This window comes from Cannabis sativa, chromosome X (assembly GCF_029168945.1).
Source record: "Cannabis sativa cultivar Pink pepper isolate KNU-18-1 chromosome X, ASM2916894v1, whole genome shotgun sequence".
NCBI classification, from domain to species: Eukaryota; Viridiplantae; Streptophyta; class Magnoliopsida; order Rosales; family Cannabaceae; genus Cannabis; species Cannabis sativa.
The window spans coordinates 58357858-58429946 of NC_083610.1; the positions used below are offsets into that span (position 1 = coordinate 58357858).

At 37.2% G+C, this 72089-nt stretch overlaps 2 protein-coding genes across 9 annotated transcripts; both read left to right on the forward strand.

Annotated features, from left to right (window-relative positions):
* The first annotated feature begins 13814 nt into the window (after nucleotides 1–13814).
* LOC115705899 (putative disease resistance protein RGA1) lies at nucleotides 13815–27606 on the forward strand. 8 transcript variants are annotated; one of them, XM_030633377.2, is made up of 5 exons: nucleotides 13815–17511; nucleotides 17816–18019; nucleotides 18116–18235; nucleotides 19596–19687; nucleotides 21158–21576. In XM_030633377.2, exon 1 carries the CDS (start codon nucleotides 13998–14000, stop codon nucleotides 17508–17510), a length of 3513 nt encoding a protein of 1170 aa, XP_030489237.2. In that variant the 5' UTR covers nucleotides 13815–13997; the 3' UTR covers nucleotide 17511; nucleotides 17816–18019; nucleotides 18116–18235; nucleotides 19596–19687; nucleotides 21158–21576. The 8 variants fall into 8 exon arrangements, with proteins under 8 accessions (XP_030489237.2, XP_030489220.2, XP_030489229.2 ...); XM_030633360.2 differs by having other exon boundaries at nucleotides 17816–17994; XM_030633369.2 differs by having other exon boundaries at nucleotides 17816–17994; nucleotides 21189–21576.
* Nucleotides 27607–65101: 37495 nt separating this feature from the next.
* Nucleotides 65102–68917, forward strand: LOC115705877 (uncharacterized). Its single transcript, XM_030633327.1, has 10 exons — nucleotides 65102–65398; nucleotides 65479–65523; nucleotides 66164–66220; nucleotides 66798–66867; nucleotides 67227–67268; nucleotides 67414–67487; nucleotides 67963–68033; nucleotides 68148–68230; nucleotides 68347–68456; nucleotides 68534–68917. Exons 1-10 carry the CDS (start codon nucleotides 65240–65242, stop codon nucleotides 68594–68596), a joined length of 774 nt encoding a protein of 257 aa, XP_030489187.1. The 5' UTR covers nucleotides 65102–65239; the 3' UTR covers nucleotides 68597–68917.
* The last annotated feature ends 3172 nt before the right edge of the window (nucleotides 68918–72089 follow it).

Consider the following 72089-nt stretch of genomic DNA (forward strand, 5'->3'; position numbering starts at 1 on the left):
CGCTGCTGTTTGGGGGTTGTGCCGTCAGACTTTATTGCGTGTTACAGTCCCAACACGCTTCCTCCCATGCAGCATTAAATGCGACTTGATTTCTCGGGAGAGACCTGACACATCCCGGAGTGCCTTTAAGCTATGCTCGCTTCCGGGAGTACCTTGTACTCCGGGTACATCTTCCGGGACCCATGCGAATAATGCTTCCTGGTGTCATACAAAGACTTAGCAGTTCTTCTCAGGTAATTTGATCCACGTGTCCCCTCTTGACTGGTCCACGTATATTGGGCGAATTTAGGAGCAACATTTACCCCCCAAGCCTTGTTTACTTAGTAAAAATAAACCAAGGCTTGTTCAAGTGTCTCCAGTTGACTCCTCATTTCCCCAGCTCGAGCCTCGAGCGCATGGGGGCACATTAAATGATGTTATTTAATGCGATAATACGCTTGTTCGCAGGAATGTTTCCAGCCGCCTCCTCGGTCTTATGATACGACTTGGGGGCGCGTGAAGGTGTGTCTAATAATGGCATTAAATGCAGTGATTCACTTTTGCAGAGGTCGATTCGTTTCACGCCCCATGATTGATGCGGCGCATTGATGGTGTCAGGCGGATACTCAAACGTTTGCACCGCCTTAATGGTAGATTGATCTAGCCCGTTGATCTTTTGGGAATTCGAATCGTGCGTTTCCCCTGCCGTACGATTGGTAGGTGAAGACGCCTGTTCCTCATGCATTTTTGCCTATAAAAGCCAACACCTTTCCTTCATTTCGGTTACTTTCCATTCCTTACCATTTTTGCTTGAATTTCTCAGAGAGAAAATTCCTCGAAGTAGCACAAACTGCCCTAACACTTAAACACTTCCTGTGATTTCCCAGTGTTTGGTTCTGCCAGTGCTTCTCAACTCTCGCTCAATCATACCCAGTACCCCCAGTTCAACAATCAACTGTAAGTTTTTTGCATCTTTAGATAATAACATGCTTACATTTATTTTGTTTGTTTTCTGGGTTCGCACTTAGAGATTTCTGGAGTGTGAGTGTTTGAGTTCTTCGAGTTCTGCTTTACGTTTTACTGTATTAGCTGCAGAGTCGCCATTGTCATGCTTCTGTCGTAGGCGTACAGTTTTGTTTGAAGAAGGCCATGTATCCTTCGTTTAGCAATCGCTTAGGGCATAGGAAGACTTTTCTCTTTTCTTTTCCTTTTTGCAAAACCACTTTTACTGCGATTTTACCGCACCCGACACTTGTTCAGGGATCCTCTTTTGAGTTTCCCAGGTGACACGTGTCCGGAGGGGGCCTCTTTCCAGCGGTTAGGGGACCCCCACTCCTTTTTTTTCTCTGATTTAGGGTTTGATATGGGGCCTAACTGCTGGGTTTTTTCTCTTTGTTTTTCTCAGAGCATAACATGTCTGCCTCTGGCCCGAAGTCTTCAAAGAAGAAGGGGAAGAATATTGCCACCCTGGAGGAGGTTTCTCTGGGACCTGTTGCCCAGGAAGGGTACAAGTCCCGCGCTACCGGTTGGGAAGCGGCCGAGCTTCGATCGACCCTGACCTGCCCTCACCAGCTGGAGAACATTATCAATGTAGCTGGAATTAAACCCTCTACCTCAGGGACCTTCCACCGGCCTCCCCGTGACTCGGAGACGCCCAACCTCAACTATGATGGCTTTGGGGCTTGGAGTCAGACCCATCTGATGGCCGGTGCAATGCTCCCGCTCCAGGATTATTTTGTTAATTTTCTTGTATTTGTCGGCCTTGCGCCATACCAACTTATTCCTCAAGCTTACCGCCTGCTCTCAGGCTTATTTATTTTTTACTCCGCGCGCGGCTGGGGGTCTCCCAGCCCGGCGGAGATTTTGTATTTTTATGAACTTGTATCCGTCCCCAAGAAAGGGGACAAACTTAAGGACGGTTTTTATGGGTTCCGGATCCACCCTGCTAACGAAGGGGTGGTTCCGTATAATAGGCAGACTCATGTTAAGGAGTACCGCCACCGATTTTTTTTCTCCTCCGGTTTTAGGGCCGTGGACCATCCGGAGCTTCTCACGGAGTGGGTGCGGATCCCACCTTACCAGCGGACGCTCACCACTCAGGCTTTCCTTCGAAGGGCCCAAGCCTTCGCCTCCTACGACCATGCCGATCTTGACGTCGGGGGCCTGGTCACCACGGAGAATTGCAGAAAGGCTAAACTTATCCTTTCTCACCAATCCGTGGATGACTCCAACCTCTCCAAGGTTATCTGCCCTAACGTGAGGGCGCCGGTTGCGGAGAAGGCCTTCCGGGATGAGCTCATTGCTACGGCAGAGAAGAAGTACCAAGATTATCTCTACCGGAAGGCCCAGGAGAAGGCGTATTCTAGTGCCCAGGCTGCCTCTGGGAGAGGGCTTCGCGTGGGGAGCCCGGTGGTGCGAAGGAGTCAAGCCATTGGCGGGAAGTCCGAAGCTAAATTTTTTGACAAGATACTTCAAGAAGAGATTGGAGGTCCTTCCGCCGGGGGACCCCTTCTCCTTGAAGGTTCTTCCGAGAACCAGACTTCCCGGCCTCAGCCTTCAGTCCCCGAACCAAACTCGGGTGCTCCCGGTGCTAGCACTTCTGGTGCTGGTGGTAAGTCTCCTTTGATAATTCAGTATGTCCCTTCCGTTGATGAATATACCAGTCGTAGGCCCATAGGGTTCGACGAGCGTCTCCGTAGGTTTAAGATGCCGTCGACCCGGTGGGGGGATCATTTGAAGGAATTTTATTTTACAAACTTAGGAGATTACCTAGGTCGGTCCCGGATGGGCCCCGGCCCTCCGGAACCTATTCCCTTAGGTCCGTCGGCTTACATAGCGTCCAGCTGGTTTCGGCCCTCGGACAGTTATCTTGGAGATGATGCTGCCAGCATTAAAGTTCGGGACTTTGCTAGGGCCGAATTAGGGAGTCCGGGTAGGAGTAGTTTATTTGCTGCACCTTTTTGTAAGCAGTTTCTCATGAACCTCTAACACTTGCTTATTTTATTGGAACAGGTACCTCCATGGATGCCATCCTGGAACAGCTTGCCGGGGTCCATACTCCGGTGGCTCCTCCGGCTTTCACCCCTTCTCCCCCGGCCCCTTCCTTGAAGGTTTCTTCCGGCGCCCCTCCTGAAACCATCGACTTAGTGGATGACGAGGAGGTGCTCCCGGGAGAAGGCCAGGGGAAAGGGTGGGACTTCTCGGAGGAAGCCGCCGAGGGTGCTGGAGAGCCTCAAGCCCTTCCAGTGGTAGCAGAGGAGGACGAGGAGGAGCCTGAAGTGGCTCTGATTCGCAAGCGCAAGGGCAAGATGGTTGCCCAGGATGAGCCGAAGAGGCCTCGGAGGGCCGACACTCCCGCTCATGGCCTAGACGGCGGGGTTTCTCCGATGGAGGAAAATCCTGCTCCTCCTCACATTGAGCTTACCCCGATTCCGGGGGATGAGGCAAGGCAGGAGCTTCGCATAGCCAAACACAACTACGCTATGGACGAGTACTCCCGGGGATATGCCGATGTGGAGGCCCTTAGGAGGATTCTGCGAGCGGAGGTTGAGGCGAGCATTAGCCATCCGGACTATCATGATCCGTGGAACCTCAACCTGGATCCTTTGGCGGACTGGTTCCGTCCCCTCCTAGGGCCCACTTTGGCTCCCTTTGCCGCGGAAATGACCGGTGAGTTCGCTTCTCAGCTTACACGCTGTGCGCCCAAGCGGTTTGCTACTTGCGCTTCCTTGAACTCCATCTTCCAGGTCCAGGACCTCAGCCATTCCCTCACAGTGGTAAGTACTTTGCAATTTCTTGCGTTTCCTTTTTGGTGTTTGTATTTTGTTTTCTTCCTTTGAGGAATTTTTCCTTACACTCCGTCATGGTTCAGCTTGCAGCTGAGGCTGGTCGCCTCTCCAAGAACATCATAAGCCATGGCTTCGCTCTGTCCGATTTTGGGGACATAAACGACGTCAAGAAGGTCCTCCAAGACCTTACAGCGGAGAGGCAGATCTACCAGGAGGCTGCCGAGCGCCAGGAAGCAGCGGCCAAGGCCAAGGAAGAGAAGGCCAAGGCCAGGGAAGAGGAGGCCATCCGGAGGGAGGCTCAGGCGGAGGACATGATCCAGGCCGAGGCCCAGCGGAGAGGCAGGATGGAGGCCCACCATCAGGAGGAGCTAAGGGCTCAAACCGAGGCTGCCGAGAAGGCTAGGCGAGACCTTCGGGAGGCCAGGGAGGCTTTGGATGAAATGGCCGCCAAGGTGAGGTCTCTAGAGGAGACTCACCAGTCGGATATCGAATCCAAGGCCGCTCTAGCTGCGGAGTTGAAGGAGCTTCGGGACTACAAAGATCAGTCCATCAGGAAGGCCAAGAGGGCCGAGCTCCTTTCTCCCGTCTCCTGCGCCCGGTGCCCAAAGCGCTTTGATGATGGTGTCTACATGGCTTGGGCCACCAATGATCAGAGTATCAAGCTTTCTTTTTATCCCAAACCCGAGGATATGATTGCCAAATTTCGGGAAAAGAAGAAGAGACTTGATGCTGAGCTTGAGGCACGGATCGGACCTCGTCTTCCTCCGCGGGCTGACTGAGCTGCCATATTATTGACCCAGATTGTACCCGTTCTCTTTACAACTCTTTTTTTTTTCTTTGTACATACTTGTTGCTGCCTTAGAACAATTTACATACAGGCGGCAGCTTTTATTTGAAGGGGAGACAATTTAAGGCCTGTCCCCGGGCCATTTATATGTGTATGACCTACCCTTCGGGCTAGGATATTTTATTTTTTTCTTTTTATTTATATATATGTGCGATCTTTTTTCACACTTTATATATTTCAACCTGTCCTTTGGCTCAGGGTTTCATACTTACGCTCTTTATTTTTGCGCATGTTTTTGACCTGCCCTTTGGGTCAGGATTTTTTACTTAGCTTGACCTGCCCTTTGGGTCAGGATATTTTACTTAGCTTGACCTGCCCTTTGGGTCAGGATATTTTACTTAGCTTGACCTGCCCTTTGGGTCAGGATATTTTACTTAGCTTGCTTTTGTTTGTCCGTGCGGTATACCCTAGTACCCCCCTGAGTGGCATAGAAACTTTGTTTTTAAGGCACTCAGTTTTATTTAATATAGAGGAGGCATACATTTGGACGGTACAAACCCTTTGAACAAAAGCTAAGTTTAATTCGCTACTGGTAGTATTTTCTGAGGTGATCGGCATTCCAGGCTCTTGGGACAGTAGTTCCGTCCATTCTTTTCAGTTTGTAAGTGCCAGAACCGATTTCGTCCTCGATTTCATATGGTCCTTCCCAATTTGGTCCAAGTACCCCTACTCCGGGTTCTTGGGTGGCTGGGAAGACCCTTCTTAGGACCATGTCACCAATAGCGAATTTTCTGTTTTTAACCTTGGAGTTAAAATACTTGGTCACCTTCTTTTGATAAGCGGCCATCCGTATTTGGGACTCATCCCGGAGTTCTTCGACTTGATCCAGAGCTTCTTGGAGCAGGGCCTGGTTAGTGGCCGGATCGTAGGTCGTTCTCCTATGGGATGGGAATAATGTTTCCACCGGGACCATTGCTTCACAACCGTATGCCATTGAGAACGGCGAGTGACCGGTTGTGGTTCTGGGGGTCGTCCGGTAGGCCCACAATACCCTTGGCAATTCTTCAGGCCAGTTATTTTTACAAGCCAGCAGCTTCTTTTTCAAGGTGACCTTTAGGATTTTATTGACTGCCTCCGCCTGGCCGTTTGTTTGAGGCCGGGCTACCGCGGAGAAGCTTTTCACTACTCCGTGTTGGTTGCAGAAGTCAGTAAATTCCTCGCAATCAAATTGCTTTCCATTGTCCGAGACTATCTTGTGAGGTAAGCCGTATCGACACACTATGTTTTTGATAACAAAGTCCAACGCCTTCTTAGCGGTTATTGTCTTCATAGGCTCAGCCTCTGTCCACTTGGTGAAGTAGTCTACTGCTACTATTGCATACTTTACTCCTCCTTTTCCCGTAGGTAGAGACCCGATGAGGTCTATGCCCCAGACCGCGAAGGGCCAGGGGCTTGTCATCAGCGTGATCTCATTTGGAGGAGCTCTCGGTATGTTCGCGTACCTTTGGCACGAGTCACACTTTTGGACATAGTCTATACAATCTTTTTTCATTGTTGGCCAGAAGTATCCCTGCCTCAATATTTTCTTTGAGAGGCTGGGTCCTCCCGTATGATCTCCACAGAACCCTTTATGGACCTCCAGCATGATTTGTCTGGCTTCAGGGTCCGATACACACCTTAAATAAGGCATGCTGAGTCCTCTTCGGTAGAGAATTTGATCCATCATTACATAACGATGAGCCTGATACTGAATCTTTCGAGACAGTGCCCTCTCTTGGGGCAACTCACCTGTGGTTATGTATTTTATGATGGGGACCATCCAGCTGGGTTCTTGCCCAACCGTTTGTGTGGTCTCTCTTATTTTGATGCTTGGCTCTGCCAAGCGTTCCACTGGTACTACCTCCAGCTCTTCGATCTCACTGTCCGAGGCTAACTTAGCCAGACAGTCCGCGTGAGCGTTCTTTTCTCGGGGGATTCTTTCTATTTTGTAGTCGGTGAACTCGTGGAGCAGTTCTCGGACTATTGTTACGTATGCGGCCATCCTTTCGCCGCGGGTTTGGTATTCTCCGGATACTTGGTTTACGACCAGCTGGGAATCGCTGTAGACTTCTACCCTCTTGGCTCCTACAGCTTTAGCCAATTTTAGCCCTGCTATTAGGGCCTCATATTCGGCTTCATTGTTCGAAGCTGTGAAGCTGAATCGGAGTGCTGCCTGGAGCCGCAACCCGGTAGGCGATATCATAGCCACTCCGGCTCCTGAACCGTTTTCATTTGAAGCTCCATCCACAAATACTCTCCAAGTGGGGATGGGTGGCTCCGGAGTATTGGCTGTTGCCTCGGCTTCATTACATTCGGTGATGAAGTCCGCCAAGGCTTGGCCTTTTACGGATATCCGGGGCACGTAATGCAAGTCAAACTGACTCAGTTCCATTGCCCATTTGAGGAGTCTTCCGGATGCTTCAGGTTTCTGGAGAACTTGCCGGAGTGGATGATTGGTCAAAATTCTGATCGGATGGGCTTGGAAGTATGGTCTCAACTTCCGTGATGCCATCAGGAGGCAGAATACTAGCTTTTCAATGACCGGGTACCTTGTCTCGGCCCCTATCATGCGTTTACTAACATAGTACACGGGGTGTGAATCTTTTCTTCCTCCGGACTAATGCGGCGCGACGCATGTTCGGAGACGGCCAAGTAAAGGAACAAGTCTTCTCCAAGGACGGGCTTTGATAGGATAGGAGGTTTGGCCATATGGTCTTTTAACCTTTTGAATGCCTCCTCGCATTCGTCCGTCCATTCGAACTTTTGGCATTTCTTCAGTATGTTGAAGAAGGGTATGCACTTGTCCGTGGACCGTGAGATAAAGCGGCTCAATGCGGCCACCTTTCCGGTCAAACTTTGCACGTCCTTATGTTTCTTGGGGGATGGCATGTCCAAGAGAGCTTGGATTTTCTCCGGGTTTGCCTCGATCCCCCTCTGGCTGACTATGAAGCCCAGGAATTTTCCCGACTTGACCCCGAAGGTACACTTCTTCGGATTGAGCTTCATGCCGTATCTCCGGACGACTTCGAAACATTCTTCTAAGTCGTTTGCATGGCTATTGCATGCTTTGGATTTGACGAGCATGTCGTCTACATATACTTCCATGTTTCGTCCCAGGAGGCTTTTAAACATCCGGTTAACCATTCTTTGATAGGTTGCTCCGGCGTTTTTCAGTCTGAAAGGCATGACTAGGTAACAGTATACCCCCTTATCGGTCCTGAAGCTAGTGCACTCTGATGCCGTATGCATCTTTATTTGATTGTACCCGGCATAGGCATCCATGAAAGATAGCGGTTTAAATCCGGAGGTGGCGTCCACCATGCGGTCAATCTGGGCGGCGGAAAGCGATCCTTTGGGCGAGGCTTTGTTTAGATCTGTGAAATCTATGCAAACCCGCCAAGTCCCGTTTGGCTTGGGCACCAGGACCGGATTGGCCAGCCATTCCGGATAGTATACGCCGCGGATCATGCTATTGGACAAAAGTTTATCCACCTCTTTCTCTAAGGCCTCGGCTTTCGCCGAGTCGAGCGGGCGTCTCTTTTGCTGTATAGGAGGCATGTCCGGGTTGACGTTGAGGACATGGGTGATGACATGAGGGCTGATGCCGGTCATGTCCTCTTGGCGCCATGCAAAAATGTCAATGGCGCCCTTCAGTGTTTTTATTATTTTATCCTTTTCCTCCGGATCTAGGCCTCGCCCTATCCGGAGTACTTTAGTGGAGTCGTCGTCGCACACTGGTACCTCTTCGACGTCCTCCATTGGTTCTACGACCCTTTCGGATCCTATACGAGGATCCAACTCGTCTTCTTCAGCCTTCTGCTCGCCGGGGGCCCCCGGACCATGAGCACCGGCAAGTGGGTGGCAACGTTGTAACATTGCACAGCCTCTCCTTGATTTCCCCTCACCGTTCCGACTCGGCTTCACAGGTAGGAAATTTTAGGCATAGGTGTCGGATAGAAGTTATTGCACCAAAGTCGACGAGGGCCGGTCGGCCTAAGATTGCGTTGTAGGCTGTTGGACAGTCTACTACCACGAAGGTGCAATACTTAAACGTGCTCTGGGGAGTGTCCGGGCACAGGGTAACTGGGAGCCTGACTTTTCCCATCGGGATTAGAGTTATCCCGTTAAACCCTGTGAGCTGCGATCCGCTAGGAGAGAGGTCCCGGTCGGTCAACCCTATCGCAGTGAAGGCCTCTTTGAAGAGCAAGTTCACGGAACTTCCATTATCAATCAGGACCACAGCCCCTTTACTTTGTTTGCAATGGGGGTCTCTATGACCAACGGGTCGTGATGAGGAAAGCGCACCGTCTTGGCGTCTTCTTCCGTGAACGTTATGGGCTGGTCCATTAGCCGAGGCCTTTGAGCTGGGAGTTGAGTGACCTCCCACACCTCACTGTGCCTTGCGGCCTCGGCATATCTCTTTCGCTCTTTTCGAGTGTTTCCTCCGATATGGGGACCTCCGGAGATCATGGCTACCCGTCCATTAGGCCGGGGCGGTAGTCCGGGTATATCTTTGGGCGTCACTGCGGGAGCGGTGGAGGCAATGCTCCTGCTGTACCCCCTGGTGTCCCCGAAGGCATGCCCCCTGCCACCTGCCCCGGGTTAAGGTGGGGTAACCTATTCTTGATCCACTCATAGAGGTGGCCCAACCGGATCAGATTCTCAATCTCATCTTTGAGATTTTTACACTCGTTGGTGCTGTGGCCAATGTCGTTGTGATATTCGCACCTTTTGCTCGGATCTCTCTTGGAGCTGTCCCTGTACAATGGCTGGGGTCTTCGGTAATGCGTATTCTGCCTTGTGGCAAAATAGACACGTTCCTGAGAGTCCGTGAGCTCTGTGTACTGGGTGTATTGGGGTGCGTACCCCTTCTTTTGGCGCTTCTCTCCCGCTCGGGTGCTGCCCTTGGAAGACCTCTTGCTTCTAGACCCTTGGGTAGGGCCTGTTAAGCTAGCGGTTGGGGCAGCCTGTGAAGGAGCCCGTCCATTCACCCCGGACGGATTGCCGTAATGGGAAGATGCCGGGGGCAGAGCTTGGCCTTGGTTGTATCCGGGAGTAGCAGAAAACTGTATGCCACTAACCGGAGGGGTCGCGGTCGGGACAGTACCCGAGGGCGATACTCCTGGCATGTATCCTGCTATCCCGGTGGGATAATAGCCTCCGTAAGCCACGATCTGGGCTTCTTCGAGGTTAATATATTTTTGGACTCGCTTCTGGAAGTCCTGAAGGCTAGCAGTGCCTTCTTGCTGTAATTCGTTCCAGAAGGGAGTCCCAGTGCGGATTCCTGCTTGGAGAAGCGCAAGCTGTTGTCCGTCGTCGACCTTCTTGGTCTTCGAGGCTTCCTCTCGGAACCTCTTGATGTAATTTTTCAAGGTCTCGGTGGGTAGTTGCTTGATGTTAGTCAAGGCACTAACCTCCAAATTGACCTTCCTGGCGGCGACAAATTGCCTCCGGAAGTTGGTTTGGAGTTTGTTCCAACATCCCACCGATCCTGGTTCTAGTTTTTTGAACCATTCCTCCGCCGAACCGCTCAGAGTGAGGGGGAAGCATAGGCATTTGGCGTCATTGCTGACCCGCATGACTGTCATGACTCGGTTGAATCGTGACAAATGATCACTGGGGTCGGAGTTCCCAGTATATGCCGCCATTTCGGGCATTTTGAAGTTTTTAGGGAGCTCCGCCTCCAGGATATGCTTGGCACAGGGCTCCCGGTCCTCACTGTCCGAGTCGGAGTCATCTCCCTTCTGCCTCCGGGAGACTCGGGCAATATCTTTTCGAAGGATGGCAAGCTCTGCCATAATCCCTTCGTTTACAGTACCCGAGGAGACTTCGGGTCTGTATCTTTTTTGATCAAGGTGATCCCGGAGGTCACCTTGATTCCCATTGATTTGATTTCTCAGATCAATGGGTGGACATCTCTGTCCTCCTCTTCCTCTACCCCCCGGTTCCTGGTGCACGGAAACGCTTTTCCGGTCCCCTCGATCCTGAGGGCCAAGACTCCCTCTTTGGGGCTTGCCCCTCTGCGGACCTTTCCCCTTAGGGAAATCTGAGCGGACCTTACGCGGATCCTGCGCCTTTTTCTTTCGACCAGGGGCAGAAGTAGGGTTTTTTGCTTGGTTTTCCTCAGCAGGGTGCCTTATAGGGCTAGGTTCCCTAGGCCTTTGCTGCTGGGAACTAGGCGAAGACGTAGCTGGCTCTCCGTCGAGTCCAGCGGCCATTGCCTTGGGATGCACGTGAATGCCAGCTGCCTCCATGGCTTTTTGCATGGCTAGCATCACCTCATGCATCTTTTGATTTTGCACTTTCTGAGCTTCGATCTCAGCTTCGTGATCGATAGCTTTTTGTCTGAGGAGCACCAGCTCTTGGTAGCTTCCATCATCGTAAGCGTACTCGTCGAGGTGTTCCTCGTGGTTTTCATCTGGAACTTCTTCCTCGGATTCCTCTGCTGCCCTTGAGGCTACATCCTCTTCATTGGGATCTTGAGCATCTTCTAGAGGGCGAGGGTGACGTGTAGCTCTTGTCTCCACCATTATTGTGAAGTTAAATGCTTGTTGTGAAGCAGCTTTCCTCAGCTCTCAATGAAAGCACCAAAATGTTGACCGAGGTTTTCGGCAACTAGTAAAATATGAATGTAATGATGAGCTGTAAGAAAGCGAGATGAAGACTTTTTACGTGGTTGGGGCGTTAATGAGCCTTAGTCCACGAGCCACTGATATTTATGGATATCTTTAATACAGATTCTACACTTGGGAGAATGTTTCTCTCTTTAATACAAAGAATGTTCTTGGTGAGTTTTTTCTCTTCTTGCTCTTGAGCAGCCAAGATTCTCCGACCCCATTAAATGAGCTTTGAGGGGGTATTTATAGTGTTTTGGTGGGGTAATCCCTAGAATTGTTCTTACACATGTGGCTGTAAGTATCCATAAAGTTGGGCATTTCCGATGAATATACCATGGGTGATGCATGATCAAATCCCTAGGTGCTGTAGGGTTTTTATGGAGGATGTCCTTTTTGTCTTATGATTGACGTGACTCTTCGCAGAGTAGCCGTCGCTAGACTTAAATGATCATTCTTGTGTATTTCTTTGTTTGGGGGTTGTCTTGGTCGGACTTTATTGCGTGTTACAGTCCCAACACGCTTCCTCCCATGCAGCATTAAATGCGACTTGATTTCTCGGGAGAGACCTGACACATCCCGGAGTGCCTTTAAGCTATGCTCGCTTCCGGGAGTACCTTGTACTCCGGGTACATCTTCCGGGACCCATGCGAATAATGCTTCCTGGTGTCATACAAAGACTTAGCAGTTCTTCTCAGGTAATTTGATCCACGTGTCCCCTCTTGACTGGTCCACGTATATTGGGCGAATTTAGGAGCAACAGTACATAATAAATGTAAATTTTTTAATAAAAATAAATAATAATAAACTATATTTTATAATATATGTTAATATTACTTTCTTTCGGATTAAAAACTATATACCTTTTAGTATATATACAATCACATAATGTATTTAAATATATATATATATTTTAGTATTTATACAAAACAATTTAAAAATATATACACATGCAATTTAAAATATATATATACTTATAAATATATATATATGTATATACAAATATATAATATTACATAATGTCTAAAATATATATACCTTTTAGTATATATAAAATCACATAATTTGTTAAAATTACAAAATATAATTATAACTACTTTCTAGTATATATACATATATCACACTAATTAGAATATAATAACATGTAGAAATTATTATTATATATAAATTAAAATAAATATATTAATATAAATATTTGTATAACTAGTATATTTTATATACTATATAGTATCAATGTTTAAATCAGTTGTTAGTATCTAAAGTTATATGTAACTTACACAAATAATATATTATACTATTAACAATGTACTTTTTATTATATTTTCTTAATTAGTGTAAAAAAAATTGAACACTCTCATAACTTTTTAATTAATATATTATTAGTTTTAAAATATATATAGAAATAAATAAAGAAATTTAAATATGGAAAGTTTTTTATGAGTTACTAATTAATTAATATTCGGTATATTTGATAAAATATCTAAATATCACGTTATAATATGTTTTATAAGTTGTTTTTGTAATAAAGTTTATAATAGTGTATAATTATGTAAAGTTCCCTTTTAAAAATTTTACTTGCCAAACAATATGGGATGATTCGTATCAAAGGAAACAAATCAAAAGGTGAAAATAAATTTTAAGAAAATTCTACAATGTAATCACTAAAAGTAATGTATTGATACACTTATATTTATTTCGAGAATTTTTTTTTACAGTCGTGCATATTATAATTATTTAAGATATTTTATAAAATTTTAAATTTTTTAAAAAAATTTAAGATGCTGAAAATAAGATTTGAATTGTTTGTTGCATGTTTAACTAGGAGTGTACTTCGGTCGGTTTGGTCGATTTATAGTAAATTTTATTCAACCCAATGTAAAGATCGGGTTACAAAAATTTAAGTGCAACTCGCCCAATTAAGAAAAAAAAAAGTAGTAACCTGCCCAATGGAATTGGTCAGTTTGGTCGGATTAACTCGTCCAAACCGACCACTAATATTTTTTTTATTTTCTTTTATTTTTACATTCAATTGTTACATTTTAGTTAATTATAATAATGAGATAAATATGTAGATTGAATTTAAAGTTCAAATCAACCACAATAAAAAAATATATATTAATTTCAACTTTATATTTTTTTAAATATTATATAAATGATGATATATAAATATATATATAATAAAAATATATAAATATATATAAAAAGGCTCTCTTAATCGAGTTGGTCGGATTAGTTCGGATTGATTGGACAGATTGGTATTATTTTCAACCCGCCCAATATAAAGATTGAACGAGTTATAATTTCGTCGGGTTTTTCAGTTTATAATTTTTGTCGAGTTATCTCGGTTTGATTTGGGCAGTTTACAAAAGTTTATGTACAACTCTATGCATAACTATTTTATTTTATACACAAGAAAAATAAACTAATGAATTTTTTAAAATTTTACAAAATATCTTAAACAATTATAGATGGTCATTGTATTGTAAAAACACCCTAAACTTTATACTTTATAACATCTCATATTTAAATATTTGGGTCTTAAAATACTTTTTTTTTTTTGAAATGAGTCTTAAAATACTTTAATTACAAAGAATTTAAAAAATATTATTGATGATTTGTATTTTTTTTAGTGTGGGTCTCATATAACTTTTAAATTAAAAATTAAAATAGGTCCTAAATGTTGTTGACCTCAGTAGTCAACTACTTATTAATTATGACAGTGCTTTCAATCAACTCAATCTTTTGGCAGCAGTTAGCACCACGCATTACTTGTTTCTCTAGTCGGCAACAATGGCGGACGTAGTTCTTTCCCCAGTTATACAAGTAGTCTTAGATAAGTTAGCCGATCCGTTCCTCTTAAAGGTTTCAGATTTGTATAATATCAAGAGCGAAGTCAATAAATTATGGCGAACGTTAGACATGATTCAGGCGGTACTCGCCGACGCTGAAGAGCAGCAAATGACTAACCGTGCTTTGAGGTTGTGGCTGGAAGAGCTCAAAGAAGTTGCTTCTGATATTGAAGATTTGATTGACGAGGTTTCTGCTGAAGCTGTTATGTCAAGGACCGTAAACGGGAGCTATTTTCAGCAGGTGAGTACCCTGATCCCTTCCGCTTTTGGGCAACTTTTGAACTATAACGATTGGTTAGCGAAATTGTGCCAAGTTAAGGAGACGTTAGAGAATTTGGTTAAAGAGAAATCTCTATTCAATCTTAGAGAGTGGGTAGTTAGTAATAGTGGTGGGTATAAGAATAAGCGAGGGAAGCAAACTGGGTCTTTCATAATTGAATCTGAGGTTTTTGGTAGAGAGGAGGACAAAGAGGGGGTAGTGAAGCTATTAGTCTCAAACGACAGGAGTTGTAGGAATCATGGGGATGTCTTGATTATTTCCATTGTTGGGTTAGGCGGTCTCGGTAAAACGACACTTGCTCAGTTAGCGTATAATGATGAGAGGGTATCAAGGCATTTTGATTTGAGGATCTGGGTCTGCGTGAATGATGAGTTTGATATGGTGAAAATCATGATTTCGATCATTGAAGGATCAAGGAGGTGTAAGTATGAGTTTCTAGGAATGGATGTTCTTCAATTTCATCTCCGGGAGTTGTTGAAGGGGAAGAGGTACTTGCTTGTGTTAGATGACGTGTGGAGTGAAGATCAAAATGAATATGATGATTTGCTGAAGATGTTGAGATGTGGTGGAGAAGGAAGCTCAGTTCTTGTCACTAGTCGCAGTGAAAAAGTTGCATCTATAATGGGTACTACTTGTATCTATCCTTTAAAAGGTTTGTCTGAGGAAAGTTGCTGGGATTTGTTTAAGCAACGAGCATTTGGCAGCAACGAAGAACATAGATCAAACTTATTCCCCATTGGTAAACAAATAGTGAAGAAGTGTGCAGGTGTTCCTTTAGCAGTGAAGACTTTGGGAGGTCTAATGCGTTTCAAAAGGGAAGAAAGAGAATGGCTGTTCGTAGCAGAGAGTGGTGTTTGGAATATGTACGAAAGCGAAAATGGAGCTCTACCTGCACTAAGATTGAGTTACAGTCATTTGCCGCCGCATCTGAAACGATGCTTTGCTTATTGCTCATTATTTCCTAAAAACTACGTAATCAAGAAGGAGAAGTTAATCCATCTGTGGGTAGCAGCAGGCTTTGTTCGGTCACAAGAAGGAAAAAGATCTTTAGAATTTATTGCCAATGAGTATTTCAACGATCTAGTTTGGATGTTCTTTTTTCAAGATATACAGAAAAGTGACAATGGAAACATAACTGAATGCAAAATGCATGATCTCATTCATGATCTTGCACAATCTGTTGCAGAAAATGATTTCATGACAATGGAACATGATAGTGCCTATAGAGATCACTCAAATATTCGCCACTCATCAGTGGTTTGCAATTTTGAATTGCATACAATTCCCGACGCTTTGTACGAAGCAAAAAAGTTGCGAACTCTCATCTTATTGATCCCGAAAGGCAACCTCGGGGGAATTCCTTCTGGTGTATTAGAAAGTTTTAGGTATCTTCGAGTCCTGGATTTAAGTGGAAGTGGCATCAAATTGGTACATGAATCAATTTCCTCTTTTTTATTTCTGAGGTTTATTGACCTCTCTAATACTCACATCCAAACATTACCTGAGGGCGTATGCAAGCTTATTAATTTACAGGTTATGAACCTTTCTGGTTGCTACAATCTCACTGACTTGCCAAGTCGCCTGTCGAATTTGTCTAAACTGAGACATCTCATAATAAATGGTTGTGACAGAATAACCAAAATGCCAGCTGATATTGGAAAACTGATATATCTTCAGACTCTCTCAATATTTATAGTAGTAAATGAAGCAGATAAAAACCTTAAACAACTCCAATGTTTAAACCTTGGCGGTGATCTAAAAATCAGACGATTGGAGAATGTGAAGGATGCATCAGAAGCAAGGGAAGCTGATTTAGTAAGTAAAAGAAACCTGCAATCTCTGTGTCTATCTTGGGGAAGTGATGACAATGGTTTAAACAGGAACACTGATTATGATGGCCCACTTGAAACAGAAGTGCTTAATTTCCTCCAACCGCACAAATATTTGAAAGTGTTGTCTATTAAAGGGTTTGAAGGCAGTGGCTTCCCAACGTGGATGGGAGCTCTTAAACTCCCAAATCTAACTGAAGTTACTCTAGTTAACTGCAAAAGATGCAAAAAACTCCCTTCATTAGGTCAACTTCCATTTCTTAAGGTTCTGTACATGCAAGGACTAGATGCAGTGAAGAATATTGGTAGTGAATTCTATGGTGAAGGCACTGGCATAGCATTTCCGTCACTTAAAGAATTAACCCTTACAGATCTTCCCAATTTAGAATATTGGTGGACTGCTAATGGAGGACAGGGATTCCCTTCCCTGGTCAGACTTTCAGTTAGTAAATGCTTGAGACTGAATAGCATGCCATCATTTCCGTCACTACAGCATCTAGAGCTTCGTTGTTGCAATGATATTGTACTGGAGTCAGCTTTGAATTTAACTTCTCTTACCAACCTTATCATTGAAGAATTTTCAGAGCAGCTGATCTCTTTAGATCTTTTGCTTCAAAATAATGCCCCTCTGGTGTTTCTAAAAATCAGTTCTTGTCCCAGGCTCAGCTGCATCTCTTCAAATTTAGGAAAACTTGTCAAGTTAAGAACACTAACAATTAGCTGGTGTGGTGACCTACTTTCATTGCCAGAAGAACTAGGAAACCTCACTGCACTCGAGTCATTGGAGATAATAGAGTGCCACAGCCTCATCTCTTTGCCTGAAAGTATGGAAGGGTTGATCTCCCTTCGATCATTATCAATTGAGAATTGCAACAACATTACAACATTGTCGTGGAGGATGAAATCCCTAGTAGCCCTTGAGCATTTAACTATCATGTACTGTCCAAATTTGAATTCTTTGCCTAATGATTGGCAGCATCTATCTGCACTCAAGAGTTTGTCAATCTTGCACTGTCCGGAGCTAATGTGTCTATCGGAGGGGTTAAAATATGCCACTGCTTTACAAAACATGGAAATACGTGGATGTCCTGGCCTGCAAGCTTTGCCAGAGTGGATAGCTAATCTTACCTCGCTCAGATCTCTGGCATTATCAGATTGTCACAATTTGCCGTCTCTTCCTGGAGGATTCCAGAGTTTGAATTTCCTTCAACATCTTTCAATCCGGGAATGTCCTCATTTGGAGGAGCGCTGCAAGAAAGATAGTGGAGAGGACTGGCCAAAGATAAAGCACATTTCACATGTCTACCTTGGGCCACAACACTTCAGGGCATACGATGATGTTTGAGGTAGCTCAGCCTCTCTCTCTTTCTAAAATTTGATATTTATTTGTTTGTTATTATTGAGTATGTCTGTCCTAAAACCCCATCAATTTATTAACACTCATGTTTGACTAAACTATACTTTCTGTAAGAATAGTATATATATAAATATATACAGGAGGAATCTATTGTGGGATTCCTCAAAGGAGTCACTGGGACTTAATTTTAGCAAATAGAGTTTCATTATTTTAATTTTTTTTTAAAATAATAACTTCCCTGATCATCTCTAACCATCATTGTTCTCTACCTTCAACCCCCCCACAAACTCCAGATCTGGTCTGGTCTTTGCTTCGCAACGGGGACAGCTTCGCCATGGGTGATGAGCTTTCAGCAGGAATTCTTGACAGGGAGGGCTTGCGATGGGGACGGCTTAAATCTCTCCTACAAATTTTATCTTCCTCAAGCCCAACCCCATATCCACCAACCTCAACCCAGAGTGGCCAGGATCAGGTGTGTGACATCTAATTTAACTAGTGTAAGAGTTTTTCTTCTTTTTTCTTTTCTGCTGTGCTATGGTGAGGGGGCGAGTTTCTCAATAATGGTGTGATGTGTTCTTGTGTTTTTTATTCAGAAATGGAACGATTATGAGTTTCTTATTTTGATGAGTCGGATGGTTCAAAATGGTGAGGAAAAAGCACAGGTAGAGTGCTATCAGGCATTGAGGAGAAGAGAATGTCAATCAATTCCAACGGTACTAACTCCTTGACATGAGTCTTTCTCTCATCATTCAATATAACCAAGTTTTATTTTTGTGCTCATCATTTCATTTTTTTGGTCTGGAACAAAAGATATTTATTCTTTCAAGAGTAATTTGCACCATAAATACTTAAGTTTAACTCTTAGTTGCAAAAAATACCTAAATTTAATTTTTGGCGGTAAGAATCACTAAGTTATATTTATAGAACTCCGTAACTACGTGGTAATTAAATGTCAAGTCATTATACACGTGTCATTTTCTTATTGGTATATTTAAACTAATTATTTTTTTAAAAATAAAAATTTAAGGACTTGAACCAATCAGGAATTGTCATGTGACAATTTACTTAACACTTCACAGTAAGGTACTTACAGAAGTTCCAAAATTATAACTTAGGTATTATTACTGCTCAAAATTAAATTCCCAAAATTAAACTTAAGTATTTATTTGTAAACGAGAGTTAAATTTATGTATTTATATCGCAAATAGTTCTTCTTTCAACCCTGAAACAAGTCAAGACAAGTGTCACAGTATTTGGAGCATCCAACATCAAGTCTTGTTCATGAAGTAAAATATCTAAAAATTTTCAGTGCTAAATCTTTCTAATTTCATGAAACATGAAACTATTGTTTTTTATTTTTTTGAACAGACATGAAACTATTGTTTGATATACTCATTTTCATCAAAATCAAATAAATAATTGCAGGCTGATCTTTGATACGAATTTCCTATCATTTAAGTGTAAACAGTAGCCAAAAGAAGGCAAAATAGCAAAAGAGGAATTTAATAGCTAATATATTGATATTGGGGTGATAAGAGAACAAGTTGCTAGATATTCGAGAGATCCAGCTTTCTCCCAAGAGCTAAAGCTCACTTAACTAAAGTGATTCACACCCTAAAACCCCTCTAAAACTCTAATATATATACTATCTCAATACCCCCATTACAATGACCAACGTACCTTTTCATCTTTTTGGAATTTTATTTTCGGATACCCCTCGACTTTCGTTACAAGACATTAATGAGATCAACGCTTTTTAGTCCTATTCGATCGATCAAAAATTGCTTCCAGTACCGATTACTGGAATTTTATTTTGAATATTTTAGCTTCTTTCAGTAAGAATATTCTTTGCTTTTCTTCGATTTATTTTATTCTTTTTGTTTTGATAATAATTTATGCATGATTTATTTAGTAAGTTTTTTTTTTTTTGAATGAGAACAATCAAGCAAGAATGATTTATTCTGTAAAATTTTCCAGAAATGAGACTATGATATTCTTGGTACAGAGCAAGTTCTCGGAAAAAATTATTGACCATTTCTCTTTAACCAATCTGTGATATATATGTGTTTGTAGTGGGGTTTAAGGAAGATGAAAGAAGAGCATTGGGTTTTAAGGTGAATTTCTAGTGGGTAAAAGAAGAAGAGGAAGGTGAAGGAATGAGTTGGGTAAGTGCCATTTCTGAGCTTATAGAAGATATTTTAGTGAGAGAGAGTGAAAATAGCTACAAACATATTATCTGTTTCATTCTCTATCTCCACTTACCTTTTCCTTCTTTCTAACAAAATCATGTATATGGTTTTTCTCTCTAAAAAATCTGGTGGCTTTAGATGTAGATAATATGGAGAATTAAGGATTTGGTGGTCTTGAATCTTGATTAATCCAAATGAGCATGTATATATCCTTGTAGGTGCTCTGTTATGGAACAATAAAATTGAAGTCATGTATATGTGTGAACTGTATATAGTAATGTATATATGTGTGAACTGTAAATAACTTAAATTTTCTGATCAGATTTTAATTTCTGCCATAACAGTTACGATCGTATTTGGTTGATTTTGATAAATTTGAGGCAATAGTTGAATCTTTGTTATGGTATTTGAGATATACAATGTATTGTTTGGTTCAATTTCTGTATGTGTCTATTTGATGAGATTGCTATTATACAAAAAAAAAAAAACTTGTATCCATTAGTAAATTCTAATCTCAGAAACACAGTATACTAAAGCCAAAATTCAATCTTGGTAATCTGTTCAAGATAATTTTTTTATCTTTTTATACAATTTTAATAGAGGGACTTACTTTTTCTTACATGATTAAGCTTTATAGGCTGATCTTTAACTCCAACATCAGAAGAATGATTACTAAATGTTGCTGGTATGTTGGATTCTTATATTAGAAAAAGAAGACCACCACATATTTGGTGCCAATTGTTTATTTATTTACATTATTATGTACAACAATTTATTTGATCTCCTTCTTGAATTGAAATAGACTATACTGTACTAAATTTGAGTTTCTTCCAAGTGTCCAAATGTCAATAGAAACTATAAAATAGTCTTTTATGTACAATAATATATTAGGACATTCAAGAACATATAGAAATATCATGGTCTATAGTCTTTTATAAGTGTGAGATATATATATGTAATACTATAAATATACAAGTTAGTTTCATAATAAGTTCAATATATTGTCAATTATTTTTGTTAGTTAAAGATTAGAGATTTTGTAGGCCGTGTTTATTTTTTTTTTTTGTTTTGAGTTTATTTCTAATCTTAGTATTGAAATTATTTTCACAGTGAAATTATCTCAATTGGATTGCCCAAGCTTATTTGGTGCAATGGTCTTTCACTTCTAATTTTACTTGTCTATATTTGACTTTGAGTTCAATGATAAGTTTATATGTATGTTATGTGTTTGTACTGTTATTTCTTTGAGTTCAATAATAGCGTGTTTATCTTCCAACTCCTTAATTAGATTTTATGTGATATGTTAGATAACGACTGTGGATTGCACACTGAGAAATCTATTTCAAATTAGAGAAAATTATGTAGAGTATGAATTTTTTTTTAATGTAATTATTTGATGGTTCTATATGTGCATATAAGTGAGTTATTATTTAAAACTTGATGCAGATATGACTCGTCTTCCACAAATTGTTTTCAGTTCGAGATAGAAGGTGCAAGTAGAAGACTGAAATTGTTCGTGAACTGAAAAAAATTGAAGGACTGTCATTTGAACAACGAATTGAAGCTAGAAAACTTTTTGTCCAAAATTTGTACGAATCTTTTATTTACTTCGGATGATGAATACAAGTTGGTATTTGTTTTTGGTTTGTTTAAGTAAGGTGAGATTTAATAGTTGATGGTATTTCAAAAAATACTATTAGGGTGAATTTATATGTGTTTTACTTTGGAAAAACTTTTAATTAGCTGGTTAATTTAATCTTTTGGATGAAACTTTTGGCAATATAATAGCCATCTTTTGGATTATAAACTAGATAATATGCAAACTTTTAGAATTGAAAATTTTAATCAATATTTATTTTTCTTGAGTGATTTTAACCAATATTTTTAAGATATGCTATTATGTGTTAAAGAACTTTAATTGTTGTTTGAATTATTAATTTTTGAAAAAATTATTAACAAATTAATTTTGCAATTGATTGTTTGTGACAAGTGTATATATATATTTTACTTTTTATAATCATTTATTATTGTTAATTTTTTTTATAAAATTATATAAAAATAATAAATAAAAAGTATTTTGAACACTTGGAAAGAAAAAAAAGTACTGAATTATTTTTATTTTACAAAAAAAAAATCAAGTTATTATTGTGAAAAAAAAATTGTCACATTCCATTCCTATGTCAACCAAACACTCTGGACAATCAAACACGGTAATGTTGCTTTTCTAGGTTTACAATTCCATTCATCACTCTCCAAGTAATGTTAAACCTATTCTCACGAAATAAAACCTGCATACCAAATGACCCCTAACATATACACTATCTTAATACTCTTATTACAATGACCAATGTACCCTTTTTATTTATCTTTAAGGCCTAACAATACTGGTCGCCCGAAATTCACCTTGTCCTCAAGAAGGTGAAGGAGATCAACTTGAATCTTTGTGGTTATAACCTTTGGTTCTCCTCTGTCAAAAAACCAAGCCAGCAAATGAATCACACTTAGAGCAAACTCAGTAGGATGACATTTAAGGGAGTCCTTCAGTAGGCGGAAAAAAATGTGCAGGTTGATCCCATTTTCTGTACAGTTTGGCACTGGTTTTCACTGCTTCAATGTTTCCAAGAGTGAGTTGATGGAAATGATCATATGGTTCAGCAACCCATGCATAGTTGTCAAGGCACCATGATGTGCACTGCACTCTTAATTGAATGTCTTGAGTTACAGCTTTAATTGCCCGAGAAAGAAAATAATTTTCTGGAGCAATATCTTCTCTGATTATGGACCAATCAACAAGCCTTTTCCAGAGAATTAAATTCTTGAGTATTAAATACGCAACAAGCAAATAGAACCCTAAGGCTCTCCTCTTATAACCCAATCCATCTCGTCTCATAACAACCTGATGCAAAGCCCCATGTGGCTTGTTTTCTTTAGTAATTCCTTTGCTTTTAATCTTGGGGAAATTATATAGTATACCACTTTATTTTATCTATTTTAATTTTTACCTTTATTTTTATATTCTTTCATATATATCTATTTTCATAAATGATGTTTCTATTATACCCTTAAATTAATATAAGTTATGTGCTAGAGTTAAGTAGAGGGTAGGAAAAGGAAAAATCATAACTTGTCCCACCATGCATCAATAACGACTCATGGCTCATCAATAACGACTCTCCCATGGCTTCCATCGCCTACATCCGCCTTCCCGGCGGCGACTCAGGCCGCTTTCAAACCTCACCTTTCGCCAGAGCTTCTTCCTCTTCTTCGACGTCTTCCGTGCTTTGCTATGCAAAGTCTCCTCGTCCCTGAGAGCATGGAGTAGTGGTGGTGGAGCTTGGAGAAGCGGTCTTCCACTGCTATCTCTCCCTGAGTTTAGTCTCTTACTATCTCTGTCGTGGTTCTTCCTGTTCTTTGGCTTTGTCCTTTGGCTTTGTCCTTCTGGCTTTGATCCCGTTTCTTGTTCCCTAGCTTTTCTTTTATTTTTCTTTCTAGCCTTGTCCCGTGTGCGTGTTTTGTTTCATTCCTTTGGTTCCTGGGTCTCTTGTTCTTTCTCTTGTTCTTGTTCTTTCTCCTCTGCTTCGTGTGCGTGTTTGCGGTTCGTCTTAGTGCAGTGGCGGCCATGGTGGTGGAGGAGGTTAATGGCTCGAAGCACCCTTTGTTTGGTATGCGGTTGCCTTCGGCTTCTCGGTTCCATGTTCCATTCTCGTCTGCTGGGACACAGGCGGGTTGGGTCGCTCCTGGTGGTCGTCGGTTTTCTGAACAAGGTGGAGCGGAGGTCCGGCCGATGTCCGACTCGTCTCGAGTTTTGGGAAGGAGGAGGAAAGGTTCTGGGAGTAATTTGGCTGTGCGTTACCAGGGTGGGCATCGGATGTGGGTGCCCGAGAGAGTGTCAGTTGGTCGGGTTTCTAGATTTACTGGAATTGGTAATAGGGTTGGCTTGAATTTGAATGTTGAGGGAAAGGTTGCTGTGACTTTTCCCTGTTTAGTGCCTGCATCACTGGTGGTGGATATGACAAATCTTTTGGTCATTGGTATTCCTTCTCCTGATGGGGACTATTTAGACGTTGGGTCTTTATTTGGTTTGGTTGAATTGGGCCATGTGTTTGTTGGGCCGAGGGGGGTAGTGAAGGTTAGTTGTGGGCCTGGTATGGGTGTTGAGGAGGGTGTTGGTGAAGTGTTGACTTTGAGTAGTGGGCCTAGTTGGTGTGTGGGTTTGGATTTCTTTTTAGTAAATGGGCCGTGTGCTTCTATAGGGCCGGATTTGATTATTTTTTTGGAGCTTATTGTGATGCCTTTGGGTGGTAGTGGGACGAGAGATGTGCTTGGGTCGGGTCATTTGGAGATAGGGAGTAGTGCTTTGGGCACTTTCTTTGATAAACTCTTTGTGGATTTGGGTGGGTCTTTTGACAAGGTTGGTTCCACCCTTGGGAGTGGAGGGGCTTTGGTAGGAAAGGAGATTCTTTTTGCCAATTCTAATGGTAAAGAGATAGAGGAAAAATTTGTAGAGGACCGGAGGGCCTTGTCTCTTTTATTTAAAACTCATAAGGAGTTGCTTTATGTCCGTATACTTTTTGGGAAGTTGGAGCTATACGAGATCAAGAATGTGGGTGGTGTTTTTGGAGTGGCGCCTTCTTCTGTAACTAATGAACACACTAAGCATTCTGTGATTGAAGAAGCTGACCCCAGCTTATCTGCTCACTCGATTACCCCTGTGGAGGAGAATGTCAGATCTCCTCCACAGGCGCCATGAGAGGTGTTGCTTGGAACTGTAGAGGGTTGGGGCAGACCTCTACAGTTCAGGAGTTGAAGTCCCTGCTCAGGGTGCACTCTCCTGATTTTGTGTTTTTAACTGAGCTCAAGGTGGATGCCACCCCCCTGGTACGTATTCTAAAAGCTCTTCACTTTTATTTTCATATTTTTGTGCCGCCTATTGGTATTGCTGGGGGTATCGTTTTAGCTTGGAAGGCTGGCTTTTGCTTTGAATGTATCTCTTGCTCTCGTAACCATATTTCGGGGCTTGTGTATTCGGATCCTCCTACCCACCCTTGGCTTCTTTCGTGCGTGTATGGCCCGCCCTACAATCATGCAAAAAAGAATTTTTGGACTGAGATCATGGCTTTAGGAGATAGATTCAGTGGTCCTTGGTTAATTTTTGGTGATACCAATTTTGTCCTTAGTCATTCTGAGCGGGAGGGGTCGTCGGGTAGGGATCCCTTTATCCCTTTTATTTCTAACCTTGTAGAGTCACGTGGCCTTATCAATATGCATATTAAAGGGGACATGATGACTTGGGATAACCACCGGTCGGGGGAGAGACATGTTAAGTCGGCCCTTGATAAAGGCATAGTGAATGGAGCCTGGCTTCACCTTTTCCCCAAAGCTACTCTCTGTTCTGTCCAGACGAGTACTTCTGACCATAGGTCGTTATGTCTTGATACGGTAGGGACTGTGCCTAAATTTAAGAGGTGTTTCAAGTTTGAGGAAAGTTGGACGAGGGATGCTAGAAGCAACCTTGTTGTTGCCAATGCCTGGGTTTCGGTGGGTCATTCCTGGGCTCCCGCCCACGTTTTTAAAAAGATAGGTGCTACTCGGGTGGCTCTTCTTCAGTGGAAGAGAACGCAGTTTGGGAAAACTGATGAGGAAATTAAAGCTTTGGAGTTGAAACTGGATAGAATACAACAGTTGCCTGCTGGTTCTAGAGATTGGAATTTAGAATGTGATACTAGACGTAACCTGAATGAAGCCAGAACTAGGAAAGCGGTGTACTGGAAACAAAGGGCGAGAATTGCGTGGCTAAAGGATGGGGATAAATGCTCAAAATTTTTCTTTCTCTCTGCTGCTATTAGAGGAAGGAGAAATGCTATTGAGTGCATTTTGAATAAACATAATGTCTGGATTTATGAGCGGGAATTGATTGGTCAGGAATTCTTGGATTTTTTCAAAGATGTTTTCTCTGGATCTAATTATGACCGGCAGGTAGATTGTGGTCATTTATTCAAGGAAAAGATTTCTCTTGCGAACCAGGTCGAGGTTGTCGGGTGCCCATCTCGTGAAGAAATAAGAAATACTCTGTTTGCCATGAGTAATCATAAAGCCCCAGGACCTGATGGAATGTCCGTTTTATTCTTTAAACACTATTGGGAGTCAGTTGGAGAGGATTTCTGTGACGCAGTTGCTGATTTCTTCGTCAAAGGAAGAATGCATAAGGGTGTGAATTCTACTAATGTGGTGCTGATACCAAAAGTGCAAAACTCGAAGAGACCAAACCAGTTTAGGCCCATTTCTCTTTGTAATGTGATGTACAAGGTCATTTCTAAAATCATTGCAAATAGAATTAAGCCTATCCTCCCGTCTCTTATCTGTCCTACTCAAGCCGCATTCGTTCCAGGAAGGAGTATTCAAGATAATAATGTTTTGGTGCAAGAGATCATCCACTCCTTCAATCGGAAGCAAGGAAAAGAGGGGTTCTTTCCGATCAAGATAGACCTTGTGAAAGCCTATGACAGGCTGAGTTGGACTTTTATAGAGCATGTTCTTGGTTGTTTCGGATTCCCTCAAAAGTTTTGTAGTTGGGTCTCTCAGTGCATATCCACCACCTCCCTCAACATTTGTCTCAATGGTGGTCCGGTCGGCAAAATCATACCTTCCTGTGGCATTAGGCAAGGTGACCCGTTATCCCCCTACCTTTTCATTTGTGCAGCGGAAGTGTTTTCTAGACTCTTGGAAGAGGAGATTGGAAAGGGTATTATTAAAGGGATACAACTTAGCAGGGGAGGGCCGGTGCTCTCCCATATTTTCTTTGCTGATGACCTCATCTTGGTTGGTCGGGCTAACATAAATGAAGCTAAATCTTTTTGGAATTGTCTTGAGAAGTTCTGCTCGTGGTCTGGACAGAAGGTTAATAAACTTAAAACATCAATTTTCTTTAGCAAAAATACCTCAGCAGGAATGAGGAGAGGAATTAAAGAAGCTCTGGGTATAGACACTCCTGAGGGAGTTATTAAGTATTTGGGGTTGCCTCTCTTTAGATCAAGACAAAAAGATGCTGACTTTAATTTCATTCTTGAAAATCTCAGTTCTAAACTTCAAGGGTGGAAGGCTAAAACTTTATCAAAAGCGGGTAGGGCTACCCTCATCAAGTCCGTGGGGCTGTCTTTGCCCGTCTATGCCATGCAGACTACCAAATTTTCTAACCGCCTTGTGAATAGGATTGATGGTATGATTCGTGACTTCTGGTGGGGTTTTGAGAAAGGGAACCATGGTCTTTACCTTAAAGCATGGGATAAGCTTTGCCTTCCCAAGTCCATGGGAGGTCTGGGTTTTCGGAAAACAAAGGAAATGAACCTTGCCTTTTTGGCTAAGTGGGGGTGGAATTTATTGACTGGGAGTCAGTCGTTATGTAGTAAGATCCTGGAGGCTAAATACCTTAAGGGAAGGGATTTCCTTGAGTGCAAGTACAAAGATTCTGATTCCTGGTTTTGGAAGAATGTCATAAAAGCCAATGCAATCCTTCGAAAAGGGGCTTGCAAGAGGGTAGCCGATGGAAGAGACACTAGCATCTGGAGGGACCCTTGGATCCCTCATTTGAAAGGTTTCGTCCCGAAACCAAACAGAAGTGTAGTAACGGACAACAACTGTGTGGCAGATCTCTTGTCTCCTAGGGGTGGGTGGGATTTGCATAAGTTAAATAGTCTTTTCGATCATGAGACTGTTTCTGCTATTCTTAAAGATGGTCCCCCCTAGTAATGGAAAAGATAGTTGGATTTGGACGTTGGAGAGTAATGGGCGGTTCTCTTGTAAATCGGCTTATCTGTCTCAGGCTTTGGAGAGAGCACCTCCTAGTAATGTTGCCCCAGCTCTTTGGAACAAACTTTGGAATAGTAAAATAGTGGAGCGTCATAAAGTCCTTTGGTGGTGCATACTCTCTCAAGCTCTCCCGGTTCGTGCAGTGATTAAAAGAAGAGTGCAGATTGAGGATACTAGCTGTCCGTTATGTGGTTTGAGTGAGGAAACTATGGAACATCTGTTTCTTTCATGTGATGTAGCTATGCACCTGTGGCGTTCATCACCATGGGGAATATTTCCTGTGTGTAATTCCGGTATTCGAGTTTGGGATTGGGTTAATTTCATTTGGAGTCTCAATAAGAGGGGTATCCGAGTTGAAGATGTCTTTCTTTATGCTTCTATTGTTGTGGACAATATATGGAGAATGTGTAATGAGGTGATACACAATAATGGAGCTCCTGATATTGTAAAATGTATTGATCAAATTGGGTTTTCTTACGCAGAGTCACATACTTCTCTCTTGCCTAGTCCTCCGCCGCCTGTGCAGGATTGCTGGACACCTCCACCTCTGGACTGGATAAAATTGAATTGTGATGTTCGTGTGGGCTTGGAGAGTATGTGCATAGCTGTTGTAGCTAGGAACCACCTGGGGAGGGTGACCTCTATTCACACGTCCCGGTTGGATTTCTCGGAGGCTCTTTGTGGAGAAGCGGCGGCCTGTTGCTTGGCGGTGTCTGTTGCTTTGGAGCTAAAGTATAAGTATGTTATTGTGGAGAGTGACTCGAGACTAGCAATCAATGCTCTCAATGGGAAGGTATCCCATTGGGCCCTAGAGAATTATGTCTCCTTTTGTACTAGGTCTTCTCCTTATTTTATTTGTTGTAATTTTTCAAATGTTAGTAGGAACTGCAACTATGCAACTCATAATGTTGCTAAGTGGGCTTTCACCCACCACGTGTATGGATCGATTCCGATCAACTCCGTTCCGGAGAACTTATTGTGTAACGACCATGAAGTCTAATTTCATTTAATGTATTATTACGCTTTTCTTCAAAAAAAAAAAAAAAAAAAAAAAAAAAAGTAGAGGGTAGGAGTTATCCCTGGAATCTTTGTAGTCAAAGCACAAAGAACACTATAAATGGAAATTAAAATCTTATTCTACCTCTCTTGTCTATCACAGCTCATAAATAGACAATCCCATATATCATCACTCAAATTCCCACGCCAAATTGGATTTTATATATAGTCAATTGTTTTTACAAATTAATATATCAAAAATTATACAATATATATTTTTTCATCGTTGTTCGTGATTGCATCCCCAGTACTTACTTCTCCATCGTTTTAATCCTCCAACAAACTATCACGGTAAATATCTCTCTCTGGTTTTCTTTTTTTCTTTTTTGTAGACTGAATTCATTCCATTTTATATAGCCGTATTTCGATATTATGTGAATTGTGATAGTGTTTTAGTTGGTGTATATATTGTTTGATATAATCTGTGTGATTCGTGAAAGAATTGGTTATATTAAGGACCAGTGATCACGATTCTGAAGCAACTTTTCTGTAGTTTAATACCTCTTGATCAGATTCATTGTTCAAGTTACCTTAAGAGTTTTCTATTTTAATTTTCTTTGTCTATCGTTTGTTGCTGTAAATGAGTTCAATGTTTTTCTTTCTTTTTGTTTCACAACTTTTTTTTTATTCTTTCTTTTTTCAATGTTTTTCTTTTTTTGTTATAGGTTTGTTTTATATTGATTTTGTTCTATTTTGCGCCATTATTTATGGCTTTGGCGCCTTACAAGGCTTTAGCACCTATTATATGGTTGGGCCCCTAATTATTTAGGGTAGTTTGTTTAAAATTTTACGTTTTTCGATATTGAATGTATAAGAAAATTTTGACATATTAATATTTTAAAGTTAATAAGTTATGCACTATACAGATTTATTAGTCGGAATAAAAAGATTATTTTGGTTAAGGTATGTTTTAAAGAATATTTTTAATTGAAATAATGTTTAAGAGTGTTTACTTTAAAACGCTAATTCCTATTAGCTATGTCTTGGTTTATATTTTTTTTAGGAATTTTCAGCATAAAAGGAAAGTGTTTAGAATTTTAGTATTCAGATTCTAATATTATAATTAATTAAGTAAATTGAAGAATAAGAATCTTGAGGATCTTGTAATAAAAGGAGGTGGAAACACTAATGGTATGAGAATATATTGGTTCATATATATTTGGAAAGTCAAATTATTATAAAAATTTAGTTTGTTGTCAATATTTTGGGAATGTACCAAAATTATTATATTATTTGTATTTTTAAAGAATTTTTGGATGAGTGGTATTAGTTTTTTTGATGGAAGAAATGGAAGTACAAATTTGATGGATGAGTTTCGCCATTGTTTATGGCTTTGGTACCTTTTAAGGTTTTCACGCATGATTTATGGCTGGTCCCTAATTATTTAGGGTAATTGCTTAAAATTACAAGATATCATGAATTGTAAAAATATTATAAAATTTAATAGCTAACAATTATCGTATATAATTATGAGATTATTCCCTTATTAGTTTATTATAGATAACATAATATTAATTTTGAGTATATAAATTATAAATATGAATTTATTATAGATAACATAATATTAATTTTGGTATATAAATTATAAATGTGGGATTTTGTAATAAATTGGAGGTAGGGACATTAATTGTGAATTGAGTATACTTAGTTTTATTTTATTTTTTATTTTTGGGAAGATATTGAAATAAATGGGAAGTAAATGCTAATGAAGATTGAGATTATTGCCTTATTAGTTGTATAGGAAGATACTAATATGAATAGTTTTATAATAATTTGAATGGTATAATAATTAGGAGGTTACCTATTTAAATAATAAATAAGGAAGCATTATGTCATAATACCGAATTGGATTAATTAATATTAATTTAATATTATTAATTAAATGTACGATGAAGTGATATTAGGAAAATGGTACTTTTGAATGTGAAAAGTGCAATCTTAAGTTTTAAGGATATTAATACAATTTTATTTTAATTTAGGTTGAATAAAGATTATAGATACCATGTTTTACGCTATAAATAAAATAATAAATAATTTGACTTACTAAAGAATCTTGACATGTTTTAGTCTCTAAATATTTTTTAGAGATAAAATGAAATAATTAGTATATAATATTTTGAATATTTAAGGAATAATGGATATTAAAAGGAAAATTTTATTTATGTTTGATTTTAAAAGAGTAAGAGTAAGGAATAGGGATCCTATGAAGGTTATGAAGTAGAATGCTATAATTTAGTTGTTACTAGCCAAAGGGTAATCCCTTTGGCTAGTTCTAGTATTTTATAGGGAGATCTAGTTGCTTAGTCTTGGTAGTTGGTTGATTCTCTTCAGTTTGAATAGTTTTCTAATTAAAGTTTTATGCTATTTTTTGATTTTTTTTCAGGTGGAACTTCAGTATTTATTGAGTTAGGAGTGTTGTTTGAAGATGTTATAGCTTTATTGTCTAAATTTTCGGGGGCAGTTTTGTCCCATGGGGCTCGCTCTATGATTTTAGCGGCCCATGGGTTGGCAAAGCATGCTCTGCGGTTAGACGATGAGCTATCCTAGTTCGAGGAGGTTCCAGCGCTGGTGGCGGACGTGGGCGTCGTAAATTCATGAGTGATTTAGATCACTTTGTCAAAAAAAAAAAAAAAAATTCCCACGCCAAATTGAAAACATGAAAGCAATTGGAGATCTAGCCTTAAGCCATTTGAAATACCTTACCCAAATGGTGTTGTGCAAACTTGGCCATGAAGGATACTTTTGAAAAGTAACTTTTCTCCTCTATCAAAAGTCCAACGAACAGTGGTGTATTTCCTTTGTCGATGAACACCATATCTGAACGCGAAAGTTGTCCTCCGGCCACCCTTACCTTCTTTTCTGTTGCCGGTGCAGAGGTGCAGTAAGCCAATTGCACCTCCTTCTTGCGATACCCAGAGGGTGAAGTCGTACTACTTCTAGGATCCCAAACCATAGACATTTGACCTAAATGAATTATTGGAATCTGAGTAATGTTTAATGGGCCTTCCTTCATACCTGGATCCCATAAGTCGGTAGCGTACTCGACCCCAAATCGGGATCAGAAATCGTGTTGTACCATTAGTAACGGCGTTCACAACTTGCTGGTCGTGCTTTCCATGATCAAAGAGCTTGTGAGCCACCTTTGACAGCAGCGGTGGGTTGCTTTCTGGCCACATAGCATCCCCTTGCTGAGCTTGAGGAATTTCAAGTGGAACAATCTAGCTCGACTTCTCTTTGTACAACACCGGTCATCCCCGGCATCGTGTCCAACACTGGGAGACCGATCTTCGTCTGTGACAATGCAAGCTTCATCGTTTGATTGGATCAATTGCTTGATATGTTCGCTGCTTCTTTTTCAGAGAGCATTTTTGATTGGAAGCCATTACTCAATCCCTTGATTTTCACCATTTTTGTTGGAGAAACAAGAAGATCAACAAGTCGTTCCCTATCATTCTGCAACTCTTCCTCCTGTGTGCTAGTTTGATGTTGAAACCTCAATTGTATTTCAACTGAGAATGCCTTGCTGATGACATCGGGAAGTGTCCTCAGCTTATATCCACGCACATTCGTCTTCACCTCCGCTGGAAGATTCCTAATAAATATATCACAAAGGAAGGTTTCGGGGATATTCGACAATTTTGCTGCAATCGGAATAAACCAAATGCAGAACTCCAGCACTGAATTATCATATCGGAGAACCATCAATTCACCTCCGCTGGAAGATTCCTAATAAATATATCACAAAGGAAGGTTTCAGGGATATCCAAAAATTTCTCTGCAACCGGAATGAACTGAATGCAGAACTCCAGCACTGAATTATCATATCGAAGAGCCATTAATTCATCGAAAGGATCGTCAACAATTTTCGGGCAGCAGTTGAATAACATTATGTGGAATTCCAACCAATTTTCGATTGAATCTTGTTCTTCCACTGCTTGAAACCATCTCCAGGCAACATCCTCCAAACACGCTTGAGCCACAACTACCTTATTACTCTCTGGGGTTTGATAAATCTAAAAATATTCTTCTGTGCGAAGAACCCCACCATACGGGGAGAGTGGGAATCTCGACGCCATGACGGAGGCCACATGATCATGCTCTAATACTATTTGGTAGGAATTTCCTATCATTTAAGCGTAAACAGTAGCCAAAAGAAGGCTACTTTAAAAAAAAAAAAAACAATTAGTTGGCTAGGCTACAGAGAAAGAGAAATGAAAAAAAGAAGAGTAATTTGCGGCTAAACCCTCCCATCTATCGTTTCACTTGCACTTAACCATCCAACCTTAAATTTTGGTGGTAAAACCCTCCAAACTATCATTCTGTTTGTATTTTTAAGGTGTCCTCCAATAAATTCTGTTAATTTATCATTTTTCTCATGTGGCTAGTGACACATCGCTATTAGGATCCAACATGGCTGCCAAGATAGATTATACATGTGTACAAATATACACGTCTCACATTTAGATTGGTCTAATTAATTTATATTATCTAAAATTAAAAAATAAATTAAAAAAACATTTTAATTTTTTTTTATTAATTTTTATTAAAATGGCTCAATTATTAAATAAAACTAAAATAATAATAAAATAAATAAACTTAATTTATTTTTCTCTCTCTCTCTTCTTTATTACCTCATCACCATTACCCACCACCACCATACCAGACCACCATACCTACCACCACCCACCACCACCACCATACCTGCCACCATTCACCGCCACCACTGCTACACCTCTAACCACAAAACTAAACCCAAACAATGATCACAAACTCTTGTTTTTTCATCATTACTACCACCACACCACGAATCACATAATCGAATCTTAATTCAAAATCAAACTCCAAAACAAAATAAAAATCAAAATATTTCACCATACTTAAATTTTTAACTGAAATCATATACAATAATTTTTTTTTACCTAATTAGGGATTTTAAATTCCTAATCCCAAATCCCCAAATTTAACAAGTCTTGATCTTCGATGCGTTGTCGATTGAAGCCACCCCATCAGTAATACCGGTGGTTCCCAAAACCGAAAGCCCCGAGATGTTCAACCTCATGAGTAGAACAACCTTCATTATCCAAATCTAACCTTCATTGTTCTTTGACAATGACTGCCGTAGACGAAGAAGAAGGAGAGAGTAAGTTGTTGTAAAAGAAGAAGAAAGAGGAGTAAGCTAGAGGCGCATAAACGTGTAGGGTCAGAACTTCAATCAATGGGATCCATGGCTCCATCCATGGCTTCTCTCTCTTTCTCTTTCTCTTTCTCTTTCTCTTTCTTTCTCAGTTTTCACCACCACATGCGACTAAAATCTTGCCCCATACTACTGGGTATTCGAAAAAAAAATAAGAGAGTCACAAGCTTTTTCAATGTAGGGTGTTTTTTTGGGTAATGGTAATGGTGGTGGATCTCTTTCTCTGCTGTAGAAGAAGAAGACAGAGGAGGAAGAGAGAGAGAGAGAGAGAGAGAGAGAGAGAGAGAGAGAGAGAGAGAGAGAGAGAGAGAGAGAGAGAGAGAGAGAGAGAGAGAGAGAGAGAGAGATTGTTGAAGAAAGAGATAGAGAAAGTTAAGAAAAAATAAAAAATAAAAAAATATTATTTATTTATTTATTAATAATTTTATAAATTTAAATTATTTTTTTAATTTTAAAATAAATTCTAAAAAGATGTTTTTGTTATAAATAGTATTAATTATGTGGATGTCCAAATCTTTTATTTATTACCATTAATGTAATCAACATTCCCTTTTTCTTAGTTTCCCTTTCTCTTAGTTTCTTAATATTTGACTCTTGTATGTGTATAAATAGGAGATCACCTATTGGAATAAAACACTCAGGAAATTCTCATCTCTTCTCTATTTTCTTTCTCTAAATTATAATATTACATAATACTAATATTTCATAATACGTTATCAGCACGAGCCTCTAACCAAGGTATGACAATGTTTTTGTTATGTGATCTCGAATTGCTTCAAAGTCATGATACACTAAATATATATATGTATATATATATACTCATCTGACTGAAACACATTCGAGTTAGCCATTTTTTTTTCTAATGAATTAATATTTATACAATATATGTCTATGCTTATATATATCTATATAGATGCTTATATATTATATATGTGTATTGATTTGTTTATCATATTATATTGTTTAATCTTATTATCTTATTCTATATTGTACTATATTTTGTTGTATTTTTTTTTCAAAGTTTATGTATATGTCTAATAATTTACACTTTATATTGATATAGTTTTATCCATGGCAAACCTTGCAAAACTTGATTTTGTGGCACTTGATATTTCTGGAAAAAACTATTTGTCATGGATTCTTGATGCTGAAATCCATTTAGATGCTATGGGTCTTGGAGACACCATCAAAGATCAAAATACTGAAACAAAACAAAATAAGGCCAAGGCTATGATTTTCCTTCGCCATCATCTCCATGAGGGGTTAAAATCTGAATATTTAACCGTAAAAGATCCTCTTGTGCTTTGGCAAAATTTGAAAGAAAGATATGACCATCAAAAAACTGTCATATTGCCAAAGGCTAAGAATGATTGGTTGCACCTGAGGTTGCAAGATTTTAAATCAGTAAGTGATTATAACTCTGCAATGTTTAATATCACTTCTAAATTAATGTTGTGTGGAGAAAAAGTTACTGACTATGAAATGTTAGAAAAAACATATACTACTTTTCATGCCTCTAATGTGCTCCTGCAGCAGCAATATAGAGAGCGAAATTTTAAAAAATATTCAGAATTGATTTCATGTCTTCTAGTAGCTGAGCAGAATAATGAACTTTTGATGAAAAATCATGAATCTCGCCCAACTGGGTCTGCTCCATTCCCTGAAGTGAATGCTACAATTGCTGACAATCATAATCATAGTCGTAGTCGTGATCATAATCGAAGTAATAGACGTGGTCGTGACCATAATCAAAGTCGCGGTCGTGGTCGCGATCGCGGTCGAAGCAATGTTTGGCATCGTAATGGTCAAAATAAAAATTCATATACTCCAATGAAAAGCACAACTACTGAGAACAAGGGAAAATGTCCTCAAAATAATAATCATAGAAATTCTGAAAATTTATGTTCCAGATGTGGAATAAAAGGACACTGGGCACGCGCCTGTCGTACGGCAAAACACCTTGCTGATCTTTATCAAGCATCTGTGAAAGGAAAGGAGAAAATAGAAGCAAATTTTGCCTATCAAGATGATGGTTTTCTCAAAGAGCCTTTGGATATTACGCACTTAGATGTTGCAGATTTTTTTAATGAAGATCTCATTAATAACAACATGAATATCGATAATGGAGATGGGAATGTCCACAATTAGTCACTTTTCTTTGATTATGTTTTTTTTATTATCATTTATTTACTTTAAGGTGTTTATTTTATTTGGCATGTTTATGTTATGAACTTTTATTATTTAAGCATTTATATTTTGAACTTATTATGTTTTTTTTTGTTAATGAAGTAATGGACATTTGTCATTCTATACATGATTCTACAAATAATGATGATGATATGTGTTTGGTGGATAGCGCAACCACTCATACAATACTCAGAAGTGATAAATATTTTTCAAATTTATCAAGAATGAAGGCAAATATTAATACAATATCAGGCACTACAAATTTAATTGAAGGCTCCGGAAGAGCCATTATATTGATGCCTAGAGGAACAAAAATTATTATAGATGATGCCTTATTATCCACCAAATCAAAAAGGAATCTGTTGAGTTTCAAAGATATACGTCGTAATGGATATCATATTGAGACAATAGATGAAAATAATTTTGAATATCTTTGCATTACATCTATTGTTTCAAGAAAAAAATGCATGATAGAAAAATTACCTGGTTTGTCTTCAGGTTTGTACGTTACACGTATAAGTACAATAGAAACTCATGTTATTGTGAACGAGAAGTTCGCAAACCAAAAAAATTTATTTGTTATTTGGCATGACCGGTTAGGCCATCCCGGTTCAATTATGATGCGTAGAATAATAGAGAACTCACATGGTCATCCATTGAAGAACCAAAAGATTCTTTTATCCAGTGAGTTCTCATGTGCTGCTTGTTCTCAAGGAAAGTTAATCATTAAGCCCTCACCGGTAAAGGTTGGAATTGAATCCCCTGGATTTCTTGAACGAATTCAGGGCGACATATGTGGGCCTATTTGCCCACCATGTGGACCATTCAGATATTTTATGGTGTTGATAGATGCATCAACTAGATGGTCACATGTTTGCTTATTATCTACTCGTAATGTAGCATTTGCAAGATTGCTTGCTCAAATAATCCGATTACGAGCACAATTCCCAGACTATGCAATCAAGACAATCCGCCTTGATAATGCTGGTGAATTTACATCACAGGCTTTTAATGATTATTGTATGTCAATAGGGATAAATGTTGAACATCTTGTTGCTCATGTACATACACAAAATGGTCTAGCAGAATCATTTATTAAGCGCCTCCAATTAATCGCAAGACCATTACTTATGAGAACAAAACTCCCAATTATAGCTTGGGGACATGCTATTTTACATGCTGCGGCACTTGTACGCATTAGGCCAACATCATATCACAAATTCTCCCCACTACAATTGGCTTTTGGTCAGGAGCCAAATATTTCCCATCTAAGAATCTTTGGTTGTACAGTATATGTTCCGATTGCTCCACCACAACGAACAAAGATGGGTCCTCAAAGGAGGCTGGGAATATATGTTGGGTATGAATCTCCATCCATCATTAAATATCTCGAACCCACAACTGGAGATGTATTTACAGCACGTTTTGCTGATTGTCATTTTGATGAGACAAGTTTCCCAGCTTTAGGGGGAGGGGAAAAGAAACAGCTGGAAAAAGAAATTATATGGAATGCACAATCATTATCTCAATTTGATCCTCGTACAAATCAATGTGAACTTGAAGTTCAAAGAATAATTCATTTGCAAAATATTGCAAATCAATTACCAAATGCATTCACTGACCCAAAGAAAATTACAAAATCACATATTCCAGCTGAAAATGCTCCAATTCGAATTGAAGTCCCAGAAGGACAATTAATTAATGATTCTAAAGCACGTTTGAAACGTGGTAGACCAGTCGGTTCCAAAGATAAAAATCCTCGAAAAAGAAAGGGAGCAAATAATCAAGATGGCCCTAATGAAGAGGCTGAAAATTTCGAGGAAGATGTTGACATAAACAAATCTCTTGAAGAGATTCCGGTACCTGAAAATATTAGCAATAATGAGATCTCAATAAATTATGTCAATACAAGAAAAGAATGGAACCGACTCGAAGTAATTGTCGACAATATTTTTGCTTATAATGTAGCGCTAGAAATTATGAATGAAAACGAGGATCTTGAACCTAAATCTATCAAAGAATGTCAAAATAGAAAAGATTGGCCAAAATGGAAAGAAGCAATTCAAGCAGAATTGAATTCACTTGCTAAACGCAAAGTATTTGGACCTATAGTCCAAACACCTGAAGGTGTGAAACCCGTTGGATACAAATGGGTATGTTTACGTAAAATAAATGAGAAAAATGAAGTTGTGAGATACAAAGCAAGACTTGTAGCTCAAGGTTTTTCTCAAAGGCCAGGTATTGATTATGAGGAGACATATTCTCCTGTGGTGGATGCAATAACATTAAGATATTTGGTTAGCCTGGCTGTGAGTGAAAAACTCGATATGCGATTAATGGATGTAGTCACAGCTTATTTATATGGATCACTAGATAGTGATATTTACATGAAGATCCCTGAAGGATTTAAGATGCCTGATGCATATAATTCAAGCAATCGAGAAATGTGCTCAATTAAATTACAAAGATCATTGTATGGATTAAAACAATCAGGACGCATGTGGTACAATCGACTTAGTGAATATTTATTAAAAGAAGGATATAAAAATGACCCTATTTGCCCATGTGTTTTTATAAAAAGTTCAAGTCCTGAGTTTGTTATCATTGCTGTATATGTTGATGATTTGAATATTATTGGAACTCCTGAAAAACTTTCAGAAGCTGTGGAATATCTAAAGAAAGAGTTCGAAATGAAAGATTTAGGAAAAACAAAATTTTGTCTTGGTCTACAAATTGAGCATTTAAAATGTGGAATTTTCATTCATCAGTCAACTTATACTGAAAAGATTTTGAGACGGTTTTATATGGATAAATCACACCCATTGAGTAGCCCAATGGTAGTTAGGTCACTTGATGTAGAAAAAGATCCTTTTCGACCTAGAGAAGAACATGAAGAGCTCCTTGGTCCAGAAGTACCATATCTTAGTGCAATAGGAGCATTGATGTATCTTGCTAATTGTACAAGACCTGATATAGCTTTCTCTGTCAATTTATTAGCAAGATTTAGTTCTGCTCCAACATATAGACATTGGAAAGGGATTAAGCACATACTCCGCTATCTCCAGGGTACTATTGATAAAGGATTATTATATTCTAATAATTGTGGGTCACAACTTATTGGCTACGCAGATGCAGGATATTTATCTGATCCACATAAAGCCAGATCTCAAACTGGCTATTTGTTCACTTGCGGTGACACTGCTATATCCTGGCGATCAACAAAGCAAACTCTGGTGGCTACTTCCTCAAATCATGCTGAGATACTTGCAATTCACGAGGCAAGTCGAGAATGTGTTTGGTTAAGATCAATGACACAACATATTCGAGGAACATGTGGATTAACATCTAATAAAGAAGTACCAACAATTCTCTATGAAGATAATGCTGCTTGCATCGCTCAACTTAAAGGAGGGTACATTAAAGGAGACAGAACTAAACATATTTCACCAAAATTCTTCTTTACACACAATCTTCAAGAAAATGGTGATATCGATGTTCAACAAATTCGATCAAGCGATAATCTTGCAGACTTATTCACGAAGTCATTACCAACATCAACTTTTGAGAAGATGGTTCACAAGATTGGAATGCGTCGATTAAAGGATCTCCACGAATGCCAAAATGAGGGGGAGTAATTTCATACTGCACTCTTTTTTCCTTGACCGAGTTTTGTCCCACTGGGTTTTCTCGGCAAGGTTTTTAATGAGGCAGTTATTATGGACATCCAAGGGGGAGTGTTATAAATAGTATTAATTATGTGGATGTCCAAATCTTTTATTTATTACCATTAATGTAATCAACATTCCCTTTTTCTTAGTTTCCCTTTCTCTTAGTTTCTTAATATTTGACTCTTGTATGTGTATAAATAGGAGATCACCTATTGGAATAAAACACTCAGGAAATTCTCATCTCTTCTCTATTTTCTTTCTCTAAATTATAATATTACATAATACTAATATTTCATAATAGTTTTTATAATTTTTAAATAATTATATTAGGTGGACCAATATAAATATGCCACGTGTACATGATGTACATATAGGCAGTCCATATCAGCAGTTAACTGAAATAAATAAATGACACCTTAAATTTGATAACGGTTTAGCAGTTTGGAGGGTTTTACCACCAAAATTTGATATTGGATGGTTAAGTGCAAGTGAAATGATAGTTGGGAGGGTTTAGCCGCAAATTACTCAAAAAAGAAAGTAATACTGCTGAATAAAATGAGGAAGGAAGCACGGAAGTGGATAAGTATATATTATTTTATACTTTCGGTAAAATAACGACAGTATGTGAGGTATTAAAATAGCTGACGCTATACACATAAATATTACTAATTTTATGTATATATTTAAAAATTCCCCTTATTATAATGCTTCTGGTTTGGATTGGGTTGTCTTGTTTGCATCCAAATTTCTTTAGCAAAAGGCCATTTATTTAAGTGAAAATTACATGAAATATGGGATTTTGTAAAAAAGTTACAAAAATATGGCATTTATAGGTTTGCCACTCTTCTATAGCATTTTTTCACATTTAAGATTTTCTATGGTATTTGATATGCCATAGTTTTGTAAACCTATTATCCAAACCCATATTTCATGTTTTGTTTCTAACTTAATTAGTTTTTTTTTTTTTTAATTTATTTTACATTTACATTTTAGGGTTTCTTTCTATTTGGAAAATTTACACCAAATACTAACTTTTTTTTTTCAAACATTACATTTATAATTAGACAAAGAAAGTTTTACATTTATACTTTTGTTAATTTTTTTTCTTTTTTACTGTTTTTTACTTATTAAAGCTTTAAAAAACTTTTTTTTTGTCTTTTTTTATATATTTTTTTAGTCAATTTTGGCTCTCTTTTTTCTTTCATTTTTTAAGTCTGATTTTTTTTTTCTTTCTTTCTCTTCTCTATCTCTAATTTTCTTTTTTATTTTTTTTTTCTAATTTCTCTTTGAGTCTCAATTTTTCTTTTTCAATTTTTTTTCTTAAACTATTTTTTTTTTCTCTTTGTATATATATAAATATATATAATAAGTGTACATTTTTGTATCTCATTTTTTACAGAAATTAAACTTGTTTTTTTTTTTGTTAAAAACTAATCATTTTATTAAAAACAGCAGAAAAAAAAAACCAGTTTCATCAACATCATCATAAAAAAAATAATATAAAAAATCATAATCTAAAAAAAATACAAACTTTAAAAACTAGTTTCATCAACATTGAAAGAAACTAACAATTTCATTAAGAGAATAAAAAAAAATAGTTTCATCAACAAGATAATGAAAAAAATTACAATCTAAAAACGATACTAACTTTAAAAACCAGTTTCATCAATATTAAAAGAAACTAATTATTTCATTAAAAGAGGCAAAAAAAAAAAATAGTTTCATCAATAACATAATGAAAATTACACAATGACTAATAATTAAACTTTTACAAACGATACTAAATTTAAAAATCAATTTTGAACATATAAATTTTATATCAATACTTAATAAAAAAACTTCTAACTTCATTCTTTATGTTGGCATTTAATTTTTATTTGCTTGCTCAAAAAATAGAATTGATTAAAACATACATTATGTAGCAAATATAACAAAGAGAAAAAGAAATTAAAATCAAAGAGAAAAAAAGAAACAAAGAAAATTAAAAAGACAAAAATACAATAAAAACCATAAAAGAATAACAAAAAAAATAAAAACAATGGAATGTGAGAAACCAGTTAGTAGAACAACCAAAATAAAAACTAACAAATAAAAACTAGTTTCTTGAAATAATAAAATAAAAACTTAAAACTCAATTATGAACAACAATAAAAAAACCAGTTATAAAAACTAGTTACTTAAAAAAAACCAGTTATGAAAATAATAAAATAATATGTGTGTCAGAAACTGATTATTTAAAATAAAATAAATAAAAAGTGTTGTTCAAATATCATACAATAATAAAACTTGTTTTATACAAACTAAAAAAAATACAATAATATCATAAAAATGGAGCAACCCTATTACAGAACAGTTAAAACCTATGAAACCAGTTTTGACGCTATAAAAAATCATAACAAAATATAAATGTTAATTATAAAGTTAACTGAAACTAGTTTCATCAAACAATCAAATAAAAAAAATACACACACACACACACAAAAATATCATAAAAATGGAGCAACCCTATTACAGAACAGTTAAAACCTGTGAAACCAGTTTTGACGCTATAAAAAATCATAACAAAATATAAATGTTAATTATAAAGTTAACTGAAACCAGTTTCATCAAACAATCAAATAAAAAAAATACACACACACAAAAATACAAAAAAAAAAAAAACTAATCTCAAATATAATCAAAACAACACACCATGCATACCAATATTAAAAACAAAAAATAAGTGTAAGTTTCGAACCTAGAAACAAAATAAAAAAAAAGTAACTTAAAATAAAAAATTTGAAATAACATAATAAAACTATTTTTTTATTCTTTTAAATTGTTAGTTTCTTTTAATGTTGATGAAACTAATTTTTAAAGTTTGTATTATTTTTAGATTATTTTTTTATATTATTTTTTTTTCAGGATGATGTTGATGAAACTGGTTTTTTTTTTCCTGATACTTTTAATGAAATAATTAGTTTTTAACAAAGAAAAAAGAAAAAAAAAACAAACAGTAGTTTAAATAAAAAAAACAAGTTTAATTTTTGTAAAAAAAAACACATCTAGTCATTTTTTATTTATTTTAGTGTTTTATTTAAAAACAAAAAAGAAAAAAAATAAAAAGAAACACAAATTTAAAGTTTTTTATGGCATTCCTCATGATCTTTTTCCATATTTGTAAGTTTTTCTAAAAAAATGCCATATTTAGGGCAATTAAGTTTTTATGCCATATATATCAAAACATATATTCATTTTCCCATATTTTTGTAAATAGCCCTTTATTTAATTTTATTGGGCTCATCGATAAAATTGGAAGTTTTTTTGGATTTTCTTACAAAAATATTGTATTTTGGGCAAAAATTTACAATTTTACTGCAACATAAATTTTTTTAAAAAAATTCTCTTTTTATAAAACAAGTATAAAACAACAAAATAGAATAATTAAAAATAATAATAGAACAACTAAAAAATAACAGTAAAACAATGTTAAAAACTTAATATAATATACAGTATAAAAAATACTCAGTATTTTTTAAGAAAATTCCGCCCCACAGTAAAAAAGAAAAAAAAGTAAGAAATTTCAGTATATAGTATAAAAACCCCAAGTTTCTTTTTGTTGAGATTATTCCATAATATATAAAAATAGTAAAAAATTTATATTTTTTACATATCTACTTTTTAAAAAAAAAAACAAATTACGATTTTTTTTTTTATAAAAATACAAAGTGTTGTTATTCTCTTGTTTAAAAAAAAAATATTATTTTGATGTTGTTGTTACTAGAAAATAACGTGATTTATTTTTACAACAATACAAAGCGTTATTTTTCTGTTGTTCCAGAACAGTGTTATTTTGATATTGCTGCTACGAGAAACAACGTGAAAGTAACATTTTTCTTTAAGAAAAATATAAGTGAAAACCTGTAAAAAAAACTGTAAAAATATAAATAAAAAAGTTCTTAAATTTCCCTTTTTTATTTTAATAAATTTGAAATTTTGATTTCAAATAAGTAGAATTTACACTATATATATAGTTTCTTTTAAAGATTGTTACATAATTGTGTTATGTTTGTGTATTTTTAAGACATTTTTAGTTTGGGTAAATGGCGGCAAAACCCCTAATATTTTGGTTTTGGTTTCACTAAACCCCCACAACCCAAATTTCTGCGGGTAAACCCCCAAAACCACTATTCTGTTAGCAAAAACACACTTCCATTGAAATTTAGTTGTTAACTGCCAGGTTGGACTGGAGCGAGGACACGTGGCACAATTTTATTGGTCCACGTAAAAAATTATTTAAAAAAAATTAAAAAATTAAATTAAAATTAAATTGAAATTTAAAAAAAAATAATTATAAATAAAAAATAATTTTTTCTTTTTTTCTTTTTCTTTTTCTTTTCTTTTCTTTCTTTTCTTTTTCTTTTTCTTTCTTTTTTTTTTTTTTTTCAATTTTCATTCTTCTTCTTCTTCCTTCTTCTTCTTCTACCTTCTTCTTCTTTCACACAAATTATCACCACCACCATTTACATTACAGCCACCAAAACCACCACCCACCATTTCTAAAATCACCACCACCTACTGAACCACCACCACTACCTATTTTCAATCCAAATCACAAAAAAAAAAAAAAAAATCAAAACAAAACACCACCCACCAAAATCACCACACAACATATTTTTCAAATCCAAATCACAAAAAAAAAATAACAAAGTAAAACTCAAACCAATTTAAACAAATCCAAATCCAACAAATAAACAAACACACACATACACACATATATATATACAAAATCTCAGCCCAAAAACTCATACTTAAAAACCCTAAATTTATTTCCCCACAACTATTATCTTTTCCCATCTAAATCTAAAGAACACAAAAAAATCCAAATAGGGGCTGAGCAGAGAATCGAATCGGGGCTAACCGGCGGTCCTCGGTGGTTCTTCGCGGTACGTGGCTGAGATCGATCGGCAAAAGCGCTGGCTTGGTGGTCCTCGTCCTCGGCAACGACGCTGGCTTGGTGGTCCTCGGCAACGGCTCCAGCTTGGTATTCCTCGTCGCACCTTACCTGTATCCATACCAGAGAGAGAGAAGAAGAAGAAGAAGAAGAAGAAGAAGAAGAAGAAGAAGAAGAAGAAGAAGAAGAAGAAGAAGCAGGTGGTATCGTGAAAATGAAAAAGAAAGAAAAAAGAAAAAGAAAAGAAAGAAAAGAAAAAGAAGAAAGAAAAAGAAAAAGAAAAAAGAAAAAAAAATTATTTTTAATTATTTTTTTTTAAATTTTAAATTAATTTTATTTTAATTTTTTAATTTTTTTAAATAATTTTTACTTGGACCAATAAAATTGTGCCACGTGTCCTCGGTCCAGTCCAACTTGGCAGTTAACAGCTAAATTTCAACGGAAGTGTGTTTTTGCTAACAGAATAGTGGTTTTGGGGGTTTACCCGCAGAAATTTAGGTTGTGGGGGTTTAGTGAAACCAAAACCAAAGTATTGGGAGTTTTGCCGCCATTTACCCTTTTAGTTTTGGGCCTTTATATGGGATTGGGTCTACCATATAGGGTTATTTTTGTATTTTAACATTTAAATACACAATTATAAACATTTTCAAATTATATTATATTGTTTTTTATTTAATTTTATTATTTTTAAGCGTCTTTTCTATTTGCTATGCAAGATAGTACTTGAGGGGGTAAACGTTGTGATATTCAAATAATAACTGCATTTATACTACGTGATATGTAATCAAACCCCACGTTTCATGGGGTAAACGTTGTAAAGATTACAGTCAACTTTGTAATTAATTACCTACTATGTGATTATAAATAATGGCAAGTTAGATTAAAAAGGGGCGAAAAAATCATAAGAAAAAGGCCCTGAAAAGCTATCAGAAATCTAGTAAGATTGACTCGTGGACTATGCAGAATTTTAACTGCAAAACCACGTGAAAAATTATTTGTGTTCATACATTTTCCTTTACTGTTTTTATTTTTCTGTGTGAGATTATCACTATTAGGCTCAATTTTTGGTTAACGAAAATCTGTGTTAACAGTTTAATGCTTTCATTGAGAGCCTTCGTAAAAAAAGCTCAGAAAAAAACCCTCTTTTTTTTTTTTAAAAGAAAAACCATCTCCTTCATGGCTAAAAACCCAGAAAACGTTTATACGCCACACGAAGAAACCCATCACCGTTCTGGGAAAGAGCCCATGGGCTTCAGAAGGTCTTCCGACTCACAGTCTAAACGGACCACCCGCTCTAGGAGAACTCAACCTAAGGGTGACCCCAGCACTCAGACCACTCATTCTAGGAGGACCCAATCTGATGTTGGTCCTTGTACGTGAACAACACGCTCGAGGAGAACTCAGCGTGGGAATGATCAGAATCCTGGAATAAGGGATGAGGTACCCAATCGTGGAGGTACTCAGCCTATGGGAGAGAGCACTTGTGAAACAAAAAACTGCCACCTTAGACGCCGCCTGAAGGAGGCACAACGACAGAATGCTGAATTAGAGCGCGATGCAGCCGCAGCTAGGGCAGCACAGGAGACTAACGCTCAAAATCAACCTGAACCTGGAGTGAGAAGACCACGAGGCAGACCTCGTGGCTCACGAACCAGGAGACAGGAAAATGTCCAGGAAGAACAACCTAGGGAAAATGAAATTCCCCTTAAAAATCGGAATGATCAGCCAGAACCCTCTCATAGAAATGAGAATGGGAGGCAACCAGAAACTGATGAACAAGAAATCGCTCATGAAAATGAGGAAGATCTTGGACTCAACTTGGAGAACGTAGGTCACCTGCGAGAAATTACCAGTGTTCTTCGCGAACCCATAGAGAGAGGACTCGTCAGACCCTAATGGGGGAAATACGACAAACCACACTGAAGGGGAAAGAACAAAGCATGAAGAAGCAAGTGTGACCTCAGGGCGTTCAAGGACCCACAGTCAATCAACTCGAAGAGGAGAAAGTACTCGACGAGCTAATGATCGAGAAAGTATGGGAACCAGTAAATCTGCGAGTCACTCGAGGACGAGGTCCGTGAGTAGGACGCAGTCTATGAGTGAAACAATGTCTGCTAGTAATTACTCCCAGCCGGATCTACGAGAGCACTTGAATCGGAAGAAACCTGATCTTCGCCAACAACTTGGTCCAAAGCAAGAGGATCCTATCCAATTGCGAATAGACGAGTTGGAGGACAAGTTCAGGAGATATCAAGTGGGGGATTTAGGGAGACAATCTGGATATGACTCAGACAAGGAGCTTGAGTCGTACCACCCAGATATCATGAATACCCCTTTTCCCTCGAGATTTAAAAACTCGCATGTCTCATCGTATGATGGAACCACTGATCCGGTCTCACATTTGAACAACTTTAACATAATAATGTGAGCTAGTAATGTGACAAACAATTTACGCTGTATCTTGTTTCCCACCTCTCTAGTTGGAGCAGCAAGCAGCTGGTTCAACAAGTTTACTCACCATTCCATAACTTCCTAGGAACAGTTGTCTACGGATTTTAAAAAACAGTTCCAGGCTGCCAGGGATAGACGACTCGAGGCAGCCTCGCTAACCAATATAAAGCAACAGCCCGACGAGACACTTAAGGCATACTTAAGTCGTTTTAGCACAGCTGCTGCAAGAGTTAGAAATTTGGATGATATTACACAGCTTACAACCCTTCAGGCGGGGATCTCTATTGATCCATCAACCGTTGGGGCGCGAGCCGTGGGACGACTTACAGGGTCGTCCAGTGAGAAACATCACTGAGTTCAACGAAAGGGCTCAGGTGTTTGTTCGAAAAGAGGAAGCCCGAAAAGAAATGAATTTGTTGAAAATAGGCTTGGGAGGCAAACCCAGCAATGTTTCAACAAGAGTTGATAACTCGGGGGCTTCTGGCTCAAAGAGAAAGGACAGTTCAAAGGAACCGTCAAAGGATAAAAAGAAACTATTAAAAAGTATGATAAGTACGTGCCAGTGTATACAATTTATACCAAGCTTAATGAAACTCGGGAGAATATTTACCTTGCACATGAGCAAAAGGTTACCTTCGGCAAGCCCGAGCCCATGAGGCATGCGAGGAACAAAAGAGATCCTAACAGGTATTGTAAATACCATAAGGACATTGGACACACGACTGACGAATGTCGCCAGTTGAAACATGAGATAGAAAGTCTCATCGCTCGAGGCATGCGAGGAATAAAAGAGATCCTAACAGGTATTGTAAATACCATAAGGAAATTGGACACACGATCGACGAATGCCGCTAGTTGAAAGATGAGATAGAAAGTCTCATCGCTCGAGGCCACTTCAAACAGTATGTGAAAAGAATGGGCAATGTACATAACCAGAGAATCTTGCCCAACAACCCAAACAACCAGGGGTTACAACCTCTTCCTGTTGAAGGAGAGGACATCCTGGTTATTTTGGGAGGGCTGCATATTGTAGAGGAGAGCAATAACGCCCAAAAGAGATATGTGAAAGAGATAAAGAACGAGCAGTCAGTATTTGCCCCGAAACCTTCCAAGAAGGTGAAAACTGAAGAACCTCCAATCATATTCACGAAGTAAGACGAGAAAAATGTGAGATATCTTTTGGGATTTTATGCCCTAAATAAAACACATTACAATACAATCTAATTTGTTATCAATAGAAGATTAGAAGTCATTTATGTTTACATGTAGTTTTCATGTTTATGGTTTAATGTGTACAAAATCTGTTAAGTCCAGAACATATAGTTATTCACAATTACAGTGATGTCAACACAGTGGAATGTGATTGTGATTATATGCTTCAAAAGATAATGTCCCTTGATTCATCAGTGCACTGGATTTACACTGATGTGATAATTAGCAATAAAGTATACTTACACCTTGGATAAGTGTTATGTTCTTTCCAGGACATTGGCAAAGTATGCTAGTTTCGGATGTATGGAGTATACATTGGACTGGGACCGATATTGATCTTAGTAAAGATATTATAATCTTACCGTTGTATCTTTCTAAGTCAATATCACTGGCTGATCTTAGATCAAAAGATCTTAATCCTGACATGCTTTAGGTTCGATCTCAAGAGTGTTATTTGTGTTCTTTGATTTGTTAGTTAAGCCTACCTTTTGGTCTGGGAGATACATACATTTTGGGAACATGTAGTACAATTGAGTGGGAGCGCTAAACATAGATATGGAATCTATAGCTTCTATCTGGACATAGAAGTGAAACAATGATTTTCTTCGAGCTTGGCTTAATAAAGATAAATGGAAGAGCTCTTATTTCAGTGATTATATTAGTTTACTGAAATATCATTTATAGGAAGTTAATTATTTTAAGGATAAAATACATTGAGGGGTGAAACGGTAAATTTGTCCCACTCGGTGTAAATCATCTATAGAGGATCTTTGATTATTAGGACTAGAACGATGGTTAAATGTTTATAGCGTATCTATATCGTGGAACATATAGAGCGTTCTATATAACTGAGAGTGTAATTCCAAGTTCTATGGTAGATGCAATAAGGAATTAATAAGTTAGGGAATTTACTTGGTAAGTTTTAGATCTGCTTATTGGAAGCTCGGTTGTATAGGCCCATTGTCCCCATACTAGTTGAGACAATACTGCTTGTAAGACTTAGTTAATTGATTTTAATTAATCAGTTATAATTCTAAAATTAGACTATATCTAGTTTATGAATTTCACTAAGCTAGGGCTTAATTGTGAAGAAAAGAGATTCTAGGGTTTATTTGTTAATTAAGAGACTTTATTAAGTCTAATTAATAAATATGTTAAATGGTAATTTTATTTGATAATTAATTTTAATTATTAAATAAATAGTTTTGGCATTTAAGTGGTTGAATTGGAAAAATGACATTTTTGAGAAAATAAGATAAATAGTTAAAAAATGGCAAAATTGTAAAGTGGGGGCCCACATCCATGGCCGGCCACTTATGCCCTATTTTACCATTTATTTATCAATTTTTAATGCCAAATAATTCAAACCTAAACCTAGTTGGATTCCTATAAATAGATAGTGATGGCCTCAAATTAAAAGATGATGAACACACTTGCCTTCAGTCAAAATTTTGAGCCATCTTCTCTATCTTATTCGAACCATTCCTCTCTATTTCTCTCTTCATTATTTCGAACCCTATAGTGATAGAGTAAGTGCCCACACACATCAAATGGTACTCAATCATAGTGTGTAAGACTGTGAAGAATCCAATTCAAGAGAAGGAGAATCGGGCTCAGATCTTACTGATACTCTGCTACAGAAAGGATACAAGGGTTAGAGATCTGAGCGGAAGGAGTCATTTAATTCCGCTGCACCCAATGTAAGGTTTCTCAAACTTTATATGTGTTTAAATTACATTGTTTTAGAAATTTATATTTAGGATGTTAAATAACATACATGGTAGTAAATTTAGATCATGGTAAAACATATTCCAACAATATCCTCACGTCGATCCATTGGTGATTACCATTCAACTCGCCAATAAAAGGATAAAGAGGGTATTAATAGACAACAGAAGCTCAATAAACATCCTTTATAAGGAAACGCTGAGGAAGATAGGGCTCGAAAAAGCCAAATTGAGGCCTTGTATGGTAAATATCTGCGGCTTCACTGGTGACAGTATTGTCAGTCTGAGCATAATCGAGCTCGCATTAACCTTGGGCGAGGCACCCTTATCCGCCATAGTTATGCAAGACTTTCTAGTTGTCGACCAGCCATTTGCTTACAACATATTGTTGGGCCGTCCAGCATTGATCGGACTAGGGGAAGTTAGTTCGATCAAGCACCTATCCTTGAAGTTCCAAACACCAGAACGTGAGGGAGTGGTGCAAGGCGACCATATGCTAGCTCGCGATTACTATCGCATAGAGTTGCAGCATAGAAAAGCTAGTCATCAGTTAATGGCGATCTTGGCAGAAGAAAGTGAAAAGAAGGACGAGGATCTTGACCCCCAGGTTCAAGATGAAAGAAACTTATTAAAACCAATTGAAGAATTGGAAGAAGTTATTCTCGACCCAGGAAATCCCACAAAGTGTGTTTACATTGGGAAGAACCTGGACGAGCAGCTAAAATAGCAGCTAATAAGTTTCTTAAGGGCGAACTAGGATCAATTCGCCTAGAGCCATGGAGATATGATAGGGATTGACCCTAACATTATCTGCCATCATTTAAATGTCGATCCAAACTACCCAGTGAAGAAGCAGAAAATGAGACCCTTGGATTCCGAGAGACAAGGGGCACTAAAACAGGAAGTGGACATGTTATTAGTCAATGACTTTATACGTGAGGTGTTTTATCCCTCGTGGATAGCCAATCCTGTTCTCGTCCCAAAGCCTAACAGAACTTGGAGAGCTTGTATTGATTTTTCTGATCTGAATAAAGCGTGCCCAAAAGACTGTTTCCCACTACCCAGGATCGGCCAGTTAGTGGATGCAACTGTTGGGCACGAGCTTATGTCATTTATGGATGCATATTCTAGATATAACCAGATAAAAATGCATCTCCAAGATTAGGAACATACGAACTTCGTAACCAACATGAGACTCTATTGCTACAAAGTCATTTAGTGGATGCAACTGTTAGGCACGAGCTTATGTCATTTATGGATGCATATTCTAGATATAACCAGATAAAAATGCATGCCCCAGATTAGGAACATACGAGCTTCGTAACCAACATAGGACTCTATTGCTACAAAGTCATGTCGTTTGGGTTAAAGAACGCTGGGGCAACATATCAGCGATTGGTGAACGAGATGTTCACAAACTAGATCTGCCGAAACATAGAGGTTTACGTCGATGATATGTTAGTAAAGCCAGTAAAAAGTGGGAATCATACCACAGACCTCGCGAAATGCTTCAAAATATTAAAGAAGTATAACATGAAGCTAAACCCAAAAAAAATGTTTCTTTGGAGTTTCCTAAGGAAATTTTTTGGGATTCATAGTCAACGCGAGGGGTATCGAAGCAAACCCCAAAAAAATCAAAGCATTGATAGACATGCTATCACCAACAAAGCCTAAGGAAGTAAAATCCTTGACTGGAAGGATGGCTGTACTCAACAGATTCATTTCGAAGTCAACTGATAAGTGTTTGCCATTCTTTAATGTATTGCGAGGCAATAAGAAATTTGAGTGGACAGGAGAGTGCGAAGAGGCCTTTCAGAACATAAAAAGGCACCCAGCGACGCCTCCAATTTTGGCGAAACCAATAACTGGAGAAACGTTACTCCTCTATCTAGCTATTTCAGAATATGCAATTAGTGCGACTATAGTGCGAGAAGAGGGTAAGCACCAACAACCTATTTACTATGTAAGTAAAAGGTTACTAGGGGCAGAGTCTAGATATCCCCCTCTTGAAAAACTCGCTTTGTGCTTAGTCCATGTGTCTCGCAAACTACGGTTGTACTTCCAGACACACCCTATAAAAGTGATAATCGATAAGCCCTTGAGATAAGTTTTATCAAAACCAGATGCTTTTGGAAGATTGATAAAATGGTCAATTGAACTGGGGCAGTTCGACATAACATACCACCCTCGAACATCCATCAAGGGCCAAGCCTTGGCAGACTTCTTAATAGAAGGTATAACTCCAGAAGAAATTCTGCCTGTTCATCGAGATACGGAAACTTGGAAGTTATATGTGGATGGGGCATCCAACGAGCAGGGCTCGGGTGCAGGGGTAATATTAATCTCACCAGAAGGCTTTAAGTTTCACTATGCTTTGAGATTTCAATTTGATGCATCAAACAACGAGGCTGAATATGAAGCCTTGATTGCTGGCTTAAAGATAGCTGAGGCACTGAAGGTCAAAAATCTTATTTTCCATAGTGATTCACAGCTGATTGTGAACCAGGTTCTCGGGGAATACCAGGCTAAAGGCTTGAAAATGGCAAAGTATTTAGAGAAGGTTCGGAAGAACTTGGAAGGATTTGATTACTTTAAAATCAAGCAAATTCCAAGAGAACAAAACTCCAACGCTGATGCCATGGCAAAACTGGCCTCGCAGAACGACTTGGATGGATTGAACTTAGTACTGGTGGAGATGCTAAGCGAGCCAAGTATATGTGAAACGGAAGATGTAGAGATGATAGAGAGTTCTCCTACATGGATGACTCCTATAATCAACTATCTACTCGACGGACAACTTCCAACTGACAAAAATGAGGCGCAAAAAATCTTGTATTCGGTGCCTCTCTACACAATAATTGAAGGCAAACTATATAGAAGAGGTTATTCAATGCCTCTACTTCGGTGTGTTCTCCCTACAGAAGCGAACTAAATCATCAGAGAAATTCATGAAGGCTTTTGTGGGGATCATGCAGGTTGGCAAAGCCTATCTAAAAAGATCATTAGATAAGGATACTACTAGCCAACAATTAATAAGGACACCTATGAGTTTGTCAAGAAATGTGATAAGTGTCAGAGGTTTTCACATATACCTCACGTGCTCCCAACAGAACTAAGAATGATGACCTTGCCCTACCCATTTTTTATATGGGGGATTGACCTAATTGGGGCATTATGTTGGAAATTATTTTACCAGGATCTTAGATCCTCACAAGTATGTTGATTAAAAACCTAAATATGAACTTTCTAAAACGATGAAATAAACACATATAAAGTTTAGTAAACCTTACATTGGGTGCAGCAGAATAATATGACTCCTTCCGTTCAGATATCTAGCCCTTGATTCCTTTCTGTAGCAGAGCATTATCAATATCTGAACCTGGATCTCTTTCTCTGATTCTTTAGTGTTGTAACTCCTTCTTGCTGAAAGTCTTTCTTCACGATCTTCCTCACTATGATTGAGGTATCCCTTGCTGTGTGTGGGCACTACTCTAACACTAAGAATTTCGAAATTCAAGAGGGAAGAGTAAGAAGAAGTGGCGGCTAAAGATAGGGAGAGAGAAAGGCTTAGTTTTTCTGAATGAAAAGTCAGAAGAAAGTGTCGAAAATTCGTGTAAATTTCCTGAAGCCTTCACTATCTATTTATAGCATTCCACTAGGGTTAGGTTTGAATTATTTGGCATTAAAATAATGAAAATATCAGAGGGAAAACCTTACAAAAGTGGCCGGCCATGCATAGTGGATTTGGGCCTCACTTTTTGCAATTTTGCAGTTTTATCTTTTCTGCATCTGATTTTCTCAAAAACGCCAATTTTCTAATTCAACCATTTAAATGTCAATTCTAACTATTTAATAACTATAAATAATTATTAAATAATATTTTCATTTATCATATTTATTAATTGAACCATACAAAGTATCATAATTAACAAATATGCCCCTAAAACTCTTTCTTTACAATTTCGCCCTTACTTAGTGAAAAATTCACAAATAGACATAGTCTAAATTGAGAATTATAATTGATTAATCAAAACTAAATATATGAGTCTTACAAGCAATATTATCTCAACTAGTGCGGGGACCATGGGTCTATATAACCGAGCTTCCAATAAGTAGATCAAGAATTTATTACTAAAATTCACTAACTTATTAATTCTTCGTTGTATCCACCCATAGAACTTAGAATTGCACTCTCAGTATATAGAATGCTCTATATGTCCCACCATATAGACACATCATTAGTTATCCATTGTTATAATCCTAATTTGATCAATGATCCTCTATATGAATGATCTACACAGTAAAGGGATTAGATTACCGTTACACCCTACAATGTATTTAATCCTTAAAACACTTAACCCCGTATAAATGATATTTCAGCTTATGTGAAATGAGATCTCCACCATTTATTTTCGTTTGGTCAAGCTCGAAGGAGATCATCCTTTGCTTACTATTCGCCAGATAGAAGCTATAGATTCCATGTTTATGATAGCGCTCCCACTTAATTGCACTACCGTGTTCCCAAAATGTACGTATCACCCTGACCTAAAAATAGGCTTAACTAACAAATGAAAGAACACGAATAACCTCTTGAGATTGAGCCTAATCATAGCAGGATTAAGATCATTTGATCTAGGATCAACTAGGCGATATTGACTTGAATAGATATTACGGTAAGTTTAATAAATCTAAGTCAAAGTTCAATATCGGTCCCTTCCGATGCATACTCCATGCATCCAACCTGAGCTTTACTTTAACCAATGCTCTGGAAAGAACATAGCATTTCTCCAAATGCAAGTAAACTCTGTTGTAGATTATCATATCAATAAAACCCTGTGTCTGATAAATCTAGGAAACTTTATTCACATAGTCATGTTTACTTTCCAATGTGTTGACAGCACAATAAACAGGATCAAGTATGTGAAAAGGGTTACAGATGAATTTATACATTATGTACATATAATCATGAAATAAATCATGTGAACCATGCAACATTAAATGTTATTATTGATCTATATTAATAAGTAAATCTGATTATATTGAAATGAGTTTTATTTAGGGCATAAAACCCAACACATTACCCACTGAGCGAGGAGGAGCCAAGTATGCGGTAGTAGCAGTCGACTTCTTCACTAAATGGACTGAGGTCGAGCCTCTTATTTCCATAACCTGCAAGAAAGTCCTCGACTTTGTCATCAAGAACATTGTTTGTAGGTTTGGAATTCCCATAAAGATAGTATCTGATAATGGAACCCAATTCGATGGCGACTTGTTCACTGAGTTCTGCGAGAGGAACAAAATAATTAAGAGCTTCTCATCAGTATCCAGACCTCGAGAGAATGGACAAGTGGAAGTTGTTAATAAAGCCTTAAAGGATACTATCAAGAAGAAGTTAGACGCTACCAAAGGCAGGTGGGTCGATGAGCTACCTCAAGTACTCTGGGCTCACAGAACTACCGAGAAGACGGCAACGGGACACACTCCCTTCTCGCTAGCATTTGGCTCGAAAGCAATGCTGCCTGTTGAAGTGAACATATCGACTCACAGGAGAGAGTTTATAATCAAGAAGAAAACCAAGAACTTTTAAAGTTATCCTTGGATCTACTTGATGAAAAACGAACTTAGTCGCAAGTCACTAATGCAGCGTATCAACACCGAGTTACAAGATATTTCAACAAGAAAGTCAAGAAAAGACTATTCAATGTTGGAGACTTGGTGCTAAGGCGGGTATTTGCAAACACGAGGGATGCATCCGCAGGAGTGTTCAACCCAAACTGGGAGGGTCCATATGTAATCGAAGCAGTAGTTGGAATTGGAGTTTACAAGGTGGCTCGACCCAATGGCTCGCTTATAAAAAACTACTGGAACGTGGAACATTTGCGACCATACTACCAATAAATAAATGATGTAACTCACATTACTAATGTAATATTTTAATTTCAGTTATGAATAAAGAAAATCATTTCTATTATTTAAGTAATTACAAAGTTTTAATCTTTAAAATTACTTAAGGGGCATTTGTGTATGATTAATCAGAATTCATCTGAAAATACATGATATAATGCAAACCCACCACTTCAAAAAAAAAAATTGAATTTTTTAAAGGTTCTTGACTAAACCTTTTTAACGAAAGAGGGGTCAAAATGATATAACTTCCTGACCAAACTTTTTTACGAGAGAGGGGTCGAATTATTATAGCATCCTGATCAAACCTTTTTGACGAAGAAGGGATCAAATAACTATAATTTTTGATTAAAAACGTATCTGACGGGAAAGGGAAATCAAAAGTTATAACTTGCGTATAAATCTGAATATTAACGGTTCGCTCAAGATAGGAAAGTACTAAACGAGACATCAAGACGTCTTGATAAAAATACTTAAACCTAATAAATGGATAGATAATTTAACTATTCATACAAGCAATCAAAAATATACAAAGTGATAAAATCATTAAAAGTATATTCAAGTTTGCTTAAGGCAAATTATAACTGCCATAGCGAGGCAGAATTGACAACTGCTCGAAAATCAAAAGTTTGGTAGATAACTAACTGCTTAAACAAGAAAATTACGAGCAATGGAAAAACTCAAAAAGTACTTTACATTTGATCAAAATATAATTGCTTACATTGTGAATAAAAACGCAAGCAAACACAATTATATTAAGTTCGAACAAAGTACAAGGCATTTAAGATAAGAAAAAACCCCAGGTTGGTTTACAAACTTGTCTTTACAAAAATGTCGTTAGGGGCAAACCATTAAGCCATTTTCCGTGAAAGTACATCACGGGACAAAATCGTATCCCTATATTTGTAATAAAAAATGATATTTATAAGGGAAAAAAATAGGAAAATTCCAAAAGGGATAAAATATTACAAAAATACTGTGGGCCGGCCCAATCAACATTTGTACAGCCCACTATGAATATATTACAAAAATACCACCTCACCTATACCTTCAGCCGCACGTCACGAACGGAGACGATGAAGGAACCTCCATCGATGCAGTCGGCTACGCAACCAGAATGAAACCACATCGAGCGTAGAACAACCATCAATTCTGGCGAATTTCGATAGGAAACGAACAAATCCAAGGATCTGAACAGAAAATTAAAAAAAAAAAAAGACCAGAAAACCGTGGAGAAACTGAAATTAAACATTTGATTTTGGTTTTTTATCGTGCAATATCACTCAAACGAGCGTTGAAAATCCAGATTGAAGCAATTTAAATCTGTATTGAACAGATCTGGAGCTTTCCCTAAAATCCAAAAAAAGGTATGAAATGAAATTTTTTTCAACAATGATATACGTCATACACAGTTGCATTCTGGTTGATTCACCGGTTTACAACAGGAAATTCATATTCTAACAACAAAAAACAAGAACTGATTCTAATTAAGGAACCACATGATACTAATAAGGGTTTTTTTTAATTTTTTGCGTTGCCTTACAGTTGCAATATCGTTTTAAAATGGTTTACAAATCATGAAGAAGTGTCAATTGACGAGTACCAAAAGCTAGCATATATACAAGGTACGATATATGTAAATGGTAGCAAATTAGTTTTATAATAGTTGGAAATTGATCTGATTCGAATAAACATGATGAAAAGTGACAATGAGTAAGAACTATGTAATTTTGAGGAAAGAGTTGTGTTTTTTAAGTTGATTTACAGTTGCATAATCATTTAATAATAGTTTCATTACATTTTTTGCAGGAATTTATTTTGGAAAAGATAGAGGACAAAACAGTTTGAGAAATGGTTAGTTTCCCAAATATTTAATGAAGTTTCTTAATAGTTTTATTCTCGTTTCTTTGTAGTTTATTAACAACAAAAAAATGGCAAAAGCAGGAATCAGGACAGGAAATACAATGCTTGAACAAAGGGACAGAGATAAAAGTAAGTTTGTACTCTATTTCATAACAGAATCAAACCAGTTTTAAAATTCGTTGCCTCGGACTAATAAACATTGCAAAAACACAGGAAAGGAAAAGACATTCCATTCCTAGTCTTCTACAATGGACAATTCGATGATCGAATGAATTATGAAAATTATGAAGCCAGTGGACACTACATTTCAGCCAATTGTAACTATGAAGATTTGCAACAGAAACTCAAAGATGTCCTGGAGTGCAACCAAGAAAACACTGTTTTGCAACTGAAATATCAAGTGAAGGAAGGATACCAACCACTAAGGATAAAGGATGATCAAAGCCTGCATTTCTACATACAACTCAAACTGAAGGACCCCGACTTCACAACATACCCATTGTGTGTGAATGTCATCCACAACCCAATAACAATCATCAATGCATCATTCTTGGGAAATGACAATTCATTAATTACACATACAAGCGCCTTCCAACCGATCGAATACAATGCAGCAACAACAGAAGACTCAACAAATCAACAACATACAATTGAAGCTACAGTACCGAAATTTGGGGGAGAAAGTTTTGACTTCATGGACTATGCAAAACTTGTGGCAGAGGAGATGGTTGAGCAACTGGAAAACAACAAAAACAAGGAACCAGAAATCACAGATTATGACGAACTACTAATCACAGATCCGCAACATCCTGAAATAGAAGAAGCACAAATATACAAAGACAAAGAAACACTGCAGAGTGTGCTTGGTTTCTATGCAATTAGGAACAACTTCCAATTCAGAGTGAAAAAATCATGTGGAAGAACATACAAGATTTGTTGTTTGGATCCAAAATGCAAGTGGGCACTAACGGCATCCAGAAATGGGCCAACAAAGTCATTCATCATTCGAAAGTACGACAGAAAGGTGATACACACTTGTGATCTAAACATAAGATTTGCCGACAAAAGACAAGCTACAACGAAATTGATTGGAAACTACATCAAGCCACAATTTACCAACATAAAAACAACTCAAACGCCACAAGACATCAGAGGAGAAATGAAACACAAGTATGGGGTGAGAATGAACTACATGAAAGCATGGAGAAGCAAAGAGCACGTGCAAGAAGAATTACGAGGAAAAGCCAACGAATCATACAAGCTTTCGCCCAGTTTTTTGCACATGTTGCAAAAAACTAATCCCGGAACAATAGTGCACATGCAAACAGAGGATGACAACAGTTTCAACTACTTGTTTGTCGCACTAGATGCTTCAATAAAAGGATGGAAGAAATGCAAAGCTATAATAGTTGTTGACGGAACTTTCCTTAAATCAACATATGGAGGTACATTGCTCTCTGCTTGTACACAAGATGCAAATGGGCACATTTTTCCACTAGCTTTTTCTGTTGTGGATTCAGAAAACAACAACTCATGGCAATGGTTTTTCACAAAAGTAAGAGAAACATATGGGATTAGAGAGGAACAGTGCTTGATCTCAGATAGACATGAGAGCATAATTAAGGCAGCTGCTCAAGTATTTCCAGAAATCACACATTGCTATTGTGTATACCACCTGTTAAGCAACCTAAAAGCAACCTTCAAGAAGAATGCAAGCAAGCTGGATAAACCATTCTTCGCTGCGAAAGCATACACAGAGAGGAAATTTGAATACCATATGAGCGAGTTGGACAGCTTGGACATCCGTGTCAGACCATATTTACAACAAGTTGGATACCACAAATGGTCAAGATACCACTGCAAAAACAACATGTATTCAACTATGACTTCAAACATTGCTGAATCTCTAAATGCAGCAAACTTAGCAGCTAGAGAGCTACCAATCACAACACTGATGGAGTCATTGAGAGCTTTGATACAACAATGGACATACACAAACAGGAAAAAAGCACAGAAAACAACAACATTTTTAACACCTACAGCAGAGAAGAAATTAGTCGACAACTTTGTGGACTCATTGAGAGAAAATGTAATGAAATGTTTCATATTTTAGTTGCATTATAGTTTCTTAATAGTTTGGTTGCCGTTGTTATACATAATAACAATTTTCAATTTAGATGCCTTAGAAGACTTGCTTTGCTTCTCATCCTTGCTATCAATGCTTTCATCAATTTTCCTTTGGCCATATGAAAAGAAAAGTGCAGCAAGCCGAGTACGATAAACTTCGATATCAAAGTTCGCAGGGACATCCTTTTCGTGGATAAAGAACTCGGCAAATGCAGCAACATATGCTCCGCAATCACTATAAAAATAGAAAAAATATAAACAGTTTAGCAACTAAAAAACAACATAAAATAAACTTAAAAGAAACACTCACTTTTTCTGCTGAGACGGCAGACCACTAATCTGCACGATTCTTAAGGGAGCTGTAGGGTCAGAACCTAAAGCAGGAGCATGTGACCTATTCTTCCAGAAACCAAGTAAATCAAAAAACAAAGGCAGCAACACAGAATAAGCCTTCGTGGCATTCCTAGCTGCAGCATTCATTTTCGCAGTCCTCAAAGAATTATACAGAAACAGAATCCCTTCATTCAAGTCAAGACGACCAAACATCCAATGACTTTCCCTTCTTAGATTGATGATGAATAACACATGATCGGCTTCATACCAAGGCTTGGAGCAGGGAATGCGCAAATCTCGGATGTAATGCGCTATTGGGTGGGCAGCGTGAATGTGTGACATCTTAGTCTTCATTGACTTGGCTTTGTTATATTTGTGGTACAAAGCTTGGATGGAATCATCAAAGAGACAATCAGTTGTTGCAAAATTCAACGTCACAGCGGAAGAATATTTACCTTTTTTTCGAAGGTAATAGAATATGGTGTTCATATGCTGAAATAAAAGCAACACAGAAACACAAATGAAAAGGTTGAACAAATGTTAAAAAACTGAAATACAGTATCAAAACTTAAAAACATTTATAAAGCAACTGAAAACAAACTATCATAACTACAATGGAAATTGGAAACTTTACCGAGTCGTTTATAAACATGTCGCATGTAGCCAAATGATAAAATCAAGTTTTATCCTCCACATAATCAACACCTAGCCTAAAACCCGGGGTAAATTTCTTTGCGCCATCAACATAACAATTGTAATGCCTAAAACAACAAAGAAACAACAAAAAAATAGCATTAAAACCAGAATAAAACTGAAAAATTAAACATAATTCAAAAACAGATTTAATAAAAACAGTCACCTAGGATGTTTAAGCAATCCTTCACCAATCCAAGCGTCAAATTTTGCCTCAATCTCGGGAGATACGGGATCAGCAAACACATCATTAAGAGCATAAAGGCCCTTCACATAAGTCACCATTTTAAAATCCCTATCATCCCCAGCTGATTGAGAACCTGAGGACATAAGCTCCATTGGAGTGCTCCCCACATCAGCAGACCCTTAATCAACAAAAGGAGATTTCAAGGCCAGAGCACGCTTCCTCTTATCCAACAGAGGTGTATCAGAGACAGTGTCCTCAGTTTCTTCATCAGTATGAAGGGCATCTGACTTTTGACCAACAACATCTGGATTGGGTGCGGGGACCTAAAAAAGAAAGAATGCATTTAAACAGTTGCAAAACAAACTAGAAACTATTGAGCAACCAAAAAGAAACCTAATTTTCTTGCAACCAATTAAAAATACACTTACATGGATTTTACCAACAGCCTCCAAGCCAGCCAACACAACTTGATCATCATCTATTTCAAGCTGGCTTAACCCATCAAAGAAATCATCCCCCTTCAATCGAGACTCATTGCCCTTTGGCTTCTCAACATCCTTAGCATTTTTATCAGTCCCTCCAACAGCCTCAGATGGATTCACATCAGCAGGGGCAATATCAGTAACAACCTTGTCAGCATCATCAGCATCACCACCAACTTTAACCAACTCACCACCATCGTCGGAGTCGGAATCAATATTTTCTGGATCAGGCAGTTGCTTCTCATCATCCTCAGCATCATCATCATCATCACCATCACCATCATCATCAGAATCTTGAGTTACTAATTCATCAGATGACTTTCCCTGCATCAAACAACATAAATGAAACAGTAAAGAAACTAAAAAAAAATATGAAAAAACCTAAACAATAAAATATGAATAAATACCTCATTAGAAGGACGACGATGAATGGCATTAACCTTCTCCTGAATATCCTTAATTACAGTCATTACGGACTTGAAATTAAGATCAACAAAATACCTCAAGGATATGAAGTCTTCGGCCAATAATGATTGATTCGAAATGACCATCTCCAACTTAGATTTCATCAAATCAATATCCGCTGAATCAGATTTCTTTGAAGATGACCCACTCTCAAAGGATTGCTTCGCTACACCACGGTCATCAATAGACTCATCGAGAAATAAACCGTCAAGTTGAAGCTTCTGCCTCTCTTCATCAGTAGGACACATGTTTTTGATCTTCATATCCTTGAGTTACTAATTCATCAGATGACTTTCCCTGCATCAAACAACATAAATGAAACAGTAAAGAAACTAAAAAAAAATATGAAAAAACCTAAACAATAAAATATGAATAAATACCTCATTAGAAGGACGACGATGAATGGCATTAACCTTCTCCTGAATATCCTTAATTACAGTCATTACGGACTTGAAATTAAGATCAACAAAATACCTCAAGGATATGAAGTCTTCGGCCAATGATGATTGATTCGAAATGACCATCTCCAACTTAGATTTCATCAAATCAATATCCGCTGAATCAGATTTCTTTGAAGATGACCCACTCTCAAAGGATTGCTTCGCTACACCACGGTCATCAATAGACTCATCGAGAAATAAACCGTCAAGTTGAAGCTTCTGCCTCTCTTCATCAGTAGGACACATGTTTTTGATCTTCAACTGAACAGCATAATCAAACATAATATGAAAATATTAAAACAATTGAAAAAACTAAAAATTAACAACATAAATAAAACTGAAAAGAAACAGTAAAGAAACTGTAAATTACCTTGTCCAACGGAAAATCAAAAATCTTGCCCTTCAAGTCTCGAAGAGTTGGATTTTTGGTGACAATGGTGTTGCTCCAGTTCAGAATCCTTGGAATAGAAGATGAAACTCTTTTACAGAAAGAGTTCACCATAGCAGGACAGCATTCATAAAACCAAACCGTAAAAACCCAAGGACATCCCAAAGCCCTATACCAGCCATCATACTGGCCTCCCTTCTCTGCCTTCCTATTTTTCATAATAATCCCATGCTGAATTCTACCTTTGAATGAATCAATTGTCAATTTAAAGGACTGCCTACCCCAACAATACTCGTCCCACCGACCGCTATCCACAACATCTAGATCAAACCTAGATACTTCTTTATCAGGAGTATTGCTAAGAAGAAAACACTGAATAAAATACAAAACAGCCATTTTCAAACCAAGAGACTCATCCAAACCCCACCGACTACCCAAAAAAGCATCCTCGATGGCTTTGTGGTCAATAGTTTTTACACCACGGAAACAAATTTCTACCAACTGATTTGTTTCCTGTGAAAATAATAACTTGTTGCAATCACCGAAACAATCAATTCCAGAAATCAAATAAAATTTCTCAGCACTAAACCGTATGCAACGGCCAGCAACCTTAGCCCAAAACTCTTTAGGATTGGGCTGGAAAACTTCCCTCAGTAATAAACTATGTACAACTTGCGGATGAAAAACAAACTAGGCATATCTAGAAAATGGCCAAACTGAGTTTCACGAAACATAGAAAGCAAATTAACAGATAAAGTGTTCTTAATATTATCTATCACAAAAAAATACTAGTGCATACACACTTGGATCTATAGAAATCAGAAGGACTAAATTTGTAGTCCCAAACATGCAAAATAACCAAAATGGCCACAATAAATTAATAATCGTGAATAATACAGTATGAAAACTGCAATAAAACTATAAACAAACTACAAACAAACTACCAATCAGATACAACTACACAAAAATAAACAGCAAAGATCTGAAATCGTTTTGAAACTTAAAAAATAACAGCAAACAACTGAACCTAAAGAAAATCGAAAAACACATCAAACATAACAACACAATAAATTATTAATAGTGAATAATACAGTAGGAAAACTACAATAAATCTATAAACAAACAACAAACAAACTACCAAACAGATACAACTATACAAAAATAAACAGCAAAGATCTGAAATCGTTTTGAAACCTAAAAAATAACAGCAAACAACTAAACCTAATGAAAATCGAAAACACATCAAACATAACAACATTAAACTATAAAAAAACTAATAAGAAACTACATACGACTGATTGTACACACTAAAAACGAAAACAAAACACAGAACATAAAGCACAAACAAACACTGAAAAAAAAAGAAAACAAAATCAAATTTAAAAACCAAACCCAGAAAAGAACAAAATAAATTGTTCAAAACCAACAATAAAGAACTAAAAAATTAAACAACATAAAACGAAATGTGCAAATGAAACCCTAAAATTACACAAAGCAGAATGAACAAAAAAATGCAAAAATCTGGGGAAAGTGTAAATGTTGAAAAAGGGGGAAACGAGAATGAAACTTAAAACCAACCTGAGTTCGATCTTCAGCAGAGGCACAAGTTTTTTTCCCAGAAATTTCTGGAACCGTTTGCTCCTCCATGTTGAGCTTCGTTTTCTTCGAAGAATGGGGCCTCCCACGCTTGGTCAGTGGAGCATCAAAATCAGAATCATAGTCTTCAAGGATCGGGCGTTTACCCTTGGATTTGTTGGCCAAAGTTTTCTTGCCCATTTTCGATTTTTGTTTGAGAACTGGAGAAGGTGATGATGATGAACGAGTGATTGCCATCTTATAAATAAATTTGAAAAGAGATGAAACTAAGAGGGAAAAACAGTTGAGAAATCGTGGGTTTAGTGGGAGTTGAAATTTTGTGGATGAACAAAAAACGAGAGGGAAAAAACGTGATCAATAATGGGTGGTTAAGCTTATCAATGGAGGTTACTTGATCTTCAAAACAACTTAGAAACAGAAGGAAAAATCGAAAATGAAATTGAAAGAAAATGAAAAAAGAGAGGGAAGAGAGTGAGATTTGATTGATGAGTGATGGGGATAGCACACGTGTCTGTGCATGGAATGATGACTAAGTGGTATTTTTGTAATAAAACAAACATGGTAAGTAAAAAAGTTGATGTAGGCGTGTAGGGTTTTTTTTTGTAATAAAAGGTGTAAATTAGATTTTTGATATAAAAATTTCTATTTATAATGATAATATTAATTTTGATTAAATCCTTAGTTCGCTAGACATGAGAATTACTATGTCATTTCAGTTTCCATCGTTTAGTTTTAGAATCTAGATCAACTTTGGTGGGAAATAAAGTCACTCTTGGTCTTGGAACCCTAGAAGGTGATTCGGATCGAGAGACAACAATGGAGGGTGAGCGCAGTAAAGCGGCGCATTGGCTCAACTTAATATTCACCGAGCCCTATTACATGTACCATTTCCTCGCTTTCTTTTCTTACTTCGTTATCCGTACATCTTCAGTCTCAGTACTCAGTCCTACATTCGCCAATCGCCTCATTTATCGAGTAATCTCATCTCCCCATCTCTTCGATTCTCCAAATTATGTATGTTTGTTATTAAATTAACTATGAATTGTCCTTCTCAGGAAATTCAAGCGGTTTTGGCCTTTGGCGTTTTAACTGCTATCAAGGTATGAGCTTCATTCTTCGTAATCTTGATTCTGGATGTGTACCCTTTGCCTTCTCAGATCTTGTTTTCCTTTTCATTGAATCAATGCAAATCAAATCATTTTGTTTTTGAACTTTTGCCCAAGTGGTTATGACTGATCGAAATATATCTTTGTAAAATATACGTTAATAAAGTAAACGATCCATCGATTGTATTGATAAGAATTCATTTCTGATAATGCACAATTGGACTATAATACTATTTGGCAAAATGACCTCTCGTTTGTTTAACTCTTTTTGCAGCCTACTTTCGACGTTCTTTGCAAAAAAAAAAAGCCTCAAACACTCTAGAAAGCAATTTTTTTTTAGAAATTCAGACATTTGGTCTAAACGTTTAATCGAATTTTTAGGCAGACTCTATTTTGCATCAGTGCCAAATACGCCGACGTGAGAAAACGTTTTGCCAATTATTTCTAATAATAAATCTAGTTTTCTTTTGTTTCTCCCAGGTGACAATCATAGTCAAAATTTATTAAAAGAAGCTTGTCATGTTCATGAATGTTTTGTGAATTGAAGAAGAATTACTGTTTTATTTAGTTATCTAACAATATTGAATAATTAGCTGCAAGTGTTTGATAAAACTTTTCCCTCCTATTGCAACAGATGGTTAGAGAAGAAACCTGGGAAGGGTTTATTGGCGATACTCTGTTTTTTGCAAAGGTAAACTCAATGAATGCTGTTTCCTTATGTTGATTGTTTGTAACTTTTGTCGGGTACAAACTAAGAAATCAAATGGCTATTAGTGTATATTAGAATTTTCGTGATATGTCTTTTAGATTCTGGGCAGATTATTTGTAAAGGCTACTGCTATTGCTAACTTGCTAAACTGATCGTTTTTAAGGACTGTGATTAATTTTAAGCACTAGTTAAAATGGTTAGTTTGTTAGTTGTTTTGTCTGGAAGGCGAGGCATAAGCCTTCAGATGCTTTTCGAAGTATAAGCTTTATTTTTTTTTTCTTTTACAAAAATTAATACCTAAGATACCAGGCTTTGCTTATCAAAACCAATGATTCATTATAAAAGGTAATAATACTAACTAATACAGATTGGTCTTAAAAGAATTCCTTTATAAAGTTCAGAAAAAATAAAATGCCGAATTATGTGAAAAGCTAAATTGCCTAAAAAATACTGCTAATTTCAAAGTTAAGGACAAAAATCTAACAAACTTATTTCTTTTGAAATATTAGATCTGGATTATGTCTCCTTTCTGATTTCTAAATTTGTATTTATCATACAGATTTTTCTCGTTCCTCTTGCATTAATGATGGATTATAATCTGGCCCTTTGGTACATTGTTGCCTTTTCAGGTAGGCATTATTTTATCTCTTGTTTCAGGTTTCCTTTAAGGCAACATATGTCATAATAATCGTTGACAGAAAACTTATTTATACTGTATGATTTAGGCTTGTATATTTACGGAAGTAATATACTTGTGATTAATATGATAAAGTTTCTCTGTTTCATCTTTGTAATAGTAATTTCATCATCCTGTTGAACCTTTGAAATGAGAAAAGCTAAAATTAAGGTTTTCTGTACAGTTAAGTTGTTTGGAAGGAGGCTGTTAAATATCCATGGATTATTTCATGGCTGATTGTTTTTCGATTGGTGGAAGTGGAAATTCCATTTTTTTTATTCAGTTTTAACCTGTTATCATTTCTTTTTGTAGTTATGTATATTTTAACACAACAACCTGCTTTCCAAGGATCAGGTATGATGTAAACACGAGTTTTAATAGTATAATTTTTTCAATTTAATACTATTTTTGTCTTATTTACTTTCTCTTCAGAACTTTTCTTCCTTGTACCAAATGATGATAAATTTTCTGTACTTAGAAGTCTATTCGTTTATTCCAGGTACTTCTAGTAAATTAACACCTCTACAGCTAGAAGCCTTGTTAACTGAAGGGAACACGTCAAGATTTTGGCTGGTTAGTTTAATAGATTTTCTGACTTTTTGTTATCATTAAATACACACTTCGACTGTTAATTTGTGCTGCAATAATTTCCTAGGAAAATAACAAAATGGTACCGAAATTATTCAACACATAGTACATCTAATAGATTTTCTTATTTTTTGCATCCCTTTACTCATTTGTGTAATTGCAGTCAATGTTATCCCATATTATACTTCCCTTGAGGCTAGTCCTATCTATCTTCATACCAAAATATATACATTAGTTCAAACCTACCCTCGACCTCATTCAAAAGGAAACAGAACGAAACTCACATTTATTTCAGCCTAATACCAATTACTGTGCTGGATTTTAGGTCCCTGGAATTACAATCTTAAACTCAAGTCTCACAAATTTTTAGATTGAGAATTAAAATAGTTGGCTTGCTGGCAATATCTTTAATTTATTTCACATTATGCTGAACATTTGAGTGACACTCTTAATTTGATAGGTAGAGTTGCGTTCCTCCTATTCATCTGATTGCATACGCACAAGTCGGTTCTTTCCTGAGCTCTCAATTACGTATGCTTCTTGTCTAATGTCTATCATCTTTATAAAAAGCTCTTATTGATTATTAGTGTTACCAACTTTATAACTCTCGTGAGGTTCATGATCGCTTATGTTTCTCTGCCGCAGATACTCAAACAAAAATTTATCTTTTGCAATGGTTGACCTTGGAGTATTCCCAAATGCTGCAGAAAAGTTTGGACTATTTCTTGGTGATAAACTATGAAGAACTAAGCTTTTTTTTTTCTTTAATCTTTTCAAATTCACACTTATTTTTATTTATAGTAATAATAAAAGTAATTGTAGTAGGATGACTATGTATTTATAGGGAGCATGGATCAGCTTCCCACGTACATCTTGTTTGAGAATGCAACTGCAGTTGCTCGTTTTCCAGATTTTGTTTTGGAGCACAAAGGTTATCATCCTACCATAACAAAGGTATGAGTACAAACTACGTATTAAATACTAGCACTTGTTTTTGCCTTTGTTAATATTAATTTTTGTTTATGCTGCAGAGATTTCTTTCCAGATATTTTGAACTTGATCGGCGCCTACTTGAATATGTAAATGGTAAATAGATAACTGGCCTTGAAGCTCATTGTGTAAGTCGAGATTCTTTTCCTTTAGTTTAATTCTTTGTACTTCAGAGTTGTATTCAGTTTTGTTAGATGACTAGTTTGTTGTTGTTTAATTTTTTTTTATATTTAAATATGAAAGAAAACTGTGGCTGGAACATCCAGTTATTTAAGTTGATCTAGATATTATAAATGGCTGGTTTTGAACGCTACTAAATATTTCATTAAGGACCCGTAAACATTTTATTAAGGACTCGTTTAGAAGGATTCTAAACGTGTAAGGGTCGTTTATTAAATAAGAAAGAACACTATGTTTGGATAAAATTTTCTATTGTATTAATTATTACAACTATAAATTTTATACAGTGTGAATTTTATTATTTAATACTTAACAAATGATCAGTATTAGTTTGTATTATAATATATATAAAGGGTACGGGGTTGGGGACCTGCCCCAAACACGGACTTCGAATTCAAACCTGACTCTAAATCCTAGACCTTGACTCGGCCTCGGGTCCAATATTGGAACGCGGCCTCAAACTTGGGGTCCTAGTCCAAGGTCGGGGTTGAGGTCGAGTTTATAGTGAAAATAGTATAATTATTACATAATCAATTAATAAAAGTCAATACCTAACGTAATAATCCAACTCAATACTATAAATACAATAAAATAGTACTAAACGAGCCCTTAGTCACTGTTCTTAACTTCTCAAATTCTCATAATATTGGCGTAAAAGTTATCTATAAGAATGTATTCATCCAGGTATTACAATTTTTGTGTGTACGTATTAGAACCCTTTCTAGGTTTTTATCACGGTTTTTAATCAATCGTCATCATGCAGAAGGTACAGACTTTAAAGATCTCATCTGGTGATGTGATCTTTAGAACCACATTATGTTTAAAAACCATAAATGTCATAGCAATAACACCATAATATTTTTAATATTCATTTTTTTGGAATTGTTATTATTGAAATTGCAAAGATACTATAATTCAATACAGGAAATTAACTAACAATGATTCAAATATTTAAATAATTTATTCTTACAAAAAAAAAAATATTTAAATAATTTTATTTATTTATAAATTATTTTAATTATTATTTTATTTTACTTAGATTAATATTATATTAATTTTATTTTGTATGAATAGTTAAATTCTATAATAATTTTTGTTATAATTTTTTTGATTAAATATATTTTTTTTAAAAAAATTATATTAAATTGCTTTTAAATTTGTAGTTAATTTAGGTATCAGGAGAGAAAATTTCACTTATCATACTTAAATGTTAACCCCATAACAAACAAATCCCCTCAAATAATATAATACCAATATGCATTAAAATTTTATATGTTATACTAATTTTACACTTCTAACAGCAAACACCCCAATTAATTCTCTCTCTATCTCTCTCTCATCAACCAAACTCCAAAACACCACCACCACGAAGTTGTCGGAGCCATCAGTAACTTTCTCGTCGTCGAACATTCGTTGTTCCACGTGGCCCGTTGCACATCCATTGTGGTTGGTTTACCTACCCACGTCAGCCATTGCGCACATCTACTTTCACACTGGTGACGTGACATCAATTTTTAACACGTGGCAATAAGGATAACATCACGGAGTAGAGTAGATCCGAGTCATAGTAGTCGGCCTGGGAGGGGACCCTAGCCTTACGCCTAGGTTGACTTTGGGAGCTCCGGAATGGAAGTTCGGACTTTAATATCTTGTATCTGACTCGCTATGTTTTAGTATTATGTACCATGAAGACATGAAACAACCTAATGCAAGCCCCGTGAGCTGAAATTACACGAACCTACAACGCGAAAGTTAACTTGGGCATCTAGGGTTTCACCCGCCGCCCAAGTTGACATTCTTAACTAGGGTTTCAGTTCTCGGGACCGTCTTAGTGTAAATAGATCAAAACTTGCATTATGATATCAACTAGACATATCAACTAGCATACTCTCCATTTGTTGCGAATAACCATTTTCAAATCCACAATCAGCTCGCCATGTAGGATTTCGACTCAACTCTAGAAGGCACTCGATCAATGCAATATCTTGTTCTAGGGTCCAATAATGTTTATTTTTATCTCTTCCTCTTTGATCAACATTAGAGTTTGAACTCATTCTGTACATTCATTTAAAATTTCTCATTATAAAAATAAAATCATAAATTTATCCATGCATAAGCACATCAAAGCATAAATTTAAAGACTTAAAATACTCATAAATTAATTTTAAGAAACAAAAAAAAGTTACTAAAGCAAACACATAAGCATATGTCTTTCATACATCAAATCATAATTAAAATTATTAAAATATAAATACTAGTATTCTAATCATCTATTTGCTAGCCACGTGTTCCACATTTCTTCTGCCAAATTTTGTCTCCAAGTAGTCCATAAATCTAAGGACTCGATATTATTGATATAATTATTATCTGTTGTGGGATGATTTCCTAATACACTGTTCATCCATTTTCCATTGGATCAATGCTCATTTCTCTTTGAATAAAATTATACAACATACAACAACACAGAAATTATACGTCGTTGTGTTTTCATATCATAAAAGGATGGACTTCTGAGAATAGCCCATCGCATTTCAATAATCCAAAACAACGCTCAATTACATTCCTAGCAGTTGAGTGCTTCATATTAAAGAACTATTCTGCTATGTTTGGAAGGTGTCCATTCCAATCATTAAGGTGATATCGTGTCCTTCTAAAAGGTGCAAGAAAACCTTGACCATTGGTGTACCCAACATTAACTAAATAATAATAACCTATCAACAACATAAAATGAATTATGTTATTTACTCAAAAAATGTATAATATTTTTAGTTTGATAATATCAAACTTCTATAAATTTTCTATAATTAATTTTACCATTAGGGACTTTTAAACCATTTCTTCTAGATAAAGCATCTCTCAATACACGTCCATCGTGTGCTGAACCTTCCCAACCCGATAGGACATATATAAATGGCATGTCCTGTGAACAAATTCCTAAAACGTTGGTTGCAATCTCTCCTTTTCTTGTTCTATACCTTGGCTTATCAGCTTCGGGTACCCGAACTCTTACATAGGTTTCATCTAATGCTCCCAAGCAATTCTACATTACATTTATTGCACTAATTAAAAATTATTAAATTTAACAATCAACAACTAAAATTTTGAATCTATAATTCTTACCTTAAACCACTTCCACCTTGAATCGATTGAGGTCTCTAATATTGGCTCAAGTGTTTTCCAAAATTCTTTTTGGCAACGAATCATTGCATTTAAACATTCATGAAAATATTTGCTAACAACTTTTCCTGATCTTTTGAAACAACAACTCGATTCTTATGGTGGTGTGCTAGAATGTGTAGAAACATTGCTACCATCTCCTCGATAGAGACATTTTTATTTTTCTTAAATTTTCCCTAGTGCTAAGTATGTTACATAACTCTTGAAATGTCTCTCTATCCATTCTAGTTGTAAAACACA

Bases quoted from the DNA above. Each gene is read 5' to 3' on its own strand.
- LOC115705899 (XM_030633377.2), top strand. From the start codon at position 13,998: ATGGCGGACGTAGTTCTTTCCCCAGTTATACAAGTAGTCTTAGATAAG.
- LOC115705877 (XM_030633327.1), top strand. From the start codon at position 65,240: ATGGAGGGTGAGCGCAGTAAAGCGGCGCATTGGCTCAACTTAATATTC. The intron at 68,231-68,346 runs GTGATAAACTAT...ATGTATTTATAG, and splicing joins AAAGTTTGGACTATTTCTTG to GGAGCATGGATCAGCTTCCC. The intron at 68,457-68,533 runs GTATGAGTACAA...TTTATGCTGCAG, and splicing joins ATCATCCTACCATAACAAAG to AGATTTCTTTCCAGATATTT.